The sequence below is a fragment of the Vipera ursinii genome (assembly GCF_947247035.1).
Source record: "Vipera ursinii genome assembly, chromosome: W".
NCBI lineage: Eukaryota > Metazoa > Chordata > Lepidosauria > Squamata > Viperidae > Vipera > Vipera ursinii.
In genome coordinates this window covers 25,881,260-25,953,348 of record NC_139522.1, presented here as the reverse complement: position 1 = coordinate 25,953,348, position 72,089 = coordinate 25,881,260, and positions in this window count along the sequence as shown.

Genomic DNA, 72,089 nt, shown 5'->3' with positions numbered 1-72,089 from the left:
CCTCGGAGCCCAGGCTTTCTCCGCTCCCAGGACGTTTTCGCTCCAAAAGGAGTGGAACAAGACGCGACAACTACACCTGCTGCTTAGAGGGGACTGTGAGTATTTTGTTCCTTTGGAAAGCAGGCAGAGCAAAGCAGGAAGATCTGAATTTATAAATTGGATTTCAACTTTAACTCAGTTTCATTATCTTCTTCAAGTTTCAAGTTTGAAATGGAGTAAAAATGGCGCTGGAATGTTTCTCTCCTGTGTGAAGAGACTGTGTTTGAAAATTGTTATATTTTGCTACAAAGCAAGAGATACAATTTGCAACTGACTTTATCCAGTATCGGATTTTGTGTATTTGAAAGCCTGTTCCCTATTCTTCTTATTGAAGATTAAGAACTTTGAGACAATTGTTATTTCTTCTCCCCCCCCTTTTTTTTCTTTTGAACTTTGATTCTGCTGGGTGAAAGAGGAAATTGAAACTTAAGAGATGGCTGCGAGACATGGGGGAGGGCCCCCGCTCTCTAAGAATGTTATCTCCTCACCTATACCACAAGCTGCAGGGCAGACTTCGATGAAACCTACAGTACAACCACCCTCTCTCCCACCTCCTGCATTTACACTGACAGACATCCATCAAGTTGTGATGCAGTCAACGCAAGTTTTGCAACAAGAAATAAAGAATCAAAACAACCAGATGAGGGAAGATATAGTGTTTGCACTCCAGGGCTTAGCTGCACATATAGAACGCCTGGATGTTCGTGTGGATTCAGTTATGGAGTATGTGGAGAACTTGGAAAATAAAATTATTGATGCTGAACAGAAGATTGATAGAGCAGAGGCCAAGATTGACAGAACAGAAAACGAGGTTATTATATCAGAATATAAGAACATGGAGTTTGCTTTGCGTATCAGAGGCCTCAAAGAGAATCCTAAAGAAAATCTGGAATGGGAAATAGCACAAGCAGTGGCTCCTGTTTTGAAATGGGAACCTGAAGAACTACTTAAGGAAATGGATAAGATGTTTAGGGTTAACTCCTGGATTGCTAGGCAAAAAAGTCTACCTAGAGATGTAGTGATTTATTTTTCCAGGAGATCAACCAGAAATTCTATTATCCAGGCCTTTTATCGGGAAAAATTTCAGATTGCAGGCCAAGATATTATGATTTTAAAGGAGATACCTTCCAAAATTCTTAGAAAGAAGAAAGATTTTGCCTTTTTGTCTGATGAGCTTAAGAAGCGACAAATCCAGTTCAGATGGGAAATACCTATTGGAATTGTGGTAAATCATGCAGGGACCAGATACAGACTGGATACAATCTTAAAAGCAAAAGATTTCTACACTAAGGTCCTGAAAGCAGGTTTACCACCATCTCCCCGAATTAAAAGAACAGAAGCTAGACAAGATGATAAACAATTGAGTGAAGGGGCAATGTTACTGCCCCTTGAGGAGACGCAGAAGCCGGAGGCCATGGAGCAGAGTTTGGCATTAAAGGAAGATCTAAAAGAACAGAGGATGACAAGAGCTGCACATAAGCGTATGGAAAAAGAGCAAAAACAAAAGCCTGTAACTGGTCCAGCTACACAAGATGCGGTTGTTTCAGAGCCTGCGGGAGGAGCACGTCCTAAGAGAGCAACAGCTGATCTTCAGGCCTTGTTCCAAAGGCTCATGGTCACCAGAGATGGTGAAGTTCCTGACATGGAATGTTAATGGGTTAAATTCACCACAGAAAAGAAAGTATTTTTTTATCTGAAACAACATAAAAATGACATTGTTTGCTTACAAGAGACACATATTGCATTAAAAGATCAAAAATATTTGATTAATTCCCGATTGGGAACACATTTTGCATCTTTTGCTCCGGACAAGAAGGCTGGAGTGGTTATTTACTTAAGAAAAGACTTTTCAGCAAGATTGATTGAATCGGATAAACAAGGGAGATATGTTAGTATTGAATTAACATTACAAGGAAAGAAAGTTCTTCTTATTGGATTATATGCTCCAAATCAGCAACAGCAAAAAAAATTTAAATTTTTACATCAGAGACTAATTGAACTGGATTACAAATCTGTTATTATGATGGGGGACTGGAATGGGGTTTTGGTGCCATCTGAAAATAAGAAGGGATCTTCTAAAAACTTTTTTAATTCAAAATTGCCTAAAGCTTTTTTTTGATTTGAAGGAAGATCTGGAATTAAGAGATGTATGGCGGGAAAGGAATATGAGAGACAGAGATTTTACTTTTTTTTCGGATAGACACAAATCTTTTTCAAGGATTGACTTCATTTTGATTACTACTGATCTTTCCTCTTCGGTTAAGAACGTTAAGATTTTTCCTAGGACAATGTCTGACCATAGTCCTGTTTGGTTGGAGTTCTTTGCTGAAGACACTAGTAGGAGATCCTGGAGGCTGAATGAGAATTTATTTACAAATGACTTGTTCTTGCAGAAATGTAGAGAACATATGAAAGAATTTTTTGTCATGAATATGCATAAAGGTACCTCGACGGAAATGGTTTGGGATGCTAGTAAAGCCTATATGAGAGGGGTTTTGATTTATATGAATAATGCTTATAGGCGTAAGCAAGTGCAAAAACGTTTAGATATTGAGGAAGAGATTAAAACTAAGGAGATAAAGTTCATTTTGAATCCATTGGATAATAATTTAAAGATCTCAATACATTTATTGAAAGAACAATTTAATATGCTATTGGCTGATCAAGTAGCAACTAATTTGTGTTATGCCAAACACAATACTTTTTGTAACGCCAACAAGCCTGGTAGATGGTTGGCTTATCAATTAAGGAAGAAACAGAAATTACGTACTATAGACAAAATAGAATATAAAGGAAAAGAAGTCTACCAACAAAATTTGATTAAGAGGAGTTTTCTAGATTTTTACTCGAAATTATATTCTAAAGAGAATATACAAGCTTTAGATGTAGACAAGTATTTACAGGGAGCTCATTTTCCAAGACTTTCACAAGAACAACAACTTGAGATGAATTGCCCAATTACATCAGAAGAAATTTCTTTAGCTATTAAACAGTTGAAATTGGGCAAAGCTCCGGGAACAGATGGATTAACAGCAATCTATTATAAAAAGTTGTTGCCTGAAATGATTGAACCCTTAAAGATTTTGTTTAATGAAATTCAGACTGGAGGCGCAGTTCCTCCATCATGGAGGACAGCTTTTGTATCGTTGATCCCAAAGGAGGATCAAGATCTTACTCAACCTAAAAATTATAGACCTATATCGCTTTTAAATACAGATTATAAGATTTTTGCTAAAGTATTGGCTAATAGATTAATGCAAGTTTTGAAACAAATGATTCATAGTGATCAATCGGGATTTATATCTGGGAGGTATATGAAATATAATGTAAGACAAATTGTTAACTTGCTTGAATATTTGGATAAGAACAACCAAGTCTCTGCAGCATTGATATTTTTGGATGCAGAGAAAGCCTTTGACCAATTGAATTGGCAATTTTTATTAAGAGTTGTTGAGGAGATGAATTTTGGAGAAGGTTTTCTACATGCTATTAAAGCTATATATCAACAACAAACCGCACAAATTATAGTTAATGGGGGATTAACAGAGACTTTTAAAATTGAAAAAGGTACAAGACAGGGTTGTCCCCTATCACCATTATTGTTTGTTTTAACATTAGAGATTTTACTAATTAAAATTTGAGAGTCCTCTTTGATAAAGGGAATTAAAATAAAACAGAATGATTATAGATTGAGAGCTTTTGCTGATGACTTGGTTGTGACAGTATCCCAACTGTTACAGTCGGTTATAGACTTGATGGAAATTATAACTCAGTATGGTAAGGTTTCTGGGTTTAAGGTGAATAGTAATAAGACTAAGATACTATCCAAGAATTTATCTATGAGTGAAAGGGATATGTTATCTAAATTAACAGGTTTTGAAATAGTGAAGAAGGTTAAATATCTAGGAGTATATATTGCAGCCTCAAATGTAAAATTGTATAAGAATAATTATGAAACACTATGGTTGAAGGTACAAAGGGACTTAAATAATTGGAAAAAATTACAATTATCATTACTGGGAAGAATTGCAGTTGTTAAAATGAATGTTCTACCAAAGTTTCTCTTTCTGTTTCAGATGATACCTATATTGAAAAAGGATGCCAACCTTGATCAATGGCAGAAGGGTATTAACGAATTTATCTGGGCGGGGAAAAAACCAAGAGTTAAATTCAAGATTTTACAAGATGCCAGGGAAAGAGGGGGACTCAAGGCGCCGAATTTGAAATTGTATTATGATGCGGTTGCCTTGACCTGGGTTAGTGATTGGCTTAATCTAACTAACAAGAGAATACTTCATCTTGAGGGATGGGATTTGGTATATGGATGGCATGCATACTTGCTTTATGATAAGAAGGTAGACAGGGCTTTTAAATCCCATATTCTTAGATGTGCTTTATTGCGTGTCTGGAAAAAGTATTATTATAAGTTAAATTATAAAATACCGATTTGGGGAATTCCTAGACACACGATAGAGGGCGTATCTATGGGAGTGAGTATGGATATGGTTTCTTATAAGGAACTACTTAGATTGCAAGGGAATGATTGGCAACTTAAACCAGTAGAGGAGTTAAGACAAGAAAACATAAGTTACTCTTGGTTTCAATATACCCAATTGAAAGCTAGGTGGAAGTCAGATCAAAAGGTTGGCATCACAACTACAGATCAAAATTTAGTAAAGCAAATTAGAGATTCAAATTGTGCACATATAAAGAGGATATATAATGCTTTAATTGAATTGGATTCGGAAACGGAACTGGTTAAAGACTGCATGATAAAGTGGGCACAAAATATTCAGGAACCAATTTCGCTGGACACCTGGGAGATAATTTGGGTCAGAAATGTTAAATTTACCCAGGCTCAAAATTTAAGAGAAAATTTTTATAAAATGTTTTATAGATGGCATCTGGATCCCAAGAAGCTGTCCAATATGTATCCTAATGTACAGTCTAAATGCTGGAGGTGTGGTAGTTTAGAAGCTACCTATTTTCACATGTGGTGGACTTGTAGAAATATAAAAGCTTTTTGGATTAAAATTTGGTGGAACATTCAAAAGATTTTTAAGAGAAAGATAAAGTTCTCCCCGCAATTGTTTTTATTGGGCATTGTTGTAGATTGTGATGTTAAAGAAACTAACTTGATGTTGAACATGATAACGGCAGCACGGTTACTGGTGGGACAATATTGGAAGAAGGATAGTTTGCCCACTGTAGAAGAATGGGTGTTTAAAGTTTCGAATCTTGCAGAAATGTCTAAGATTTCTGCTTATCTGAAGGATCATTCACAGGAAAGATATATTTCAGTTTGGAGGAGATGGATAAATTATATTCAAAACAAATATGGGACCAAAAAGTACCATTTAGCTTATGAGTAGATTTTAGTGGGATATTGTTATTGGTACGTTGTTTGTAGTTATGTTAAAAGAGAGTTAAAGCGCATTATGAATTTGGTTAATTGTATATTATGCATAATTTTTATTTAGAATATGATTATTGTAACTATAATCCTGTATTTAGCTCTGGGAAGTGGGGGGGGAGTGGGTGGGTTTGGGGTGGGAGGGATTTGGGGATATATTGTAAAATTTTGTTTTTGTAAAACTCTTTAATTAAAAAAAAAGAAAGCCGAGCTATAATCAACAAAAAGTATCCTGACATAGCTTTCAGACTTGCTACAGAGTGTAAAGCAGTAGCTATGGCATCATCTGTTGACCTGTTCCCCCTGTAGGCAAATTGATGTTTGTCAAAATCCAGTGGGAGGCATGTCCTAAGATGTTGGAGAACCAGTCTTTCGAAGCATTTCATGACTACAGACGTTAATGCAACAGGTCTGTAGTCATTCAGGCACTCAACTGCAGTTTTCTTTGGGACTGGGACAATGGTACATCTAGTGGTGAATTATGGCACTACAACTTATTATGCCTAAAAGAAACCTGGCTTGAAGCCCAGAATTAGATAAGACTCTGGCTGCCCTTGGAAGCTTTTATTTTTGTGAATTGTAGCTGAGAAAAAGGAACAGACTTGGGGGCTGCTTATCTGTGTGGCAGACACAATAATACTACTCTAAAATTGGCCTGTCTGAACTATGAACACAAATATTGACTTTCAGAACTGTATTGTGGAACTATTTTCCTGTAAAAGAAACATACACTATTGCCTGATATGATGGAACATTTTGGATTATAAATCTTGATTGATAAACAACCTTTAATGGTTCTTTCTTCTCCCTGGACAGAAAGGATATATTTCTCATTGGACAGAAAAAACTGAATTTTACTTATATGTGCTTAGGGGAGGTTTAAGAACAGCTAGTTGGTTGGATAATTTATAAAGGCCACTTACAAAAAAATAAAATGGATGTTCCATACTTAGCTCTAAATGGTAAGAAACCATCCTTAACATCTGTCTCCAGAAGCCTCAGTTTGACATACCACCAAGAAAATACTAATGAACCACAGAAAGAAATTCTCTCCATGTTGAAATTAATATAAGAAACATTTGCTTTAGCTCATGATAAGATTAAAACTAACACAAAAGAGATAAAAGAACAATTTTCTAATTTAAATCTACAAACTCAGAAAATAACTACAGAGAAGGAAATAATAACCCAGAAAATAGAAGGAAAACTAGAGAATGCTGACACAAAAATTGAGGATCTAAAGAAAGAAACGACCAGACTCAGACAAATGAAGACTTAGAAAACACAACAATAATATTGGAAATGGAAAAGACATTCTACAAACCAAGATTTCAGAACATACTAGAGGAAAAGGAAGGAGAGCTGATGGAATGGAAGATAGAGCTGTTAACAGAAATGTGGGGAACTGGAGAAGAAGGGAGGCTGTTTAATGAACATCAACGGACTAGTTCTTTCAAAAATACTTTAACTAAATTGTTTCTCTTGTTTCAAATAACATACACAACAATAGAGGAAGAATTATTTGATGATCCAAATGCACTGACTTGGAAAGTTAGTTAGCAAAGGAAGAAAACTAGAGTAAGACTGAAGGAAACAGAAGCTTTGACCCATTAGAGGAGATGTTATATTACTAATTAGATGTTTCAATATGGTTAAGAATAGGTTGCTAGAAATAGAAGTATTATTATAACTAGATAGATAGGATTTGTAATTAGAATATATTTTGGTATGAAAAGGGAAATAAAAATATGCTAAGAACTTTGAATAAGGGAAGCTTTTGGTTACCCAAATATAACTTGTTTTGAAATTATAAATGATTGGGATATTTTAAACATGGATGGGAAATTAAAATTGAAAAAAGCAAAAATAGGATTGTTGTTGTTGTTGTTAGCTGCGAAGTCGTGTCCGACCCATCGCGACCCTATGGACAACATTCCTCCAGGCCTTCCTGTCCTCTACCATCTTCTGGAGTCCATTTAAGCTCACACCTACTGCTTCAGTGACTCCATCCAGCCACCTCATTCTCTGTCGTCCCCTTCTTCTATTGCCCTCGATCTTTCCCAGCATTAGGCTCTTCTCCAGTGAGTCCTTCCTTCTCATTAGGTGGCCAAAGTATTTGAGTTTTAGCTTCAGGATCTGGCCTTCTAAAGAGCAGTCAGGATTGATCTCCTCTAGGACTGACCGGTTTGATCGCCTTGCAGTCCAAGGGACTCGCAGGAGTCTTCTCCAGCACCAGAGTTCAAAGGCCTCAATTCTTTGGCGCTCAGCCTTTCTTATGGTCCAACTTTCACTGCCATACATTGCAACTGGGAAGACCATAGCCTTGACTATACGCACTTTTGTTGACATGGTGATGTCTCTGCTTTTTAGTGTGCTGTCTAGATTTGCCATGGCTTTCCTCCCCAGGAGCAAGCGTCTTTTAATTTCTTGGCTACAGTCCCCATCTGCAGTGATCTTGGAGCCCAGGAAAATAAAATCTGTCACTACCTCCATTTCTTCCCCATCTATTTGCCAGGAATTGAGAGGGCCAGATGCCATGATCTTGGTTTTCTTAATGTTAAGTTTCAACCCAAGTTTTGCACTCTCCTTCTTCACCCGCAACAAGAGGCTCTTTAGTTCTTCTTCACTTTCTGCCATTAGAGTGGTATCATCTGCGTATCTTAGGTTGTTGATATTTCTTCCGGCAATCTTAATTCCAACTTTTGATTCATCTAGCCCTGCCTTTCTCATGGTGTGCTCTGCATATAAGTTAAATAGGCAGGGCGACAGTATACAGCCTTGCCGGACTCCTTTCCCAATTTTGAACCAATCAGTGGTTCCATGTCCAGTTCTCACTGTTGCTTCTTGACCTGCATATAGGTTTCTCAAGAGACAAATAAGATGGTCTGGTACGCCCATCTCTTTAAGGACTTGCCACAGTTTGTTATGATCCACACAATCAAAGGCTTTAGCATAGTCAATGAAGCAGAAGTAGATGTTTTTCTGGAACTCTCTAGCTTTCTCCATGATCCAGCGTATGTTGGCAATTTGATCTCTAGTTCCTCTGCCTCTTCGAAATCCTGCCTGTACTTCTGGTAGTTCTCGATCCACATACTGCTGAAGTCTAGCTTGTAGGATTTTAAGCATGACTTTGCTAGCATGAGAAATGAGTGCAATGGTGCGATAGTTTGAACATTCTTTGGCACTGCCTTTCTTTGGAATTGGAATGTAAACTGATCTTTTCCAATCCTGTGGCCACTGTTGAGTTTTCCAAATTTGCTGGCAAATTGAGTGTAGCACTTTTACTGCGTTGTCTTTTAAGATTTTGAATAGCTCAGCTGGAATACTGTCACCTCCACTAGCTTTGTTGTTGCTCAGCTTTTCTAAGGCCCACTTCACTTCACATTCTAGGATGTCTGGCTCGAGGTCAGTGACCACCTTATTGTGATTATCTGGGACGTTAAGCTCATTCTTGTATAGTTCTTCTGTGTAATTTTGCCACCTCTTCTTAATCTCTTCTGCCTCTGTTAGGTCCCTGCCATTTTGGTCCTTTATCATGCCCATTTTTGCATTAAACGTTCCCTTCATCTCTCCAATTTTCTTGAAAAGATCTCTGGTCCTCCCTATTCTATTGTTTTCTTCTATTTTTTTGCACTGTTCATTTAAGAAGACATTCTTATCTCTTCTAGCTATTCTCTGGAATTCTGCATTCAATTGGGCGTATCTTTCTTTTTCTCCCTTGCCTTTCGCTTCCCTCCTTTCCTCAGCTATTTGCAAAGCTTCCTCAGACAGCCATTTTGCTTTCTTGCATTTCTTTTTCTTTGGGATGGTTTTGGTTGCTACCTGTTGTACAATGTCGCGAACCTCTGTCCATAGTTCTTCAGGCACTCTGTCTATCAGATCTAATTCCTTAAATCTATTTGTCACCTCTACTGTATATTCGACAGGGATATGATTTAATTCATACCTGAGTGGCCTAGTGCTTTTCCCTACTTTCTTCAGTTTAAGCGTAAACTTTGCAAGGAGAAGCTCATGGTCTGAGCCACAGTCAGCTCCTGGTCTTGTTTTTACTGACTGTATAGAGCTTCTCCATCTTTGGCTGCAGAGCATATAGTCAATCTGATTTCTGTGTTGACCGTCTGGTGATGTCCATGTGTAGAGCCGTCTCTTGGGTTGTTGGAAAAGAGTGTTTGCTATGACCATTGTATTCTCTTGACAAAATTCTATCAGCCTGTGCCCTGCTTCATTTTGTACTCCAAGGCCAAACTTGCCTGTTATTCCAGTTATCTTTTGGCTTCCTACTTTAGCATTCCAATCCCCCATGATGATACTGCTAAGCTTGTAAGCCGCCCTGAGTCTTCGGAGAAGGGCGGGATATAAATGGAATTAAAAATAAATAAAATAAAATAAAATAAGGACATCATTTTTTGGTGTTAGTTCTATAAGGTGCTGTAGGGCTTCATACTGTAGAACCGGTCAATTTCATCCTCTTCAGCACTGGTTGTTGGGGCATAGACTTGGACTACTGTGATATTGAATGGTTTGCCTTGGATTCGAACTGAGATCATTCTGTCATTTTGAGGATTGTATCCCAGTATTACTTTTCCTACTCTTTTATTGACTATGAAGGCTACTCCATTTCTTCTGAGGGATTCTTGCCCGCAGTAGTATACCTGATGGTCATCTGAATTAAATTCACCCATTCCTTTCCATTTTAGTTCGCTGATGCCTAAGATGTCGATGTTCAGTCTTGTCATCTCTTGTTTGACCACGTCCAGCTTTCCTTGATTCATGGATCTTACATTCCAGGTTCCTATGGAGAAAAAATCTTTACAGCATCGGACTTTCCTTTCACCACCAGACACATCCACAGCTGAGCGTCCTTTCGGCTTTGGCCCAGTCGCTTCATTCTTTCTGGTGCTACTAGTACTAGCCCTCTGCTCTTCCCCAGTAGTATATTGGACGCCTTCCGACCTGAGGGGCTCATCTTCCAGCATCATATCGTTTTGCCTTTTGGTACTGTCCATAGGGTTTTCATGGCAAAGATACTGGAGTGGGTTGCCATTTCCTTCTCCAGTGGATCACGTTTTGTCAGAACTCTCGGCTATGACCTGTCCGTCTTGGGTGGCCCTTCACGGCATAGCTCATAGCTTCATTGAATTATGCAAGCCCCTTCGCCACGACAAGGCAGTAATCCATGAAGGGGAAAAATAGGATATGGACTTAATAAACGGATATTGAGTGCAAATGCAATTAAGATACATTTTGGTTGGAAAAGATATTCTAAACTGATATTATTGACACTATTAGAAAAATGTAACAAATGTTGATATACAACTGTTTATTTACTAACAACAATAAGAATTGTATTTGCTTAGTGTGAAAAACTGTTTATTACCAGAAGAAGAGAGGATGTATTGGAGGGTGTAATATTGGATTTCGTTTGAAGCAGCTTACATGTACCACGGAATTACTAATGGACTCAGTCATCATGTTGTCTATTAGGCACTTGATTGTAAAAATAGAAAATTTATAAAATATTTATTAAAAAAAAATGAAACCCTAGTGAGACCACACCTGGAATACTGCAACCAATTTTGGTCACCATACTACAAAAAAGAAGTTGAGACATTGGAAAAAGTTCAGAGAAGAGCAACTACAATGATCAAAGGCCTGGAGACTAAAACATATGAAGAATGGCTGCAGGACTTGGGTTTGGCTAGTCCAGGGGACAGCAACCCTCTGTGGCTCCCAGTCCTCCGCCACCTAAAAAAAAAAGTTCAATCAATCAATTTCAACTTCTCACAGAAAAAAAAGACCTCATGAAGTTGGAATCGATTGATTGAACTTTTTTTTAGTCCCACAAACAAAAGACGTTTGTGGGCAGTCCAACAAAAGAAGTTTGTGGGACTGTCCACAAGCTTCCTTTGTTTGGAAGACTGCACACGGCAGCGGAGGAAGTGGCGGAAGACTGCATCGGAGCTGGAAAGAAGGTGCCACATGGGTCCAATCGGGGGCACGGGTGTGTGTGTGTGTGTTCTGCCAAGCATCTTGTATGGAGCCAGGGAAATTGGCTGGGTGGGGGGAGCTGCCAATTACGCTGCCATGAGGCTTGTCAGATTCCCCCCAGTGGCCATGATCCCCCCAGCCAGCCAGCCACCATCGCCCGACCTACCCCTCACCTGGCCGGCTGGCTGGCAAAAAGCCTCACCACTCTTCCCCTCCTCATTCTCCACAACACTCTGCTCCATCTGAGTTGAAGAAAGTGGAGGCACAGCAGCGGGATTGCTCTCAATAAGGCGGGTCCAATCGGGGGCACGTGTGTGTGTGTGTGTGTGTTCTGCCAAGCATCTTGTATGGAGCCAGGGAAATGGGCTGGGTGGGGGAAGCTGCCAATTACGCTGCCATGAGGCTTGTCAGATTCCCCCCAGTGGCCATGATCCCCCCCAGCCAGCCAGCCACCATCGCCCGACCTACCCCTCACCTGGCCGGCTGGCTGGCAAAAAGCCTCACCACTCTTCCCCTCCTCATTCTCCTCAACACTCTGCTCCATCTGAGTTGAAGAAAGTGGAGGCGTAGCAGCGGGATTGCTCTCAATAAGACGGGTGCACACAAGCGAGCAGCGCACCTGGCTCTTATTGTTTGAGAGCAATCCCTCTGCTGTGCCACCAGTTTCTTCAACTTAGATGGAGCTGAAGAGCCACTGGGGGCCTCTTGAGTGGGAAGGACGAGCTTTGCTGCTGGGCCATGCCTGGGCTATGCCCTGCTGCTGCCTCCCAAACTCCACCTTTGCTGCTGGGGAAAGCCACAGTGGCAGGGCGCTCTGCACAGGGGAGGTAGGAGAGAAAAGTGGCGGCAGCAGGGTGCTCCGTGCAGGGGAGGTAGGAGGAAGAAGCTGTGGCAGCAGGGCACTCTGTGCAGGGGAGGTAGGAGGGAAAAGCAGCAGCAGCAGGGTGCTCCATGCAGGGGAGGTAGACGAAGAAAACAGCAGCGGCAGGGTGCTCCGTGCAGGAGGAGAGTTAAGCAGCAGCAGCGGTGGGGTGCTGGGCAGGGAAGCAGCAGGGTTTTGTGGCTCCCAGTGTTTTCTGTGGGAAAGGGGTCCAAATGGCTCTTTGAGTGTTTAAGGTTGCCAACCCCTGGGCTAGTCTAAAGAAAAGAAGAAATAGGGTGACATGATAGCAGTATTCCAGTATCTGAGGGGCTGCCATGAAGAAGAGGGGGTCAAATTATTCTCCAAAGCACCAGAGGGCAGGAAACAGTGGTTGGAAACTGATCAAAGAGAGAAGTAACCTGGAATTAAGGAGAAACTTCCAATTAGTGAGGACAATTAACCAGTGGAACAGCTTGCCTTCAGAAATCGTGGGCGCTCCATCACTGGAGGTTTTTAAGAAGAGACTGGACAGTCACTTGTCTGAGATGGTATAGGTTTTCCTGCTTGAGCAGGGGGCTGGACTAGAAGACCTCCAAGGTCCCTTCCAGATTCTATTCTATTCTATTCTATTCTATTCTATTCTATTCTATTCTATTCTATTCTATTCTATTCTATTCTATTCTATTCTATTCTATTCTATTCTATTCTATTCTATTCTATTCTATTCTATTCTAAAATTGACAAAATTGAAGGGGGTCTGAATACTTTCTGAATGTACTGTATAACTCTATGATTCTTCTAAAAATTTCTATATGTAGCAAGATGAACAGGAAAAAAATCCTACAAGCATTCTGTTTTCCAGGGAAAGGGGTGAGTGTACAATTTTATTTTGTATAGATTTACTCAGAATAAAATAATCTGGATAATTGGTTCCTCTATTCATTCTAGACATGCAAGACTAGAATTCCTACTCTAGATAAACATGCATAGAAACAGTTTAAGAGGGGGGGAAAGTTGATTCTGGCGGGCACTATAACAACTTTCAAAACTTTTAAAATCCAGTAGGGACTATATAATCTCTGCCAGATGTTCTGCAGTGAAATGTAGATTCTGCTGGTCTATTCACAATTGACATTCTGACTTCCTGATCACTAGTTAGGAAAACAGCAAAAGGCTGTTGTGTAACAGCAAAAGTGTTTGTGTAATCTCTTGTCAATGATGCTTTCACACCTCAGTCCTGGATCATGCTGGATCTCTTCCAGTAGGCTAATAGCTAACTGCTAGGACAACTCAGCAAGTTACCGAGGTCATCTTTCCTCTGCCCTAGAAAGGGACTGAAAGAGAGAGAGAAGAAGAAATGTGTTAAAGTTGTTTGTGAGCATATTGATGGAACTGAAAGCAATCTCAGAATATCACAAAACAGAACAGAAAAGGAGGATGGCATTGCCATTTAATTCAATTTCTGTGTCCAAAGTAAGCACCCTGCATCCAATCATACTGATCCATATCACAGCAGATTACAAATAAGCATTTCTCAGGACATTGATAGGGCAAGCAACATGAAACACAGCTTGGAAATATAACAGGTGTGGGATAATCTTTACATTGTCAAAGGAAAATAACTTGGTATCTTATTTGTCTTCTGTCAAAACAGCAAACAAATGGAAACTCTCCCATCCAAAGGAGGAAACCATGAAGCCCATTGCTTAATTTGGGCAACAGAAAAAGGGGCAAAATTAAAACATTGATTTCAGTATAAATAGAATTAACTTTTGATGCACAACAGTCACAAAATCTTTCATAATGGCTTCTCAGCTTTTCTACAATATAGTCCTTAACTGTTTTTTATTTTATTTTTATTTTTTTATAATTGCTTAATTAGCTTTAGCCCAGATTTGCTGTGGACAAGCCAGAAAGGCTATGTGCACACTAGAAATGTATTTATTCTGAGTTCTAATTCCACTCCTTACAACTAAAGTGATACATTTTCTCTGCCTAATTATTTTCCTATTTATTTTAAATGTATTTTAAATGTTTCTCCATTAATGCTATCAACACATTAACAGCAAAAGCCCCTCCCTCCAGTCCATCAGCCACACCTTAGTAATATTTAGTGTAAAATACAAGTAGTCCTTGACTTACTGTACAACAGTTCATTTCATGACTGTTTGAAGTTACATCACTGAAAAAAGTGACTTATGACCATTTTTCACACGACAGAGCAACCCCATGGCCACATGATCAAAATTCAGATGCTTGAAAACTGACTCATAATTATAATGGTTACAGTGTCCCAGGATCATGTGATCATTTTTATGACCTTCTGACAAGCAAAGTCAATGGGGAATCCAGGTTCACTTAACAACCATGTTACTAATTTAACAACTGCAGTGATTCACTTAACAACTGTGGCAAGAAAGGTTGTAAAATGGGCAAAACTCACAACTATCTCACTTAGCAACAGAAATTTTGGACTCAGTTGTGCTCGTAAGTCAAGGACTACCTGTATTGTAATACACCAATATGTGACTACCACTTAAAAAAGTTAATTACCAATTAGAGCTACAAGAAGCTGCATTGAACACAACCTTAATAAATTTAATGAAGAATGGAACAGATTGTTGGAAGAAATCAGGCTCACTTACCCAGCCGGGAGAGCAAAGGTGCTGTCACAATCAAATGAAGCCACAAAGCCAGCTGCTGGAAGAGAGGTCTCTATTTGGGGTTCAGAAACGATAGAGGCAGCAACGTTCATTTCTGGGACAACTGACAAAGTAACCTGATGAGTGCATGGATTTTTTTTGAAAATTTTTTTATTAGTTTTTATAGGGTTAAAAAGGAGGGTAGGGAAATGGGGATTTGGGATAGGGTACAGTAAAGGTTAAGGGTAAGGGTTGGGGTTTCCCCCAATAACATTCAATATTTGGCATGGATTTTTATATAATTCTAGGGCTTTGAAATTGAAATAATTTGGGTTGTAAAATATTCCTTGAATGTGTTTGTGAAGATGTGTCAAATTGTTGCTATTGCTCTTGTATTGTGGCTAAGGTGTTATGTCCTGTCTTTTGAAGGCAGATGGGAATGTAAATTTAAAGGGGTCTTTTATCTGTCTGCTTTGTAAAAGACTGTGGCTCTCAGCAGTCTGTTTGTGGATTTGGGTACTCATGAATGAAACAAAGTATCTATTTGCCTGGTGCCTAGCTCAGGGGTCCCCAGCATCTGGTCCGTGGAACAGCACCAGTCCGCGGCATGCCAGCAACCAATCTGCACAGGAAGTCACATACACACACACTGAGAAAGAAATATTTTGGGGAATATTAAAAAGGACAGAATATTATATATTTCCCTAAAGGAATAATGAAAAATCTTAGGCAAAGACAGTCCCAAGTCTCTCTCCCCCAAGCAGAAACCAAGCAGGCCAGCTTTTAGAAATGCAGATTTGATAATCCTTTCAGAAAGACTGTAGCCGTGAAGCTTGGAGCTGATGGGATTAGAAAGACAAAGATCCCTAGAACCAACAACCCCTCGCCCAAAAAATCCAACACAGGACATAGTCATCAGCCACAGCCCCAGAGAAGCAGGATATACTGTAACCTTTGGGACATAATAGGATTAACCCACCACCATCAGAATACCAGAAAGGACACACTGAAAAGCTCAGGTCAAAGTTCATGCCACAGGAACAGGAAGCAACTCCAAACACAAAAACCCAAGAAGGTATAAAAACCCACCACTCCCAGCTACATGTGGTCAGCTTTCATAGAGCCACATTTTTGTCTGGTTCTGCTCTTCAATAAACTACAACCTTCTTTCTAAAGCAGTCTCCATTTTGTTTATTTCAGGCTTGGACTGGGCCCTGATGAAGTTTTTTCTTTCAACAGCCCCATCCACAAGATGCAGGCAGCACACAAAACCACACACCCACTGGTCTGAGAAAAAACCTCTTTCCATGGAACCGGTCCCTGGTGCCCAAAAGGTTGGGGATGTCTGGCCTAGCTGCTAGAGTTCTTTAGAGCAGGGCTTTGCAACCTTTTCACCCATTGTACCACTTTTAGGATATGGCAACATCCAAGTACCACCAGTCGCCTAGCAAGGTGTCAAAAACCTGATGACCAAAAAAAAGGGAAAAAGTGATGAAGTATAGGTAGTCCTCGACTTACAACAGTTTGCTTAGTGACTGTTCGAAATTACAATGGCACTGAAAAAAGTGCGCCCCAAGCCACAGCCGAGCAAGACACCTGCCTGCCTGGCGGCGCTCTTCCTCCTGCCCGAGGTTTTCATTGTGAGCATTTCTGTTGAGGATTGGCAGTGGGGGTGGGGGGGTGTTTGGTTTTTATCCCCCCACCCCCGGCTGCTTGGTGGTTGCAGCAGGTTTTGGTCACTTCACATGACCCTGGGACACTGTGACCATCATAAATATGAATAAGTTGCCAAGCATTTGAATGTAAATCACAAGACCCTGGAGATACTGCAACATTCCAGCTGATCAGCACTGGGATCAGTGGTGAGCCCCAGCTAGAGCCTGGTGCTGATCCTGGCAATTCCACTCAGCCCTGACAGCCCTGCAGCTCCAGCCATCTCTCACTCAGGCTTACATGGTGCTGCCATCGGATCAGCTCATTCCCCTCCCCTGCTACCACTTTTCTAGGATGGTTTAATTTAAAAGAAATAGAGGCTGCTGTGCATGAGTTCTCTCTCTGTGTGTCTCTCCCTCCCTCTCTTTCTCTCCCTCCCTCTTTCTCTCTCTCCCCTTCTCTCTCTCTCTCCCTCTCTCCGATCTTCTGCTCACCTGGCAAGCTGGCTTCACGCTGTTCTTGGACAAGCTGACACACATTCTGTCAGCTTGTCAGAGATCAGCGTGAGGCCACTCTCTTTTTTACATGCAGAGAGAGAGAGAGAGAGAGAGAGAGAGAGAGAGAGAGAGAGAAGGGAAATGCAAGTGCCTCTCTCTGTCTCTGTCTCTGTCTGTCTCTCTCTCTCTGCAAATGGCAGAGGAGGACTGGGAGCCACAGGAGAAGGCTGAAAGAGCCGCATGCAGCTACAGAGCCGCAGGTTGCCAACCCATGGTCTAGCCCAAGCTACAAGCAGCCGAAGCCCAAAAGCAATATTTTAAGCTGACTATAAACAACATGATTGGAACTGGGTAAGAACATTGATTTTATTGCTTCTACTTGATAATTGATTTCCTGGGAAAAAAACCCAAGAAACAAAAAGCCTCCGAAAGTGAGAAGGAGGGGGATTTTTTCCCCACCCTCCTACAGACAGAAGCGGTGAATTAAACTTTTTATGGGGGACAGGAATATATCAAAATGAAATGAATATAAGACCTAAATCTGGACAAGTTTGAAATTGGTGGAATTTGTTAAGATTTTCTTTTTAAGTCATAAAAACAAAAGATAGTAATTGTTTATTTTGAAAACTGAAAAATGAACTGGTGCTTACATCTAGTGATGCATGAAAATATACAATAGTAGTTGCTCCAATATAGGAACTGGCAAAGCCCAGGAAAAGATAACTTGGTTTTGTGACCTTCAATGTCTTAATAATGGAGAACAGCTGTGACAAAAAAGAAAACATTTTGGGCTATCTACAAAGCGAGAATTATAAACTTTAGGGGGGGGGGGAAATTGACCTTTCTGGATTATAAATACCTACTCAATTGTGACTCTAAAGTTGTTTGCAGAGAAAGGAAAACCCTGATTTCTGGCTATCATGGAAAATCAGAGATCTGCAGAAAGAATATACCAAGAAATAATAAACACTTTCCAGGAGGAGATTTATGCTATGTTGCAACTAATTCAAACAACAATGATCTCAAACCACAAGGAAATTAATAATAACTTTGAAAATATAAATGAATACATCTCCAATTTAAATTTACAACAAAAAATCTCTCAAAAAATAAAAATAGAGAGCAAGCAGATAAAACAGACAACTGAATGTAAACCAGAGGAAAGAGATTTAAAGATGGAACTTAACAATAGAAGGAAGTATGACTTAACCAGGTGGAAAAAAACTTGCAGGAAATATTGGACATGGAAAAGATAAGTTATACTATAAGATCACAAGATAAGTTTGAGGACAAGAAAAAAGATTTGACAAAATGGATTACAGAGCTGTCAGGAGAACTACGAGAACTTGACAGACAAAAAATAATAAGAGAAATTAAGAGAGAAAGAAAGGAATTTTTTAAAATGAATACGAAGGGGTGAAACCTTCCCATAAAAACATCTTATTTGATTTGCCTTTTGTACCTACAACAACATCTACAAGACTATGGGAAGACTCTTTAATTCAGCAGAGCATATTGATCAGGAAAGATGTTTGACAAAAAAAATTGCTAAAGTGAGAATGAATAAATTAGATGTTGGGACTTATCAGAGGGACTATTTAAAAATTAAACATCTGTTTGAAAATGGTTAAAAAAAATAGAAAGATTTTGGATACAAATGAATTTTAGTTTAAGAGGGATGAGCCCCTCAAGTAACAAAGTATTTTTTCTTTTTTTCTTTTTTCTTTTCTTTTTTTTTGACATGAGAAATGTTGGGATGGTTTATATAAAGGAAATGTTTTAGATACTTAAGTGTAATTGATCTTGAGAAAACTTCAATGGATAAAAATGTTTTGAATAGATCTAAAAGATTAGATAATTGGATTTATTACATGGAACATTTAAAGGTTAAACATATGTTTGAATATGGTTAAAGTGAAAAATTCTGGATATAAATGTACATTAGCTTAAGAGGGACATGTATTTTAAGTAGTATACTATATTCTTATTTCTTTTTCTTCTCTCTCTTTTTTTTAAGACATGAGAAATGTAAAAGTGTTGGGATGGCCTGTATGAGGAAAAAGACTTAAATATTTAAGTGTAATTAACTTTGAGAAAATCTCAACCAGTAAGAATGTTTTGAACATTGTGAGGAAAACAAATTTAAATAAGAATTTTGTAAACAGGATCTATGATGAGGCAATCAAGATTATAACTTAGAAAAGAAGCTTTATACTGATGTGTTTATTATTTGCAGAAATATTAGAAAAATGTCTATATTTAATTGTTATTTATCAAAATAAGAATTGTATTAATTCAAGGTTGGTAAAAGAGAATGTCATTGGAAGAAGAGAAAATCAAGCAAAGCTACTATGTGGACTATAGAATTATAGAAACTAATTGTTATTTATTGTTTTTAAATATAAACCCAGACAACATGCTGTTTACCAAATATTAAGGTGATTATGTTAAAAAAGTATGTTAAAAAAATCAATGAAATATATATTTTTTAAAAAGATGTGTTGTGTGAACATTAAACCTCTCTGTCAAAACCCATTCCTAGTTTATTTCATTTCGTTTCTATTTTATTCTACCTCTCCTGGGTTTTGCCATGTTTCCAAGGGGGAGGGGGGATGTGCCTGTAGGGCTATTGCTATTGCTTTCACTTCCTCCCTTCACTACAATTATTTTGTTTATTGGGTCTGTATCCTGTTTCCTGCGTTATCTCTCTCTCTGAACTCTATCTTTTAAACTGTCAATTAAGAACAAAGGAGAATAAGGAATATAATATATGTCCACGCTCCCAGAGAAAGGTGTGAAGAAGCCGCCAACCCTTGCTGTGCAAACTTATCTCCCCTCTTCTCACAATGGACTTAACACTTGGGGATTGGCTATCCCACATCGGGCAGTCAATCCATTGGGGGGGGGTGTCCTGGTTGGAAACACTATAATCTACTGCGTTGCGCGGGAAATCTCAGATCCTGTCTGTTATGCCTGTTATCTCCTATTCTCAATAAAAGTTCCTGCTTGGAAGAAATTGCTTCCAAGAGTTCTGCTTTCTTAAGATGTGGCTTGAAGTAGGTCCTGACACTCTCTTCATTATTTGTCAAAGGATTCCAACTCCTTTAAAATTGTATAAATAAAAATCCTAGCTATCTTTGGAAAAAGCCACCACTCATGAATTTTGCTATACATAACATACAAGTGATAGGAGGAAATAAAAGTTCTTCAAAATTTAAAATTGTAAGAGGAATTAGCAGTAAGAGGAATTAGCTGTTAGAGGAAATACCTAGCTTAAAGGTAAAACAATATCTTCATCAATGACTTAGATGAGGGAATTGAAGGGGAACTCATCAAATTTGCAGATGACACTAAACAGGGAGGCTGTTTAATAAATTTCAACGGGCTAGTTCTTACAAAAATACCTTAACTAAATTGTTTCTCTTGTTTCAAATAACATACACAAAAATAGAGGAAGACTTATTTGATGAAGAATTATTTGATTATTTGACACTGTGACTGTCATAAATATGAATAAGTTGCCAAGCATTTGAATGTAAATCACAAGACCCTGGAGATTCTGCAACATTCCAGCTGATCGGCACTTCTTCTGGGCTCAGCAGACATGCTGGGATCAGTGGTGAGTCCCAGCTAGAGCCTGGCGCTGATCCTGGCACTTCCACTCAGCCCTGACAGCCCTGCAGCTCCAGCCATCTCTTGCTCAGGCTTGTGCAGTGCCACCATTGGTTCAGCTCATTCCCCTCCCCTGCTACCACATTTCTAGGATGGTTGCATACCACCTGCCAGGTGCCAATGTACCACAGGTGGTACCTGTACCACTGGTTGAAAAGCCCTGCTTTAGAGGTGTGAATATTACCAATGATGCAGTCTGTATTTGCATGATTGGGCCTGGGCTTATAAGATGTGTTGTGTGGGGCTTCCGGTTTTGCGCAGTAGCGCAAGTAGCTGAGCGATTGTGGTGCTTCGCACCCTACAACCAATTTCTTTCTGTTTGGGGAACCTAAATGGGCCTAAAGTTACCCCGGAGAGGCGACAAAGAAGGAGGGAAGCCCCACCAACCATGAAGAGATGGCAGTCAATCCAGTCATTCAGGGAAAGCCCTCCAGAAACCAGAAGGAGAAAGGCTAGCTTAACTGCAGAGTCTAACTGCAGGTAAAACAAAATGAATTGAAAAACAGGAAAGACAAAATTAAGTGAACTGAATAACAGGGAAACTAAAAGGAACTAAATAACAGGAAAGAACCTGTGGGAAGTCAGCCCCCCAGAGAAAGAAATATTTTGGGGAATATTAAAAAGGCAGAATATTATATTTCCCCAAAGGAATAATGAAAAATCTTAGGGAGAAACCACCACCCCCAAGTCTCTCTGCCCCAAGCAGAAACCAGGTCTGTAGAAATGCAGGTGTGATAATTCTTTCAGAAAGATTGGAGCCCTAACTTAAGAACTTGAATGCAAGTTAAAAGAGCATGCTCAATATGCTATTGAATATTATCTGACACACCTTGCATACCTTGCTCATTTAAATGCACATGCAATGTATGATTTAGTGTTTGGGGAGAGAAGCAGGAAATATGTAGAATGTGGTCAGAGAGAATTTAACCTCATAGTACCTCAACCAAGGGGGAACGAAGAGGGATGGGCAGCTGGTGTAGGGAATGTATAAAGATGTTGATTTGAGATGATGAACTTTGGAGAGAACCAATTGTTGATGGTTTCTTCCTGCTTATTGCAATAAATGAAACAAAAGGCCTTCACTGTGTCTTGGCTAGTTATTGGTCAGGCAAGTTTGCTACTGGTTGCAAAGGAAAGTAGCCAGGAGCACATAACACAAGCATGTGTGGGAAGTCAGCCCCCCCCAAGAAGGAAATATTAAAAGGGCAGAATATTATGCTTCCTCAAAGAATATTAAAGAGGCAGAAAAGTATGCCCAGTTTTTCTTAATAGCCCCAAGTCTCCCTCCCCCAAGCAGAAACCAGCTCTGTAGAAATGCAGATGTAAATAATCCAGGAAGGTTGGAGGTCTCCAGCTAGAAGCTTAGGAAGACAAAGACACCTAAAATCTACATACCCCACCCAAACTCTAAGACAGGACATAATAGGATTAACCCACAGATGCCAAAGGGCACACCCAGACTCAGGTCAAAGTTCATGCCACAGGAACAACTCCAAACAAAAGGCTCCAGAAGGTATAAAAACCCACTCCCTACATGTGTTCTCTCTCTTTTCTTCCAGAGCCATCTTCCTGTCTGGCTCTCCTCTTCAATAAACTGCAACCTTATTTCTAAAGCAGTTGCCATGTTGTTTATTCCCGGTTTGGACTGAACCAGGATGAAGACTTTTCCTTCAACAATTTGGCACCCAGGATGGGACTCCAAGCTAACCCCTCCAATGGAGTGAGATTGGTAAGCCCCATCTTGCCGGCAGCAGACCCCTTGTGTCTGTGGATGGGTTTCCCAGGACCTGCCCATGTGGAGCCACGGTAGTAAAGGGAGTTTTGGGTTTGAGCTCAATGGCTACTTTGGAAAGAAGATGAAGGTGAGTACCTCTAACTTTTAACTTTAAAGCCCAGGGGAACAAAGGAAATGTGTGTGTGTGTTTGTGTGTGTGTGTGTGTGTGTGTGTGTGTGTGTGAGAGAGAGAGAGAGAGAGAGAGAGAGAGAGAGAGAGTGACTGAGAAGACCCTTTTCCCAATCACAGTTGGATTTTGCTCCCTCTGGTCTTTCCTAACCACAGAAAGGATCTGCTCAAGTGGCAGACCCTGGAAAGCATGGGGGTTTGGCCAGAGCGCAGGACCTTTTGTTAGGGAAAGGAGAGAGGCTGTGTGAAAATGGAATGAGAGAATGAGAGAATTGGATTTGGGCAACCAGCTGGTTAGGCCCTGTAAGAAAAGCCCGAAGTTAAGAAATTAAGCCCTGGGCTAGGAGCATCCCTTACTTCTGGAAAGCAAGCAGAGGTCCTCCCGGACATTTGAAGTCCACAAACAGTGGTGGTGAAAAGTGAAGGTAAATCCAGTAAGAGAGTGTCCCGTACCTTCTGCAGGGGAGCAGAAGAGTCCTCAACAGATCCCTTTTGCGTCTGAAACCGTAGTGGTAGATCCCTAAAGGAGCATCCAGTACTCTGTGAGGGATCCAGAGTCCTCCATGGGTCCCTTTTTGACCCAAAACTGTGGTGAAAGGTGGAAGTCTCACTAGGAGGCTTCAGTGCGCCAGACCCGATAGAACTGAAGTGAACCCCTGCATCAGGAATAAGGGAATCATGGGGTGTTCAAGTTCAAGGGTTGAGATAGGCTCCCCAGTAAAAGCTTGCTTGAGGCCTGGGACGGGAATCAGCTACCCGTTCAGGCAGGTATGAAAAAGAGATAGGTAGAGAAACTATGCAAACAAAATGGACTTTGCTCAGGGCTTTGCTAGGAAACAAATTTGGCTAAATAAAGGTACTTGAAGGGAAAATAAGAAATAGTGATTCTCTCTCTCTCTCTCTCTCTCTCTTTTCTCTCTATGCAACCATGTGGTATGTTTGGGCCTTCCCTAATTTGAGTTAACTGAGATTTATGGTAGGAGTGACTAGGATGTGTAAAACTAAGAGTTCTGTTTCCTTTTCTGTTCTTTTCCTTGTCTTTATGTATATATGTGTGTCAAAGTCTTTGTGTGTGAGGTAAATGTGACTGTTAATTGTCTCTAATACAAAGAGAAAAGAATTTTAAAATTCTGCTAGAAATTCTGCTTAAAATAAGCCACCAAAAGGAAAATACCCTCACTTTGTTTGTCTGGCCAACAAACAGAGTGAAGGAAAATGTTTTTTCTTCTTCTTTCTTTCTCTCTTTGTACTCTTAAGAACAGCCCAAAGTTAGCAGGAGGGAAAGTTTTAAGTTCATCTGCTAGAAAAATGTCACTCTTGCATTTATTGTGTGTTGTAAATGGGTTTTATCTGTCTATCATTTTCCTGAAACATGACCAGCATTTTCAAGTTGCAAGTTCTTAAGTCCTCTCTAACATGTTGCAAATGTTCAATTCCAGAAGTGAGACCTTTCATTTTGATGTTCTCTTACCAGAATCCAGCCTCTTTTGTCCTCATCTGTGTTGTCCCCATCTCATCTGTTTCTTTAACCACTGCAGTATTAATGCCTTTTTCAAACTCTGTCTGCAAGCTACCCCCCCCCCCAAATTCTACTTCTCCTTTTCTTATCCTCTGTTCTCCATGCCGTTGTCTGCCTCTCCTGGGAGAGTTCACTCAGAAAGGGGGGAGGAGATCTTGTTCTCATGTCTTTCAGCCCTACACAGATGACACCCCCCCAAAACCTTTGGAAGCAGAGCACACTGACCCAGATGCTGCCTCCATCCATTTGAGCTATGGAACTGGGTTTTGAATCCAGCCATCCACTAAAGGCCACCATGCAACCAGAGTGGAACAGATCTTCCCAAGTCCTACCATTCCCCCAGATGCCTGTGAAAGCTGCAGAGGAAGGAAGGAGTTCTGGAGCCATTGGTCCCCACGTGAAGCCTCAGAAGAAAATTAGGAAGACTATGGGGGGAGGGTGGAAACTCATTTTAAGGTTTTCTTTCTTGCCCCATTTGTGTTGTAATTAAGCATTTGAATGTATTTATGGAGTGATGGCATTTGGGAATAGTTGGCACAGCAAGTACTGAACACCTTGGATTTCTGTCTAGTGGGAGGAAAAATTGTCCAGAATGTTTGTATTGCCTGTTTTATATTAGTAGCTGCACACACACACACACCATTCATAATCACACTGAGTCTATCTCTTTCACGTACCTTCAGTAAAGCTCCAGCCTGATTCTTGATTCGAGGTGCTTTAATCTTCTCCACTCATAAATCAGACTTTGAAGAAAGAAAGAAAAAGGCGCCGAAATGTTTTTTCTTTTTAAAAGAATAAATTACAAGGACTTTGTTAAAATTTAAATAATATACTGGATTTTTTCCTCTTTTTTATTATTATTGCTATTAAGAGTTTATTTCCCTTTCTTTTTTGGATTTTATTTTTATTTTTTTTCCCTCTGGAGTGCAGAGGGAAAGTGAAAGTGGTAAGAGAAAGTGATTTGTAGCAAGTGAAAATGGCTTCAAGACGGCAGGCAGTTCCTGCTGTTTCTAAAACCTCAATCTCTTCTCCTGTCATTCAGCCTAGTGTAAAACCCAGATCCCCTCCACCCTCTCCTCCACCACCAGCACTTACACTTAAAGACCTGCAGGATGCTTTGAAGTTGCAGGCACAAGAAATGACTTTACAAATAAAGGAAGAGGTAGCTGATCTTCTTGAACTTAAAAATAGAGAGATGAGAGAAGACATTTTGCTTGCATTTCAAGGGCTGGCTGCACATATTGAACGTTTAGATGACCGCATGGATGAGGTTGTGGAAAATAGTGACAGACTTGAAAATAGAATTGCTAAAGCAGAAAATAAAATAGACAAAACTGAGGATGAGCTGGTGATTTCACAATTTAAAGAAACGGAATTTGCTCTGAGAATAAGAGGGTTGAGAGAAAACCCCCATGAGGATTTACTGGAATACGTGATTAAGGTCATTGCTCCCATCTTGGGATGGGATCCTAAGGAGCTATCAAGGGAGGTGGAAAAAATTTTCAGGGTCAATTCCTGGATTGCGAGGCAGAAGAATTTACCTAGAGATGTGGTGATTTATTTCTCTAAGAGGTCACTTCGAAATGAGATTATCCAGGCCTTTTATCAACAGAAATTTCAAATTGCAGGTCAAGATATTATAATTTTGAAAGAAATACCTCCTAACATGATCCGTGGTGAACAAGGCTCCCCTCGTCCGGGAATTGATCGAGGAGGAACACGCGGATCTGGCATGCATTACGGAGACCTGGTTGGGCCCAGAGGGCGGTGTCCCTCTGGTTGAACTTTGCCCTCCGGGTTTCTGTGTGCTACACCAGTCTCAGGCTCAGGGCAGGGGGGTGGGGTGGCGGTGGTTATACGGGAGACCTTATGTCCGCGGGAGACCACTGTTGTCCAGATAGGCGGGAGTGAGTCCCTTCTCATGAGATGTGGCCCTCGGGCTCAGTTGGGTCTGTTGCTAACATACCTGGTGCCCAGCTGTGTGGCAACGGCCCTGCCTGAGCTGCTCGACACCCTCTCAGGGTTGACGGTGGAGTTTCCCAGACTTATAGTTCTGGGCGACTTCAACCTGCCTTCCCTGGGAGAGTCGTCAGAGTTAGCTCGGGAGTTCATGGCTTCCATGACGGCCATGGACCTGACCCAAGTAATTCAGGGCCCGACTCATGGGGCGGGTCACACCCTTGACCTGATTTTTCTATCTGGACAATGGTTGGATGATTTGGGAGGGGGCTCGCCATCTGTTATCCCCCTGTCATGGTCCGATCATTATCTCCTGCGGCTGGTCTTCCATTGTGCCACCCCCCACTGCCGGGCTGTGGAACCAACCAGATGGTTCCATCCCAGGCGCCTAATGGACCCAGAACGGTTCCAGATGGCGCTTGGGTCCTTACCTATCTCCCTCACTCACAGCCCGGTCGATGCCTTGGTTGATGCCTGGGAAAGGGCGGCTACCGAGGCACTCGACCGTGTTGTACCCTTGCGACCCCAGACTCAGCACAGATTCCGTTGGGCTCCATGGTTTACTGTGGAGCTCCGGGAGATAAAGCGTCGGAGACGGTCTAGAGAGCGGTTGGAGGTCCACCCGGTCTGAATCTGACCGATTGTGACTAAGAGCCTTTACAAGGTCTTACCTCACTGCGATGAGGACGGCGAAGTCTAATTGCTTCGCTGCCCTCATCGCGTCCGCAGATAATCGCCCGGCCGCCCTGTTTAGGGTGACTCGCTCTCTCCTTAATCGGGAGGTGAGGGAGGAACCCTTGCAGGGTCGGGCTGAGGAGTTTAGTCATCATCTGGTAGACAAAATCGCTCAGATCCAGACCGGTTTGGACTCTGACTGGGCAGAGTCTGGCATGGAGGAATCAAGCGGTCTTGAGCATGTTATCTGGACTGAGTTCGACCCTGTTTCTCCCGATGACGTGGACAGGATTATGAGGAGACTGAGCTCCACCACTTGTTTACTGGACCCTTGCCCCTCCTGGCTGGTTTATGCAGCTCGGGAGGAGACATGAGGCTGGTTCCAGGCAGTAATAACTGCTTCCTTGAAGGAGGGTATCTTCCCCGCTGCCTTGAAGGAGGCGCTGGTGAGGACCCTCCTCAAGAAGCCTGCCCTGGACCCGGCTGTTTTAAATAACTTTCATCCGGTCTCCAACCTTCGCTTTTTGGCGAAGGTTGTTGAGAGTGTGGTGGCGCATCAGCTTCCTCTGTTCCTGGAGGAAACTGATTATCTGGACCTGTACCAATCGGGTTTCAGGCCCGGGTACAGCACGGAGACGGCATTGGTCGCACTGGTGAATGATCTCTGGCGGGCTCGGGACAGGGGATGTTCCTCTGTCCTAGTCCTTTTAGATCTCTCAGCGGCTTTCGATACCATCGACCATGGTATCTTACTGCGGCGTCTCAGTGGGTTGGGAGTGGGAGGCACCCTTTTATGGTGGTTCTCCTCCTACCTCTTGGGCCGCTCGCAGTCGGTGTTGACGGGAGGGCAGAGGTCCGCCCCGAGGTCTCTCGTTTGTGGAGTCCCTCAGGGGTCGGTCCTTTCTCCCCTCCTGTTCAACATCTACATGAAACCGCTGGGCGAGCTCATTCGTGTTTTCGGGGTGGGGTATCATCAGTACGCTGATGATACCCAAGTTTTTCTTTCCACCCCAAACCAACCCAGTGATGCACTCGACGTGATGTCCCGTTGCCTGGAAGCGGTCCGGGTTTGGATGGGGAGAAACAGGCTTTGACTCAATCCTGCCAAGACTGAGTGGCTGTGCATATCGGCATCTCAGATAAACCAGGTTGTTCCACCACTAATGATGGGGGGGGTGAGGTGTTACCCCCCGTCGATAGGGCTCGCAACTTGGGCGTCCTCTTGGATTCATGGCTCAATTTTGAACATCATATAGCAGCCGTGACCAGGGGGGCTTTTGCCCAGCTTCGTCTGGTGCGCCAGTTGCGGCCCTATCTGGACCGAGATGCCCTACGCACAGTCACCCATGCGCTTGTGACCTCCCGGCTAGACTACTGCAACGCTCTCTACATGGGGCTGCCCTTGAGGACCACTCGGAGGCTTCAGCTGGTGCAGAATGCAGCTGCGCGAGTTGTTATGGGAGTTTTCCGATACTCCCATGTAACACCTCTTCTCCGTGAGCTGCATTGGCTTCCGGTTGCCCTCCGGGTGAGATTCAAGGTGCTGGTAATGACCTATAAAGCTCTAAATGGCTTGGGTCCGGATTATCTAAGGGAACACCTGCTGCCGGCATCAACTTCCCATCGTCCTGTGTGCTCCCACAGGGAGCGCCTTCTTAGGGTACCGCCGGTTAAGGAATGCCGGCGGGTTATTCCCAGGGGAAGGGCGTTCTCTGTGGGCACGCCGGCCCTTTGGAACCAGCTTCCCACGGAGCTTAGGACCGCCCCTGACCTTCGCTCATTTCGTAGGGACTTGAAAACTTGGTTTTTTGAGCTGTCTGGCCCAGACTGAGTGGTTTTAATTATTTAATTAATGGGGTTTTAGTTAAGTTCAGGGATTAATTTAATCTTAGTTTTAATCATTTTTAATTGTATGTGATGTATTTTAACTTTTAATTTTCCCTGTAAACCGCCCTGAGTCCTACGGGAATAGGGCGGTATATAAATTTAAATAAATAAATAAATAAATAAAATAAATAAGATGTTGAGAAAAAGGAAGGATTTTGGTTTTTTGTCTGATGAACTTAAAAATCGACAAATTCAGTTCAGATGGGAGATCCCTATTGGAATAGTGGTGAGTCATGCAGGGACACGATACAGGCTTAATACGATTGCTAAGGCTAAAGAATTTTATACTTATGTCCTGAAAGCAGGTTCACCACCATCTCCATTGCCTAAGAGAGTGGAAGAAGATAAACAACAAGTTGAAGGTGCATCAGCACAGTTTGTTGGAGAGGCACAATTGGCTGAACCCACTAAACAGAGTTTGATGCTAAAGGCTGACCCAAAAGACCAGAGAATGACACGTGCGGCACATAAGCGGAGAGAAAAGGAACAACAGAAACAGAAGATGGATTCTGGGCCTATGATACAAGGCCCTGTTATTATGGAGCCGGTGGGAGGGGCGCGACCGAAGAGACCAACTGCGGATCTCCAGGTGGCGTTCCAGAGGTTCCAGGTCGCTGAGGATGGCGATAAAGCTTTTGACATGGAATGTTAATGGCTTAAATTCACCACAAAAAAGAAAGAAAGTGTTTCATTATTTGAAGCAACATAAAAATGATATTGTTTGCCTACAAGAAACTCATATTTGTGCAAAAGATCAAAAATACTTGATTAATTCTCAGTTGGGACTTCATTTTATAGCATCTGCTACAGATAAAAAGAGTGGAGTGGTTATCTATTTTAGAAGAGACTTATCTGCTACATTAATTGAATCTGATCCACAGGGAAGATATGTTATTATTGAACTATTGTTACAAGGCAAGAAGATTCTCATTATTGGATTATATGCTCCTAATCAACAGCAAGGAAAGTTTTACAAGTTTTTACATGATAGGCTAACTCAATTGGATTATAAATCTGTTATCTTGATGGGTGATTGGAATGGTGTTTTGGACTCAAATAAGGACAAGAAGAGGTCATCTAAAGACTCTCCTATCTATTCTAGATTGCCTAAAAGTTTTTTTGATTTGAAAGAAGACTTGGAACTAAGAGATATCTGGCGGGAGTGGAACTTGGAGGATAGAGATTTTACTTTCTTTTCAGATAGGCATCAATCATTTTCTAGAATTGACTTTTTTTAGTTACTGGTGATCTTATTTCCAGGGTCAAGAATGTCAAGATTTTTCCTAGAACGTTATTGGACCATAGTCCTGTATGGATGGAATTATTTAGGGAAGATGGAATAAGAAGATCTTGGAGATTGAATGAAAATTTATTTAGATATGATGTACTTTCAGAAAAATGTAAAGATTATTTGAAAGAGTTTTTTGTTCTGAATATGCATAAAGGAACACCGATTGATATGGTTTGGGATGCCAGTAAAGCTTATATGAGGGGGATTTTGATTCATATGAACAATGGTTATAGGCGTAAGCAGATGCAAAAACGTAAAGAATTGGAAGAAGAGATTAAATTGAAGGAGAAAGTTTTTATTTTGAATCCATTAGATAAGAGATTAAGGACTTCAATAAATTTGTTGAAAGAGCAATTTAATATGCTCTCACATGAACAAAGGGTAGGGATGAATTGTTTAATTACTTCTGAAGAAATTATTTCAGCAATTAAACAGTTAAAAGTGGGTAAGGCTCCGGGTACAGATGGCATAACAGCAATTTATTATAAAACTTTACTTACAGAGATGGTAGAACCTTTAAAGGAACTATTTAATAATATCCAGGTTGGAGGAGAGGTGCCTCCATCTTGGAAAAGGGCTTTTATATCGTTGATCCCAAAGGAGGATCAAGATCTTACTCAGCCTAAGAATTATAGACCTATATCGCTTTTAAATACAGATTATAAGATTTTTGCAAAAATATTGGCAAATAGATTAATGTCAGTTTTGAAACAGATGGTTCATGCAGATCAGTCTGGATTTATAACTGGAAGATATATGAAATATAATGTAAGACAATTAGTTAACTTAATTGAGTATTTGGATAAGAATAACCAAGTCCCTGCGGCATTGATATTCTTGGATGCTGAAAAAGCCTTTGATCAATTGAATTGGCAATTTTTACTGAAAGTTGTGGAAAAGATGAACTTTGGGGATGAATTTTTGCAATCTATTAAGGCTATATATCAACAACAATCAGCGCAAATTATAATTAATGGGGGATTAACAGATGCTTTTAAAATTGAAAAAGGTACAAGACAAGGGTGTCCTCTGTCACCATTATTGTTTGTTTTAACATTGGAGATTTTATTGATTACAATTCAGGAATCAACTAAAATTCAGGGAATAAAAATAAAACAGAATGATTATAGATTAAGAGCATTTGCAGATGACTTGGTTGTTACATTATCTCAACCGATTCAATCGGTCATAGATTTGATGGAAATTATAAAACAATATGGGAAAGTTTCGGGCTTTAAGGTGAATAATAATAAGACTAAAATATTATCTAAAAATATGACTATGAATGAGAAGGATACGTTAGTAAAACTGACAGGTTATGAAATTGTGAAAAAGGTTAAATATTTGGGGGTATATATTACAGCTTCTAATGTGAAATTATATAAGAATAATTATGAGACGTTATGATTAAAAGTACAAAAGGATTTAAATAATTGGAAAAAACTACAATTATCTTTGTTGGGAAAAATTGCAGCTGTTAAAATGAATGTTTTACCAAAGTTTCTTTTTCTGTTTCAAATGATACCTATTTTGAAAAAAGATGCTAATTTGGATGAGTGGCAGAAGGGTATTAATAAATTTATCTGGGCGGGGAAAAAACCGAGAGTTAAACTTAAGATTTTACAAGACGCTCGGGAAAGAGGAGGACTTAAGGTGCCTAATTTGAAATTATATTTTGATGCAGTGGTTTTAACATTGGTTAGTGATTGGCTTAATTTAACTAATAAAAGTATACTTTATCTTGAGGGATGGGATTTATTATATGGGTGGCATGCATATTTGATTTATGATAAAAAAGTTGATAGGACTTTTAAATCCCACATTTTAAGAAGTGCTATATTGCGTGTTTGGAAAAAGTATTATTATAAGTTAAATTATAAAATACCAATTTTGGGGATTCCTGGACACGCAATAGAGGGGGTATCTATGGGTGTGAATTTGGATATGATTTCTTATAAGCAATTACTTAGATTGGAAGGGAGTGACTGGCAATTAAGGTCGCTAGTCGAGTTAAAACAAGAAAATATTGTACAATCTTGGTCTCAGTATACTCAATTGCAAGCCAGGTGGAAGTTAGACCAGAAGGTTGGTTTGACGCTGATGGATGAAAATTTGGTAAAACAGATTAAAGATCAAACTCAAGCGCACATAAAGAGAATTTATAATGCTTTAATAGAATTGGACTCGGAAACGGAATTGGTCAAAGATTGCATGGTAAAGTGGGCTCAAAGTATTCAAGAACCGATTCCATTGGATGTGTGGGAGGTAATTTGGGTTAGAAATGTAAAATTTACTTAAGCCCAAAATTTAAGAGAAATTTTTTATAAAATGTTTTATAGATGGCATTTGGACCCTAAAAAGCTGTCTTGTATGTATTCTAATTTACAGCCCAAATGTTGGAGATGTGGTAGTTTGGATGCTACCTACTTTGATATTTGGTGGACTTGTAGAAATATAAAAGCTTTTTGGATTAAAATTTGGTGGAACATTCAAAAGATTTTTAAGAGAAAGATAGTTTACCCCACAATTATTTTTATTGGGTGTTATTACAGATGGTGATACTAAAGAAATTAACTTGATGTTGAATTTGATAACAGCTGCAAGGTTATTGGTAGGGCAATATTGGAAGAAGGATTGCCTGCCTACTATAGAGGAATGGACGCTTAAAGTGTCAAATTTAGCAGAAATGGCTAAGATTTCTGCTTACTTGAAGGATCATTCACAAGAAAGATACATTTCGGTTTGGAGAAGATGGATAGATTATATTCAGAAAAAATATGGGACCAAAAAGTTCCATTTACTTTACTTTACTTTACTTTACTTTTATTAAATTTGTATACCGCCCTTCTCCCGAAGGACTCAGGGCGGTTAACAGGGCATATATAAATAACAATACAAAAATTAAAAAGGAATTAAACAAGTGCCCAATTAAAAATTACAATAACAATAAAAGACCCATTAAAAACCCTAACGTTCCCCATCAGGCCAGACCAGCTAGTTCAAATAAGTGGGTCTTCAGACCGCGCCGGAAGGAGCGAAGGTCCGATGCCATCCGGAGCTCAACCGGCAGTTGGTTCCATAGCGCCGGAGCGCCCACAGAGAAGGCCCTCCCCCTGGGGGCCACCAGTCGACATTCCCTGACCGGAGGCACCCTGAGGAGGCCCTCTCTGTGGGAACGCACAGGGCGGAGGGGAGTTGACGCCGGCAGCAGGTGGTCCTCGAGGTACCCCGGACCCATGCCATGTAAGGACTTGAAGATCATAACCAAAACCTTGAATCTCACCCGGAAGACAACTGGTAACCTACTGTAGCTCGCTGAGCAAAGGTGTAACATGGGAGTACCGGGAAACTCCCAAGACAACTCTCGCGGCCGCATTCTGTACCAGTTGGAGCCTCCGAGTGGTAGCTTATGAGTAAATTCTAGATTGTTATAACTTAAGATTTTTATTATTGTTATCATTAGTTATAATAATATATATATTATACGGCATTATTATTGTATTAGTATAAGTTGGATACTTTTAGATTGTTTGTAATTATGTTATAGACGGGTTAAAGTGCATTATGTATTTGGTTATTTATATAGTTGGTTAATGTTAGTTAGATTATGATTATTTTATATTTGTAACCCTGTAATAAGCTTTGGGAAGTGGGGGAGGGGAGGGGGGTTTAGGGGTGGGTTGGGGATGGGATAATATTGTAACTTTTATAAAACTTTTTAATTAAAAAAAAGAAAATTTAATAGCCTGGCTTGCATACTGGCTAACCTCAATTGGACATCATTAACTTGGATGAACTGAACTATGAGCTAAGGCAGGAAACTACCCTTGAAAATGGGCAGCCAGTGGTTATGTACTGATGAAGGCCATGGCTGTGAAGAATTTTGGGAGGAATGTGCAAACCTGACTGGAAGCTCAAAGTGACATCCAACATTTGAAAATAATTGGCACAGATTATTGAAAACTATAAATTTCTTTTCCACCTAACAAATTTTTTGCCCTGACTTTTAGAACTGTATGGGTTGGAAGCTCCCCTTTTGGGAGCCACTGCAGGGATTCTTTTCTGCTGCCTCCATTAGTGTCTTCTTCTTCTTTTGGCTTAACAGTTTAAAGCTTGTTTATCAAGTCTCCCTGATCAGATCAATTTTAATCTTGTGCCAGTGTGTCATTCACACACTTATGGCACAAAGGGGGGATTTGTGGGAAGTCAGCCCCCCCCCCGAGAAGGAAATATTAAAAGGGTGAAGGGATTTTATTATGCTTAAGGTTGATGTTAGTTGTTGAAGGGAAAAGAATTAAGACGAAGGGAAAGGAATTCAGACCCGGGTCGATAGAGTTGTCCTGAACCAGCAGGGCAGCCTCATCTCCAAAAGAACTCTGGAGAGTCCACTGCCCGCTGAACTTTTATTCACCTCCAATAAAGATTACATCAGTCTCTCACAACCAGGATACACAGAAATAATTGGATACTCAGGTGCTTATGAGATCACACAAAAACAAGATAGCATAAGATGCATGTGAAGTCTTTATCATAGCGTTCCCAAACCTCCCACATGCCAGGCCCCCCTCCTAGCCAGGAGAGTGTGCCCTCACTGAAGCTACAGAGAGGCCCAACTAGGAAAGCACGGAAAGGCTGAAAGGTCAAAAGCCAAATTCTTGGGAGACCAAATTCTGGCCGTTCCCACATGTCCCCTTTTTTTGTGTAATGACAGAAGCAGAATGTTTGAGATAAGCTTGCATAACATGTAAATCTTTGGCATTGAAGGTAGAGGTGTGAGATCGTTTAACAAAAAGCGAATGGCACAATGCCAGCAAAGAGAGAATACATTGGATACAGCAACACAAACTAATCAATATAACTATAGTTAAAATACCATAAACAAATAAATGTTTAAGCGAAGCTAAATCTAGTAGCCATAGAAAAAGCATTTTCCTAAGTCTATAAGTTGGAAAGCCCCAAGAATACATAGTATCATAAGTAGTAGATATATTAAAATTGGCAAAAAGAGTATAATTTTGAATAACAGTAGCTGGAGCACAGACAGGAACAATGCAAGAGCTAGTGACTTCATGAGCAGAGGCAGGCATTTTTAAGCAAAAAATTACTCTGACCAGAAATATTGGCCAGTTGCAGCTACAAATTGAATTGTCCTCTATCTGCTAAATCTTCATGAATTCCTACAGCTAAAGGAATAAAAAATAAAAAAAACATAGCAACAGTCCAAGCGCTGAATTGATGTTAAGTTGAGCGTGATAAATGCCGACAGGAATCCTGCTGGCCGCGAAGGTCTTTTACGCCTTCAAGACTTCGTGGTGTTTCACCCACCGGGTTCAGGTTCAATGTCAGGGCTGGATTGAACTCTGGGAGTGGACTGCTCAGCTTCTGGTGCCAGCTCATGTTTGGCTCGGAATGGCTTCACACATCTGGCAGGCACCCGCACCGGTCCTGTGGGAGTAAGAATAGATGCAAAACCCCTTCCCCAAGTAATCAATTCATCTGGTCCCTTCCAGGTTGGTTCGGGCAGCTCCTTATATAGCACTTGTGGTCGCTCCAGGGAAAGCTCCTTCCTAAAATGTCTCTCTGCAGGAATATAAGCTTGATTAGTGATAGTTAAATGATTCAAAGTAAACAACAATGCTGGAATTAAGGTTTTAAGATCTGAGGGAGTAATTCCCCTTTCTTTAAAATGTTTAAACAACAAAGCTTTAAATGTACCATGTGCACGTTCCACTATAGCTTGGCCTGAGCTATTGCATGGAATGCCATGTCGGAGAGAAATATCCCAAGTTCTGCAAAATTGAGAAAAAGCATTAGAAGTATATGCAGGAGCATTGTCAGTCTTTAAAACAAGTGGTCGTCCCATGACAGCCATGGCAGCGAGAAGGTGCTGAATTACATGAGAGGTAGTTTCCCCGCGAAGGGGGGTAACCCACACATAACCAGAATATGTGTCAATGCAAACATGAAGATAGGAAGCTGGAGAAAATTGTGGAACGTGAGTAACATCCATTTGCCAAAGGGCATTGGCTTCAGTTCCTCTGGGGTTAACAGCATCAAAGGGAAAAGAGAGGGGGGAAGAGGAGCAAGGAGGACAGGCTGAGATAATATCACAAGCCTGAGAAAGTGGAATGTTAAAGGTAGCACGAAGAGATTTAGCATTCTGGTGAAAAAAGGAATGGCTAGTTAAAGGGTCAGTAAAAAGTGGAGCCACCTTAAGAGAATGTAAAGCAGCGTCTGCTCTGTGGTTGCCATCAGAAATAGTATCAGAAAAACCTGTATGGGAGCGAATGTGAGCAACAAAAAATGGAATAGTTCGGTCACGCAAAAGAGTTTGAAAAGTAAGGAATAAAGAAAGCAAATTACGATCTAAAAGTGGAGACAAATAAGCAAATGCCATATGATTAAAAAGATTGTTCACAACAAGATTAAAAGGAATAGAATCATGCAATTGAAAGGCTAAAATCACTGCAGAAAGTTCAGCACGCTGGGCTGAGGTTTGAGAAGCTGTGAACTTAGTTTGCCATTTTCCATTAATTTGCCAAACAAGCATCTCACGGGTACGAGATCCATCTGTAAATAATGTAATAGCATTAGGAAGAGGGGTAAAAACCTGTGCAGATTGAAAAACAAAAGGTAATTCCTGTAATAAAGTCAAACGTTGGTCCTTGGGGGGGTTAAACAATACAGCTCCCACATAATCTACAAAAGCAATTGCGTAAGCATTAGACATTTGCATAAAGAAATTATGCTGATCTTTGGTACAAGGTAAATGAATGACTAAAGGATCAAAACCAGTTAACTGAAGTGCACGATGCCGTACCTTCATTAAAAGGTCAGAAAATAACACTTCCACAGGAGATACATTTTTTGCTGGTGTGTGTGGTAAATACAACCATTCTACAATGCAGATAGATTTAAGCATTTCAGGAAAAAATAAGATAGCAGTTGGCTGCAACAATCCTAAAAGAGAAGCTCTGTTAGCCATAACTTTGCGAAAGGCAGAATTGATTTGATGAAGGCAATGTTGCATCGCTGTGGAGACTGGAATCTGTGCGTCAGGGGTTAAATGACCTTGCAAAGCAATAAAAAGTGGACGCAACAAAGCAGTAGTTAACCCTAAAAATGGTCTAGCCCAGTTCAGATGTCCTAAAAAGCTTTGCAATTGTACCAGAGTAAAATGAGATGGAATGCGCAGAGCCGGAACAAAAGGAGAAAAAGAAGATTGAAGCATCCGAAGACCTAAATATAAAAAAGGAGGTTTATTTTGAACCTTCTCAGGGGCAATGACAAGCTGAGCTATTTGCTCTCCAGAGGGTAGCGATTGAGGCAAATTAGACCAAGCCTGTATGATTAGTTGTCCTGTATAGTCACTATCAATAACACCAGGGATCACAAAGAGACCTCTTTGAGAAGTGCTAGAGCGTGGCAATAAAAGTCCAAAGGTTCCTGCTGGCAAAGGTCCCTTAACATTGGCCCGTATCTTATAAACCTGTTGTGGAAATTGGAACTCACAGGGCTCTACAGTAGTGAGATCAAAGCCAGCACTCCCTGTAGTGGCATGAGTTAATTGTTCAATGCCTCGTGGTTGTAAGGAGTCGAATCCTGGCTTAGTGATACCGGCATCACCCTCCTTTGGCCCTGGGCTGGAGGACGGCCCGCTATCCAGTTTCCCGACTGCCTTTTTAGAGGCCCAGTCCTTTGGTATATATTTTGATACCAGCATTGATTTGCCCAGTGGAATCCCTTGCCACATTTTGGACAAGGCTTTTTTGGTTGGCCTGAATTCTGTGGCACTGATCTACATTCTTTTTGAAAATGCCCAAATTTTCTACAAGCAAAGCATTTTTTGTCTTTGGCTGGATGAACTACAGCGGCAAGAGCTGTGGCCAAAAGTTCTGTCTTATGGGATTCAGTTCCAATGTTCTGACATAATTTAATCATCTGAGCAATGGTAGTCTCAGGTTTGGAATAAATTGCTTTCAGAGCTGTTTTGCAGTCCTGATTAGCATTTTCATATGCCAATTGTTTCATCAAAACGTCAGCAGCAGTTTCATTTTGAACCTGTCGTTCTATAGCTCTCTGTAATTTATTAACAAAAGACATATAGGACTCACCTGCTTCCTGACGAATATTTGCAAATGACCCTAAAGGCGTCCCGCTGTCTGGGACACGATACCAGGCATCTTTGACTAGCTGGCCAATTTGTTGAAAGGCGATGGCTGGCATTATGATCTGCTGTGCAGTGGTTGCATATTGTCCTTCCCCAAGCAGCATATCAACATCGATTGCCAGCTGTTGCCCAAGATTTTCCATAGCCTTAATATTAGCCAGATCACGCCATTCTTGCAAAAACAATACATACTGTGCAGGAGTCATCATAGCCTTTACCATTGATTGCCAATCACAGGGGCACATGTTGTTATTACCTCGCAAACCATCCAAAAGCCCCCGGGTGAAATTGCTTTGCAACCCATTTTCTGTAACACTTCTTTTCAGCTCTTTGTAAACTGCAAATGGGACAGACTCATGGACTCGCTGGTTTTGAGCATTTCGGACCACAGGGCAGACAGTCATTAATGGCAATGCCTCCTGGACGTCCTCTGAATTTTCAGAGACCAATGCAGACTGCATCATTTGCTGAAAAGCAGTCTGTGTTTGAGGCTGAGGAGAGTCTGAATTTTGCTGACTCTCAGAGCTCCACTGCCGAGAAGAATTATTATGAGACAGTGGTGGCTGAGGATCTGGGGGATACAGAATTGGTGCCTCAGGAATTATTAATTTTGGAGGGTACAAGAGAGGATTGGACCACTCAACAATAGCTCTACCACAAAGTTGCCAAGTGTGCAGTACTGATATTGGAGTGGTTGCAGCCCGATGCAAATTTTTCCCAATTTCTTGCCAATCTTTGGGATTAAGAGATCCATCTGCAGGATACCAAGGGCATAACTTACCAATAATCTTAACTAGTTCTTCTACATCCTCCTTATAAACTTTAACCGTTTGCGTAGTCCTTGTCAACAAATTCCAAAGATCAGATACCTGTTTTTTCTGTCCTGTTGAAAGAGAAGTCCCCATACTTACCTCGTTGATTCCTCAGAGGGAATGAAAAGTTGAACGCGTTCGTTTAGCTCCTGCCGAGCGAAGGTAAGCTAGAAGTTACAGTTGGCCTCACAGCCTCACACGCGGGGACACCAGATGAAGGGAAAAGAATTAAGACGAAGGGAAAGGAATTCAGACCCGGGTCGATAGAGTTGTCCTGAACCAGCAGGGCAGCCTCATCTCCAAAAGAACTCTGGAGAGTCCACTGCCCGCTGAACTTTTATTCACCTCCAATAAAGATTACATCAGTCTCTCACAACCAGGATACACAGAAATAATTGGATACTCAGGTGCTTATGAGATCACACAAAAACAAGATAGCATAAGATGCATGTGAAGTCTTTATCATAGCGTTCCCAAACCTCCCACATGCCAAGCCCCCCTCCTAGCCAGGAGAGTGTGCCCTCACTGAAGCTACAGAGAGGCCCAACTAGAAAAGCACGGAAAGGCTGAAAGGTCAAAAGCCAAATTCTTGGGAGACCAAATTCTGGCCGTTCCCACAGTTGTGATACTTTGTAAATATATATTCCTCAAAGAATATTAAATATATATTCCTCAAAGAATATTAAAGAGGCAGAAAAGTATACCCAGTTTTTCTTAATAGCCCCAAGTCTCCCTCCCCCAAGCAGAAACCAGCTCTGTAGAAATGCAGATGTAAATAATCCAAGAAGGTTGGAGGCTCCAAGCTAGAAGCTTAGGAAGACAGACACCTAAAATCTACATACCCCACCCAAACTCTAAGACAGGACATAATAGGATTAACCCACAGATGCCAAAGTGCACATCTAGACTCAGGTCAAAGTTCATGCCACAGGAACAACTCCAAACAAAAGGCTCCAGAAGGTATAAAAACCCACTCCCTACATGTGCTCTCTTTTCTTCCAGAGCCATCTTCCTGTCTGGCTCTCCTCATGAATGAACTGCAACCTTCTTTCTAAAGCAGTCACCATGTTGTTTATTCCCAGCTTGGACTGAACCATGATGAAGACTTTTCCTTCAACACATGCATACATATTTTATGTTCAAACAATGATTCTGATACTTTGAAACAGGATGTATTGTCTAAAATCAATGCATGCTCTTTTTGAGATTATTGTAAAAATCACGCGCTTGCATCACAGTAACCAAACGGTACCTTTTACCTTCATGCATCACCATCAACCCAGCTGTGGGTTGATGTGTTCTTAATATCCGAAATCTTATCACACCATAGTATTTCCGTGCCCGCCCAAATTTGCGGGTCGATCATGTAGTGGCCTGACATCGAACTAGCAGACAAACCGCTTCCTCTCTTGGTCCTCCAGCACATACAGTACTTCGCGATCACGTGCCCACTTCCAAGATGGCAAAAGAGTTGCATTTAAACTACAACTCCCAAAATATTCTTTTTTTTTAATTAAAAAGTTTTAAAGTACATTTTTGAACATAAACCCCATTCCCCCCTACCCCTAACCCACCCAATACCCCTACCTCCCCCAGCCCCCCCAACTTCCCAAAGCAGAATACAGTGTATTATTTTCACAATCTTAATCTAAAATATACTAATTATAACTATACTTTAAATCCAGTCGCGCTTTAACTCTCCTTAAACATCATAATATATCTCCATTACAAATATTCTTCACATATTCCAAATTTTACCATTTCTATCTAATTCAAAACTTTCAAAATCCATTCTTCTATAATAAACAAATCAGCCTTCTTCCAATAAAACAGTACCAAAAATTCTACTATAGTTATTAGTTATCAATATCTTTTTCTTAAAGATCTTACATATTCCACTAAATTACTTTAACTTTTAAAATTGTAATCTTTTACAATTCAACCATACATAATAATACATTGCATCATCACAGCCACATCTTCAACATTTAGACTAGCAATTTAAATACATACATACTAATTTTTAAGATCTACTGTAAATACCATCCCCAAATATGCACCATTATTAGATCTTGATTATCCTACGATCTTTAACAAGTTCCATTTCTAAATCTTATTTCTATCAAAGTCCTACATTAATCTCTACTACTACTACTATTATTATTATTCCTTAAATCTAACTGCAGCCCGTGTCATTCTTTGAATCTTAAGATCTTTAAATAAAGCCAAGGATTGCACAGCCTCCGAAACTATTTCTTGTAACTGTCGCTCTCCTTCTTCCTTTCCTTTTTTTTCTTCTGAGGATGACGGTAAGCCTGCTTTCAATACATTAGAATAAAAATCACGTGCCTTCTCTACTGTATAAAGACAATATCTTTCTCCAGAATAATTCACCACAATCCCCACTGGCATCTCCCAACTCCCAAAATGTTCTGAGTAGCCAATGGCAGAGGAGCAAAGGGGTGGGGTTGGCCAGCGTTGCAGTGTGAGCAAGGTAAAGGTTGGGTGTCTTGCGCCCCTAGCCATTAGGAGGGTGGAGGGAGTGCCCCTCCCCCCATAGCCCCGTGGCCGCTCTCCCATGAGGCCCAGGTGAGGAGAAAACACAGATTATTAGTGGGATGGCAGGGGATAAGAGAAAAAAGACGTCGCGAGGTCAAACTGCAGTGAAGGGGGAGGGGCGGCGGAGCTCGGTTCCTTAAAGGAGAGGCTCTTTCTTTAAAGGGGCATGTCATAAACGGGGATGTTCTTCCTCCGACAGAATATTTGCTTGTTCCCAAGGCGGTCAGGTGGAGAAATAGCGAAGGCGATTTTAATTACAGGATGTTTCTTTATCTTACAATATTAGAGGCAATAGGAAGGGCTGTAATTGAGGGACACATGGATGTGGAATTCCTTCTTATCTAGCGATTCACAAGATATTCACCAACAAGCCCTTCTAAGACCAGGCTCAAAGTCGGCTCTGTGTCCTTTGAGCCACCATTTTCCAACTTGGCGCCCTTCAGATGGACTACAACTCCCATCAGTGCCCCCTGCATTGTGATGCCTGGTGGAGGATGCAGGCTGCAGTCCAACACTTCTAGGAGGCTCCAAATTGGAGATGCATACACTGAACTGCTGAACCTGGAGTTCAATACATTTGAGAACAGCACCTCATGCATGGCACAATGCAGAAAACTGGGAGAGAAAAGAATGGCTTGTCCTCTTCACAGTGTTATGAGGCTGGACATTGCTTAAAATAGGGCCTGTGCAAAATTTGAAAGGTGGGAGAGAGAAATTAAACTCAGAGGGAAAATGCACGCTTTACTCACCCTCTACCTCTTTTTCTGAGCTTCAGTACCATTGGGCTTCTAAAGTATTATGTGAATGTTGGGAATTGGGACATTGGTTAAAGATTTTACATCTTCAAGAATCCTATTTCATCTGTGTTTATGTGTGTGAGCATGCATGCATACATTTAAAGACCAGTTTATTGGGTTTTTGTATAATACAGGAATTGGGAAATTGTGGCTCCAGATCTGTGTTTCAGCCCTGTTTGCCTTTCCAAGTTTGGCCAAAAGTGAGATATGATAGGAATTGTGACTCACCAGCTTCACAGGTACCTTTTTGATAGTATGAAGAAATACTCAGCCATAGTCTAAACTCTGGCTGGAAAGGGTCTGGATTTGCCCCATTCCAACTCCTCCAACTTAATCAGACTGTTCGGCACTAGTAGCCAGCTCTTACCTGCTTTTTAGTTGCCTACCAATTTCTACAAATGAACAAGATGTTATGTCTGAGTAGTATATCCTTTCTTGTCAGTTTTGTTTCCCTTCCCCCAGATCCCTCTTTCAGCTTTAGTATTATCAATTAAAATACTGCACCCATGTTATGTTTGAATATGCTTTTTCCCTTTTCTTGTTATAATAAACATAGTTGCTGTTATTTCATCTTATATTCAAGTTTCAGAGATTATTTATGCAATTTACATGTGAATTAGCATTTTTAATCCATAAATAGGCTGCTAGAATAATACGTTGTGGTGTAATAAATTTAGAATAACTGTATTATAAGAGATGAAGATAGAAAATACCTGCTTCCCAGGCTGCTGTAGCTGTATACATTGGTGCAACTCTGAAGTTACAAGGTAATTGTTTGGGAAAATAACCCCAGTGTTAATATTTGTCTCTGTGCCTTAACAGCCAGGGCTAGGAATATATTTTATCTCCTTTTCTGGGCTTTTGGCTTTTGCCAGTAGCAGAGGACTTCCTTGGAAGATGATGGTAGAAAACATCAGTTCCGTAAACTTTTAGATAGTATTGCTTATTTACCTTATATAAGTTCTGGGGCAAAGTATATGGAGTAGGGAAAGATCACGTAGGGAAGATTTTGATTATATCTCAGATTACAATCTGGTTTTTGATAGATACATGCAAAATATTGAATTGCAAGTCAGTCAGTGACATATTTTGCTGTGGATATGCATAAGACTCACTGACATGTTAGTGATGGTTGTGACAAGCAGGTAATACTGATTCTCTCCAGCAGGTGAAATCTACGGCAATGGTGGGAGCTCAGCAGATAGAGATGCAGGCAGCAGCAGTGCCCGCAGTGGTCCCAACAGGTGGAGGTCCTGGTAGCAGCAGTGGCAATCATCAATATGAATGCTTAGAATGTGGCAAGGTGTTCAAATGGTCATCGCAGCTCATCCATCACCAGCGGACTCACACAGACGAGCGGCCTTACAAGTGCTCAGAATGCCCCAAGGCTTTCAAAGGTTCATCGGCCTTGCTGTATCACCAGCGTGGACACACGGGTGAGCGACCATATACTGTAAGTGTGGTGAATGTGGCAAGGCCTTTAAACGGTCATCCTTGCTTCAGATCCATCAGAGTGTACATACTGGTCTGCGTGCTCTTACATGTGCTTATTGTGGCCAAGCCTTTAAGTGGTCTTCCCATTACCAGTATCACCTGCACCAACATACTGGAGAACGCCCCTATCCCTGTCCAGCATGTGATAAGGCCTTTAAGAACTCTTCTAGCTTGCGACGTCACTGCCACACACATACAGGTGAGCGTCCTTATGTCTGCCCTATCTGTGGCAAGGCTTTCACCCAGTCCACAAACCTATGACAGCATCAGCGAGTGCATATTGGTGAGAGACCCTATCGATGCCAAGACTGTGGTAAAGCTTTCACACACTCACCTAACCTAGCACTGCATTGCCGATCAGCACACACTGCCCGTTCTGTTCACATCTGTGTTCTTTGTGGTAAAGCTTTTGCATGTGACACCTACAGTATTTGCAGCAACACCTGGAGACTCATGCTGTGTTTCACCTCCAGCACAGCTCTTCTTGGAGGAGCCAACTAACACAGTAGAGATGGTGTTTCGATGTAGTATATGCCATCTTACTTTTCCCTTGCAAGGGCAACTGTTAAGTCACCAAGAAACGCACTTGGCCCCAACAGAGCCATTACCTATGCCAGAAATGCCATCACCTTCAGCGCAGGAGGAGACAGCACCTGTAGTATCTCCCACACCCTCAGTATCTTGCTCAGTGTTTGGCAAGACTTTCAAGAGTGTGGCAGGTTTAGCAAGGCATCAGCAGAGCCAACATTCATCAGATCGCACATACATCTGTGTGGTGTGTGAACGCTCCTTCCCTGCACTGGCCAGTTTATTGGGCCACCAGTGTTCACATCCCCCAGCTGAACAGAGGCTGGAGGAAGCTGAAGTGACCTGTCCAGCACAGGCTGAGCCAGTGCCTACAGCCATGACACCACCTCCACCACCACCTGAGCAACCATATGTGTGTGGAGAATGCGGGAAGTCATTCAAGGGCTCCTCAGGGCTGCGTTATCACCTCTGTGATCACACAGGTGAGCGCCCCTATGCTTGTAGTGAGTGTGGCAAGGCCTTCAAGCACTCATCACTGCTGCGCATTCACCAGCGGGTGCATACAGGGCTGCATGCCTTCATCTGCCCCACCTGTGGGATGGCATTCAAATGGGCCTCTTAATACCAATACCATTTACACCAGCATACTGGAGAGCACCCATATACCTGCCAGGATTGTGGGAAAGCCTTTAAGAATACCTCATGCCTTCATCGGCACCAGCAGCTACATACAGGGGAGCATCCCTTTGCCTACCAGACTTGTGGCAAGGCTTTCACCCAGACCTCCAACCTCCGGCAGCATCAGCAGGTGCACACTGGTGAGAGGCCCTATTGCTGCCAGGACTGTGGCAAGGCATTCACTCACTCATCCAACTTGGCACTGCACTGACGCACTCCCAGGAACGTCCCTTCCAGTGCCCAGTTTGTTGTAAGGCTTTTGTCATGGCATCTTACCTACAGCGTCATTTGCATACCCATAACAGCAGTGAAGCAGCCAATCACACAATTGCTGCCTCACCTGCTGCCACCCAGGAGGTACAAATCATGCCCAATGTTCAGGCCACTCTGAATGTGGAGTTAAGTGGCAGCCTATCCCCAGCTGTTTCTTCTAACAGTCAAACTTTCTTGCTAGTGCAGAGAGCTCAGGGATTGCAACTCATTCCCAGTGTGCAGCAGCAGCAGCCACCTCTCCAAAGTTCACCCCCCAAACTCATCCTTTTGCCCACTCCACAGATGGTAACGACTACACCTGTTGCTGCAACAACTTTTACCCTGGTGTCAAGTGCTTCCACTACTCCAAACAAACCTGTCCTACTCCGTCAAAGTAAGGGGAAGAAGCCTGTGTCAGAACCCCACCCCTCACCAGTATCTAGCGACCAGAATATTATTTTAATGCCCAATACCACTGAAGCCCATATGCAGCCTATCCCTAATGTGCAAATCCAGTGGTCACCAGGACTGCAGACCAATGGACAGAATGTTATGGTGGTCCAGAGTTTGCTGGAACAGCAAGTGGGCACAGTGCAGACACCATATATACCACCCAATCCATCAACAAGTGCTATCCAGATTCAAACTCTACCTCAGCAACTCCAAAACCTTTTGACTGCCCAGCAAAGTGGCACACTACAAATTCAGACCTTGCCTACTGCCCAGTAAACAGACACAATTCAGATCCAGGCTGTTCCTAACTCTCCACAGACTGGTCTTGTACAGATTCAAAGTCTGCCTCTACCCCAGAACACTGTTTTGATTCAGAGTTTGCCTGCTGCCCAATCAGCAAACACTATGCAGATCCAGGGTCTGTCCAGTTGTCCACCAGCTAGCACAGTGCAGTTCCAAACACTTCAGCCTTCACAAAAGATGAATACTGTGCAATTTCAGGCTGTAACATCCTCCCAGCAGGTGGGGACCCTGCAGCTCCAAAAACTCCAGCCTTCCCAACAAGTAAGCTCTCTTCAGATCCAAACCTTGACATCTTTCCAGAAGGCCAACTCTCTTCAGATTCAAACTTTGCCTCAGTCAAATCAGTCGGTGAACAGTGTTGAAATCCAAGGTCTTGCTTCTTCTCAACAGTTGGATAGTACAAATCAGATCCAGGAGCTTATGTCTTCCCAGGAAGGGCAACAGCTTCAGCCTTCAGAAGAGATGGCCAGAGCCCTACTTCAGACTCTGAGCAAAGCTCAGGAAATGAATGAGATTGGAACTGCCTTGTCTAGCTCACATGAGCTCTCTGAAGTGGACCTCCAACAGGAATCCAGCATGGAAGAAGAAACCCAGAACCTGATTGTTGTACAGAATTCTCCAGGAGAGGAACTGCTAGGGCCTGAAGGAGAGGTTGAGAAACTTGAGGGTGTGCAAGACATGCATTTTGAGACTCTGCAGACTGAAGAAGGGGTTCAAAATGTATTAATGTTGAGGACGGCAGGTGGAGAACAAAGCCGTTTGTGTGTTCAGGAAGTAGAGAACATCCAGACTCTGCAGGAACTGTCTGGCCTCCAGTTACATAGTACAGATGGTAGCGCAGGGACTGGGCAGAATCTGTTGATTATCCGCAGTGCACAGGGAGAAAAGACTTTCCAGGTACTGGAGAGTGTACCGACCCTGCAAGTAAGTAGCCCAGATAACAGTCAAGCTGCTGTTGAAAGCAACAGCACTCCTCAAATGGTGCAGGTTTTACAAAGCCCAGTTGTATCCCAAGGACTTCCTTCCATTCAGATTGTGCAAACAGTACCAAATATGCAACTTGTTCACACCTTCTAAAAAAACAGCTGCCCCACATGCCTGGACCAGAGTATTGGTCAGGAACAATCAGATTTCTACAAAGAATAAGATGGGGCTAGATTGGGTGATTTCGACCTAGACATCTTCAGAACATACTGGTCAACTCTCCAAGTGAGTTCTGCTTGGGTTCCTCAGGACAAACTTTTTCAACAAATAGCTGGGTTCAGCCCCTTGCCTGCTGGTCCAAAGCATGTCCTTTCCTATTCTTCTTCCTCATCCCATGTGGTCTGCCACTGCTGCTTCTATCCCTGCAGCTACAATAATCCCTGTGCCATGCCTCTCGGCATCCATAAATACTGCACACAAGAGAGTGCACCAGCCTAGTCTTTTATTCTTACCCAAATCCATCCCTGTATTTAAAACATTTTGTTCTGGCAAAAAAGAAATGGATGTGCAGCCTAATTGTAAGAATATTGTTTATGGTAGCCAGGTCTTCTACCCATTCTATTAGACAGGAATGTGATTAATGGGCAGCTGATCTCCATTTCCCTTCTGTGGACCATACTGCTGTGAAATAGCATAATCCTTTTGTAAAATAGAAAATTTGGGACATTGAGGTTTGAGACTGCTTGATAATATAGGAGACAATTTTATGAGCTACTATAGACTGCATTGTCCAGCTACAATGGCTTTTATGGCTACGTCCTGTTCCATTATAGCCCTTTTATCATGTGCAGAAGTACATTTTTTCCTGAGTGGACCTTAGTTCCTGGTGCTAACAAACACAAGAGAATCAAAGAACCTTGTGAGCTGGAAGGACAATAAAAGACTGTTTTGATGCACCTTTGCTCTTTTTCAGTTGTATTTTTCAGTGTACCATCATATATAGCAGGGGTGTCAAACTCAATTTCATTGAGGGCCGCATCAGCATTGCGGTTGCCCTCAGGGGGCTGGGTGGGTGTGGCCAGGGTGGGCGTGGCCTACTGGGTGGGCATGACTAGAGTGCATATGGCCTACTGGGTGGGCATGGCCAGCTCTACATCGTTCGCATCAAGGGTGCCTATGGGGGCCTGGGCAGGAGTGGGACAGATCTGAGGTCTCTGGCAGGAGGAGGGTCTCTGGGCCAGGGCCAAGGCAGTGGGGGCCGTTCCCTCACTGTTTCCAGGATGGATTCGGGGGCCACATGAAACCACTTCACGGGCCGGATCCAGCCCCCGGGCCTTGTGTTTGACATGTCTGATATATAGGCTAGATCACATTTTTTATGCAATAATGTTAAATATTTCTCACAGTGGGAGAGTGGCCTGTTTTACATCGGCAGCCCCATAGAGGTGGGAGCTCTGTGGGTGCTGCCCCACCCAGGGTGGGCATTTTGGACCATCCCCGGAGGCAGACTCGCGCCCCGTTGTGAGAGGACGGGTTGTGGTATGCCCCTGGGAGCATCCAACCAAGTGGCGGTTGGTGGATGGCCCAAATGTCCCACTCCTTTCCTTCGATCCTCCTGTTGGTTTTAACTATTGGACTGCCCTCTCTGGACTTGCTGACTGGATGCATCGATATTCCGATACGGACTTACTCGCCCTCAGGGGTGCCCCCCTCTCCTGGGTGCGTCCCGCCTTCTTTTCTATCCCTAGTCTCGATGAGGGGCCCAATTATTGGGACCCTGAGAGATGGCCGGGAAAGGCCAGGGGTTCTCGATATAAATCTAACAAGAGGCCCCTGGTTAATTTTTTAGTCAAATTTTTTAGGGGGTTGGGGAGGGGGGTGGGGGGTAGTGGTTGTCTGGCGGTGGGGGGTAGCCAAACAACTTTGTTGCAGGCCAGGCCTGGGTCTGACGGCGTTCGGGGGGAGCGGGTTGTGGTTACATCTGGGGCTCATGAGCGGGTCGTGGGATTACCAATTCCCACGACGGGGAAAGGCAGCAGGCGGATAGACAGGGGGCCATATCGTTACCGGGAGGGCCGTCTCCGCTGTCTACAAGCGGTGAGGCGCTCCGACCCTCTGGTTCTTTCCCGAGGTCCCGGGAGCGGGGATGTGCAGCCTCCTGAGCTCCGGCTGGTGTACCTGAATGCCAGGTCCGTGGTTAATAAAGCTCCCCTCGTTAGGGATTTAGTTGAGGGTGAGCATGCGGACCTGGCTTGCATCACGGAGACTTGGTTGGGCCTAGAGGGTGGGGTCCCTTTGGTTGACCTCTGCCCACCAGGCTTCCGGGTGCTACACCGGCCACGAGCTCAAGGTAGGGGTGGGGGAGTGGCGGTTACCATTAGGGAGACCTTATGTCCGCGGGAGACCACCGTTCCTCAGATAGTCGGGTGTGAGTCTCTCTTTATGAGATTTGGTCCTGGGGCGCAGTTGGGCTTGCTGCTGGTGTACATTTCGCCTAGTCGCACAGCGGCAGCCCTGCCCGAGCTGCTCGATATCCTCTCGGGTTTGGTGGTTGAGTTTCCCAATCTTATAGTTTTGGGAGACTTCAATCTACCATCCCTGGGAGGTTCATCTGAGCTAGCTCGGGAGTTCATGGCTTCCATGGCGGCCATGGACCTGACGCAAGTAATTTCAGAGCCAACTCATGAGGGAGGCCACACCCTTGACCTGATTTTTTTATCTAGACGGTGGTTGGATGATCTAGGTGGGGGCTCTCCATTTATTATGCCCCTGTCATGGACCGATCATCATCTCCTGCGGCTGGTCTTCCGCTTTGCCACCCCCCGCCGTGGGGGTACGGAGCCAATTAGATGGTACCGCCCCAGACGCTTAATGGATCCTGATAGATTCCAAGCGGCGCTGGGGTCCCCACCTGCCTCCACTGCTCACAGCTCGGCTGATGCCTTAGTGGAAGCCTGGGAAAGGGCAGCCGCTGAGGCACTTGACCGGGTTGTACCCTTGCGGCCCCTGACCCGGCGCAGATCCCAGCGAGCTCCATGGTTTTCCGCGGAGCTCCGGGAGATGAAGCGTCGGAAACGGGGCCTAGAGAGCTGCTGGAGGTCTAGCCGATCCGAACCCGACCGGTTGCGGTTAAGAACCTATATTAGGTCTTATCTCGCAGCGATGAGGGTGGCGAGGTGTAATTACTTCTCCACCCTCATCGCGTCCGCAGATAATCGCCCGGCCGCCTTGTTTAGGGTGACTCGCTCACTTCTTAATCAGGAGGTGAGGGAGGATCCCTTGCAAGGTCGTGCCGAGGAATTAAGTCAACATCTGTCGGATAAAATCGCTCGGATTCGGACCGGTTTGGACTCCAGCTGGGCAGAGTCGGGCGATCAGGACACGGGCGGTCTTGTCAATGTTATCTGGGAAGAGTTTGATTCTGTGACCCCTGATGAAGTGGACAGGATTATGAGGAGGCTGAGCTCCTCCACATGTTTGTTGGACCCGTGCCCTTCCTGGCTGGTTTATGCAGCTAGGGAGAGGACACGAGGCTGGCTCCAGGCGGTTATATCTGCTTCTCTGAGTGAGGGTTATTTCCCCACCGTCTTGAAGGAGGCGGTGGTGAGACCTCTCCTCAAGAAGCCTGCCCTGGACCCAGCCGTTTTGAACAACTTTCGTCCAGTCTCCAACCTTCGCTTTCTTGCGAAGGTTGTTGAGAGTGTGGTGGCGCATCAGCTCCCTCTGGTCCTGGATGAAGCGGATTATCTGGACCCCTACCAATCGGGTTTCAGGCCCGGGTACAGCACGGAGACGGCATTGGTCGCTCTGGTGAATGATCTCTGGAGGGCGCGGGATAGGGGATATTCCTCTGTCCTAGTCCTATTAGACCTCTCAGCGGCTTTCGATACCATCGACCATGGTATCTTGCTGCGGCGTCTCAGGGGATTGGGAGTGGGAGGCACAGTTCTTCAGTGGTTCTCCTCCTATCTCCTGGGACGCTCGCAGTCGGTGTTGGCAGGGGGGCAGAGATCGGCCCCTAGGTCTCTCGTTTGTGGAGTTCCGCAGGGGTCGGTTCTCTCGCCTCTCCTGTTCAACATCTATATGAAACCGCTGGGTGAGATCATTCGTGGTTTTGGAGTTGGGTATCATCAGTATGCCGATGATACCCAACTTTTCTTTTCGACCCCAAACCACCCCAGTGATGCCCTCGCCGTGATGTCCCGTTGCCTGGAGGCGGTTCGGGTCTGGATGGGGAGGAACAGACTTCAACTCAACCCTGACAAGACTGAGTGGCTGTGCATTCCGGCATCCCGGGACATTCAAAATGTTCCATCTCTTTCTATGGGGGGTGAGCTCTTACCCCCCGTGGATAGGGCTCGCAACTTGGGAGTCCTCCTAGATTCACGGCTTACCCTGGAAGATCATATAGTGGCCGTGACTAGGGGGGCTTTCGCCCAGGTTCGCCTGGTGCGCCAGTTGCGGCCCTATCTGAACCGGGATGCCCTGTGTACGGTCACTCATGCGCTCGTGACCTCTCGCCTTGACTACTGTAATGCTCTCTACATGGGGCTTCCCTTGAAGACCACTCGGAGGCTCCAACTGGTACAGAATGCGGCCGCGAGAGTTGTCTTGGGAGTTTCCCGGTACTCCCATGTTACACCTTTGCTCCGCGAGCTGCATTGGTTACCAGTTGTCTTTCGGGTGAGGTTCAAGGTGTTGGTTACGATCTTTAAGGCCCTACATGGCATGGGTCCGGGATACCTCAGGGACCACCTGCTGCCGGCATCGACTCCCCTCCGCCCTGTGCGTTCCCACAGAGAGGGCCTCCTCAGGGTGCCGCCAGTCAGGGAATGTCGACTGGTGGCCCCCAGGGGGAGGGCCTTCTCTGTGGGTGCTCCGGCATTATGGAATCAACTGCCGGTGGAGCTCCGGATGGCACCAGACCTCCGAACTTTCCGTCGGGGCCTGAAGACCCACCTGTTCGAATTAGCTGGTCTGGCCTGATGGGGGATTATGGGTTTTTAATTGTTTTTTAAATTTGTATTACTGTTTTTAATTGGGCATGGGTTTAATCCTTTTTTAATTTTTGTATTGTCTTTCTTTTTATATATGCCCTGTGAACCGCCCTGAGTCCCTACCAAGGAGAAGGGCGGTATATAAATCAAATAAACTATAACTATAACTATAACTATAACTTGGCTAAGATTCTGCAGTGCTTTTTTGGTCAGTTTTTTTAAATATTTAACTGTTACTGAGTTGGGGTAAGAAAATATAAAGTAGGCTCTTCAAGATTTCTGCCATTCATTCAACTTGAGAAGCAGGTTGTTCACTCGGCTACTGACTTAAGGCCCTTTTTAAGGTGAAGAGCTTTGGTGGAACAAGAATAAAGAATTCAGCTTAGGTGGTATTGTTACTCTTGATTTTCTCAGTTTCATGCTGCTTTATTCAGATACAGTACTGGATATATAGCTACTACTAAAGTTTAGAATAGATAGGGGGGAACAAAAGTTAGGTCTTGGTAACAGTCTTTTTTTTTATTAAAAAGTTTTAACATACAGTTTATCTTTAACAATCCCCCCTCCCCCTCCCCTCTCCCTCCCCCCTCCCTCTCCCCCCTCCCCCCCTCCCCCCCCGACTTCCCAGAGCTAAATACAAGGTATATATATAAAAAAAACAATCATAAACAACCATATACTAAAAACCATAAACTCTAAAATCCATCACTCTCTAGCTTATATAGGATAAAACAAACCTTAGTACTATTAAATATATATAGAAAAGCTAAAATAGAAAAAGAAAAAAAAAGAAAGAAGACTTATTCAAATGCTACATGAAACTTCTTGACCCTATACTTGTTCTGGATAAACTCAATCCATTTTCTCCATTCCATAATATAGCGTTCTTGCGAGTGATCTTTCAAATAAGCCGAAATCTTCGCCATCTCTGCCAGGTCGGAGACCTTTAAAGTCCACTCTTCTATGGTCGGCAGTTCCTTTTTCTTCCAATACTGACCTATCAAAAGTCTTGCCGCCGTAATTAAATTTAACATCAATTTAGTGTCCACAACCGTAGCATCCGTAATTATTCCCAACAAGAAAAATTGCGGACAAAACTTTATCCTTTGCTTGAAGATCTTCTGCATATTCCACCAAATTTTTATCCAGAAGGCCTTAACCTTTTTACAAGTCCACCATACATGAAAATATGTTGCATCTTCATCACCACATCTCCAGCATTTTGGCTGATAATTCGGATACATACTTGCAAGCTTTTTAGGATCTAGATGCCATCTATAAAACATTTTATAAAAGTTCTCTCTTAAATTTTGAGCTTGTGTAAATTTTACGTTCCTCACCCAAATCTTTTCCCACGTGTCCATTGTGATAACTTCCTGAATATTTTGGGCCCATTTTATCATACAATCCTTAACAAGTTCTGTTTCTGAATCAATCTCTATCAATGCAAGATATATCCGTTTAATATGTGCTGGTCCCTGATTTCTAATTTGCTTCATCAGATTTCATCAGTCATTTTAAAACCATTTTTCTGATCTTCTTTCCACCTGGCCCGTAGCTGAGTATATTGAAACCAATTTTGAACAATCTTCTCGTCTCGCAAGAGACTATATGGCTTCAAACACCAAACATTTCTTTCCAAGCTTAGAATCTCCTTGTACGTAGTCACATCATGTTTGAAACCAGCATGTATATTTTCTATTGCGTGTTTTGGAATTGCCCACAATGGTATCTTACAATCTAACTTATGTCTGTACTTCTTCCAAACTCTCAGCAATGCCTGTCTTCAAATATGCACTCTAAACACACTATCTACCTTCTTATCATACAACAAATATGCATGCCAACGAAACAACAAGTCGTGGCCCTCAAGATTTAATAATCTCTCTTGTGTCAAATTAATCCAATCACTTATACCTGCTAACGCAGCAGCTTCATAATATAATTTAAGATTAGGCATTTTAAGACCACCTCTTTCACGAGTATCCTGCATAATCTTAAGTTTAACTCGTGGCCTTTTCCCTGCCCAAACAAATTTGTTGATACCTCTCTGCCATTCCTCCAAATTAGAATCTTTCTTAAGAACCGGTATCATTTGAAATAAAAATAAAAATTTAGGCAGGACATTCATTTTTACTGCTGTGATTCGCCCCAACAAAGACAATTGCAATTTTTCCCAACTCTCCATTTCTTTTTGGATTTTTCCCCATAATTTTTCATAGTTATTTTTATATAATTTTGTATTAGAGGGCGACAAAAACACCCCCAAATATTTAACCCTTTTAACAATCTCAAATCCAGTTAACCCTTCTAAAAGGGCCTTTTGCGATGCTGTCATGTTTTTAGCCAAAATTTTAGTTTTCTGTGCATTAACTTTAAATCCAGAAACCTTCCCATATTGCATTATTATCTCCATCAGGTCCACAACAGAACTCTCCGGCTGGGTCACTGTAACAACCAGATCATCTGCGAACGCTCTCAACCTATAATCCTGATCTCTAATCTGTATACCCTTAATTCTTTCTGAATTTCGTATTTTTACCAATAATATCTCCAATGTTAACACAAATAACAAGGGCGATAACGGACACCCTTGCCTTGTGCCCTTCTCAATATTACATACTTCTGTCAGGCTATTGTTAACTATTATTCGGGCTGTTTGTTTTTGATATAATGCCCTGATTGGTTGCAAAAATTTATCCCCAAAATTCATTTTGTCTAAAACTTTCATCAAAAATTGCCAATTCAATTGATCAAAAGCTTTTTCAGCGTCTAAAAAAATTAGCGCCGCAGGGACCTGGTTGTTCCTTTCCAAAAATTCCAACACATCTACTATATGCCTCACATTATTTTTCATTTGCCTACCACTAATAAACCCAGTTTGATCCCCATGAATCACCCGTTGCAGAACCCTCATCAATCTACAGTATTAGCCAACACCTTAGCAAATATCTTATAGTCTGTATTTAATAATGATATCGGTCTATAGTTTTTAACTTGAGTAACATCTTGGTCTTCTTTCGGAATCAAAGAGATAAAAGCAGTTCTCCAAGATGGAGGCACCTTTCCCCCTCTCTGGATTGTCTGGAACAATTCCTTTAATGGTTTAACCATCTCTAATTGTAAATTTTTGTAGTAGGCCGCAGTCAAACCATCTGTACCTGGCGCTTTGTCTACCTTCAACTCCTTAATTACTGTAAATATTTCTTCTTCTGTAATCAGTTGATTAATCTCCTCTTTTTGTACTTGTGTAAGCACCGGGATGCTAGCATTCTCCAAATATTCATCAATATCTTTTTCATTAATCTTCTCCTTAGCATATAATTTAGAATAAAAATCCACGAAGGCTTCCTTAATAAAATCCTGTTGAAACACCATTTTTCCCTTGTGATCAATTTTGTCTATATTAGAAGCCCTCTGCTTTTTCCTTAGTCTATAAGCTAGCCATCTACCTGGCTTATTAGCATTGCAAAAAGTATTATGCCTGGCAAACCTCAAATTGGTTGCCACTTGATCAGCCATAAATTTATCAAATTGTCCTCTTAATAGCTTAATAGCCTCCTTAGTCTTCACATCCAATGGATTCAAAATCAAAGCATTCTCCTTTTCCTTAATTTCATTCTCCAATTGTTTCCTTCTAGCTTCCAACGTACGTCTATATTTATTGTTCATATATATCAACACTCCTCTCATATAGGCCTTGCTAGCATCCCAGACCATATCCATGGAAGTATCCTTATTCATATTAATTTCAAAAAAATCCTTCATTCGCTGTTTACACTCTTCCACATTTTCCTGGTTTCTAAACAAATTCTCATTTACGCGCCACGAGCGCCTATCTCTGTTATCCTTATTAATCTCTAACCATACTGGGCTATGGTCAGAAATAGCTCTTGCACAAATCTTTATCTTCTTAATCCTAGAAAAGAAATCATTAGTCAGCAAAATAAAGTCGATCCTAGAAAAAGATTGATGTCTATCAGAAAAAAAAGTATAATCCTTTTCATGCGGGTGTGTGTCACGCCAAATGTCTCGCAATTCCAAATCATCCTTCATTTCAAAAAAAGACTTAGGCAGCCTGGCATGACACGGAATACGCTTAAAAAAACCAGCCTTATCCATCTGTACGTCCAAAACGCCATTCCAATCCCCCATAAAAATAAACGATTTGTAATCCAACTGAGTAAGCTTTGTGTAAAGTAAGCTAAAAAAGTCAGCCTGTTGTTGTTGTTGATTAGGAGCATACAGTCCAACTAAAAGCGTTTTTTTGCCTTCTAGCAACAAGTCTATCATTACGTATCTTCCATGCTTATCTACTTCAATTAAGTTCGCTGTTATAGCACTTTTAATATAAACAACCACTCCATTTTTCTTATTCATTGCAGAGGCAACAAATTGCGTACCCAGTCTTGAGTTCAGTAAAAACTTTTGGTCCATAGCCCTAATATGCGTTTCTTGCAAGCATATAACATCAGTCTTAAATTGTTTTAAATATAAAAAAACTTTCTTTCTCTTCTGAGGTGAATTTAATCCATTAACATTCCAAGTCAAAAATTTAGTCGCCATTCTTATCGCCCCGAAGCTTTTGGAGCACCTCATCAATGGCCCTGCCTCCTTTGGGCCGCGCTCCTCCCACTGCCTCGCTGTAAGTGCGCTTTGAAAGTTCCATAATCTTCTGCTGGTCTTGTTCTTTTATTTCTTTTGCTCTTTTTAAAGCAGCACGCGTCACCCTCTGCTCTCCAGCATCAGCCAATGAAATTATAGTTTGATCCCCTCCTGCACCTTTCTCCTCTGTCTGTCCATCTTCGGCCTCTTGAGGTTTTCCTTCTCCAGATCCCTTTGCAGCTTCCAGAAGTGATAGTGGGGTTGCTTTTAGAACATTATTGTAGAATTCATGCGCCTGTGCCACAGTAACCAGACGATATCTTTTACCTTCATGCATCGCCACCAGCCCAACTGGAATCTCCCATCTAAACCTTATGTCACGTTGTTTAAGTTCCTGCACCAAAAATGCAAAGTCCTTTCTTCTCCTTAGAATCTTTGGAGGAATTTCCTTTAAGACCAAAACTTCTTGATCAGCAACCACTACTTTAGTATCATAGGCAGCTTGAATAACTTCATCTCTAATTTCTCTCTTTGTAAAGTAAACCACCACATCTCTAGGTAGCTTCCTCTGTCTGGCAATCCATGAATTCACACGAAAAACTTTATCCATACATCCCTTTATTTCAGCTGCTGGCTGACCCAATACTGCTTCCAGGGCTTCAGAAATCAGCTGCTTTAAATCTTCTTTAACATTTTCTTTTAAGCCCCTAATTCTGATAGCATACTGCATCTGGTGAAACTGAACAAGGCTTAACTCTCTGTCCGCTTTGTCTTCATTCTCCAATACCTTAACTTCTAATTCAGCATTTTTTTGAGTCAAATCTTCCACTTTTTCTTCCAAACCTTGTACACATTCAGCCACACTTTCCACTGTAGACAAAATGTCTACCCTCATCGCACTAAATTTCTCTTCCATCCTCTCTTCTATTCTCTCCTCCATTTTTGCCAGTTTATCACTCAATGTTACTAAAATTACCTGGGCATGCTTTTCAAGGGCATCTTCTAAATCCTTCGATGTCAATGCAGCAGGAGGAAGCAAGGCTTGCAACAATGTCTGTTGCACCGGAGAAGTTCCAGCACTCCGAAGAGTTTTTGAAGGAGGTTTAGCCGCCATCTTTTACTTTCACTTGTGGCGCACTTTCACTTTAAGTTCAAAAAGTCCATTAAGCTCGAGAGTAAAATATAATAATCCTCTTCACCTTTTCCTCTTGTACCGCTCTGCCTGCTCCTTTTATTCCAGAGTCTTTCCTTCAGGCAGGGGTGGTCGCAAACGCCTGGCTCTGCTCCAAGAAATCCGGAGCAGAGACGCTGACCAGCTGGGAGCAACCCAGGCTACGGGGGAGTTCAATCCTTCAGCCGCCCAAGCTTTAAGCTCAGGCGGCCCCGGAGAACTCGACCCCTACCTGGGGCCTCACCCCCTCCTCTTCTCCCGAGGAGGGGGCTTCAAATTCACTTGAACAGCTGATCGGCGCTGTTTCGGGTGAAAATTACTCAGCTGAGCCGCGGGCAGCCCGAAAAGGCTGTCTCCGGCGTCGCGCCGCCACCGGAAGTCGGTCTTCGTAACAGTCTTGAACAATTTAACAGGTTATCAAGCCTCTTGACATTCTAGAAGAAGAAAGTTGTGGAATGCCCATGTCTGGGTACACAGTAGTAGGTTTGCAAAGCATACCAGACTAAAATGTGTATAGCTAGTTTGTGGTTCAAAATACTAACAAGACATTGATTTAATGCCTTGGTAACTGGGCTTATAAATTAAGTCACAATATAATTTATTTGGTTTACACCTTAGCTGCAAAAACCTAGTCAAGTATTCAGTTCAAATTCTGCTTTTCTAACTAAACTAATACTGAAAGCAAGTAACAGTAGATACGTACATTAAAATTAGTACTAAAATTAACTAAAAATGAAATACTGAGAAAAATGTCATCTTTTTACAATTTTTTTTAAATGTAGAGAGAAAGCCCAACAGAGTTTGGGAGGTAGTACATTGCAGCAATACAAAAGATGGCTGGCCCTTTTACCAGAAAAGAAAGGCTTTAACAGTCAACAAGGCATCTTCAGAAGGAACTTTTCTGTAGAATTTAATAGCTTCATAAAGGAAGCAGGCAAACCCAGAAAAAACATACACTTAGACATTTAGGATTGTTAAGGTTTATGCTCACACTTTAAATGAGGGAGTTCATCACAAGTGTCATATGAAAACTAGTTCATTCACATGAGGGCTGCAATACTGAAGCTTTTTCATTAATTGAAACCAAGTAAATTAAGAACATTGTGGTTTCCTAGATCACAGGTGTCAAACTTGATAGCATCACGTGACGTGACCTTTTTTTCTTTTGCGGAGCTGGGGTGGGCATGGCCTGTGTGTGATGCATCCAGCCTGCAGGCCGCCAGTTTGACACCCCTGTCCTAGATTTTATTATTCTTGATATGATCTGGGGAAAAATGCATCTTTCATACTCAGGAAAATAACATCCAGAAAACCCATCTCACAAGAGCTACCCTGATCCTATTATTTTTTCTTTTTCCTTGCTGAGCAGAATATTCACTTTCATTTAATCTTTTTCTCATTCATTTTTCTTCTTGCCAGGCAAGATCAACACTTAGTACCCAATTAATTAACAAAAGGAATTTTGATACTGATTGATATTTTCTTGCTTTCAGAATTGCCAGCCCTTGGAATATTTTTTTTGTTTTGTTATCAGGATAGGGCCTACATGAGGCAATTGTGGGGTTCTAGTGGGTCAGACATTTTTTTCTTAATCTAAAGGTTATTTGCAGGCATAAGCAGAACTCTGGCCAACTATAAAAAGAGTATACAAAGCTGTTTGGAAGATATAACATATGTAAGCCCTCTCTTCTCAATTAACTTATCCCAAGGAGAATATAACCAGGTTTTCTAAACATCACAAAGGTGTAGGCTACATGACCCTCTAGAGAACCATCATTCTAGAGAGCAGGCACTGCAACAGAGAAGGCATACTTCCTGGTTCCCATAAGATGACATTGTTGTGATTCAGGGTCAGCCTGTGGGTTCGGCAGTTGGGTCGGACGACTCAGAGGAGGAGGAGGGGGGTGTTGAAGACCTTGCTGAGGGGGCTGAAGATCTTGCTGATGAGAGCCCTCAGCCAGGCCCCTCCCACTTGGTCACCACGGAGACCCAGCTGTGTGAGCCTGACAGCGTGGATGAAGATGACCCACAGCTGGCCCTGTTCAAGGACGCCCGACGCAGGAGGCAGTCAATTAGGAGTAAACAGAGGAAGGCAATGGGGCTTCTCGGAAGGAGGCAGAGAGAAGCCACGCCCTGAACTCTATATAAGGGGAATGTGTGGGAGGGCTGGTTTGCTGAAGGCAACCGCTTGGATAGTTCCTGTTTCTTAAAGCTCCTGTTTCTTGGTTCATGTCTTGTTTGTTTTTGTAGCTATAAATTTGGCAGGCGTAATTCCAGCCTCTTGCCGTTTGTAAAGGGGTTGTCCCTGCCTTTTCTGCAGGGCCAGTAGCAGGTTGGTACAGAACAGACATTGTTTAATGCAGTGTTTCTGAAGCTTTTTTTTTCTCTCAGGATCCCTTCCCACTTTTAAAAATTATAGAGGACCCAAAAGAGCTTTTGTTTGTATGGGTTATATTTATTGAAGCTGACCATATTAAAAATTAAAATTGACACATTCACTGTTGCTACCACTTCTTAAAATTGCTTGATGGGATTTTAATATTGCATTATTTTTCAACACAGGCTGGCAAACAATTTTACTTTTGCAGACCCCCTGAGAGGACCACACTTTTAAGAAACACTGGTTTAATAGACAGGGCCCAAAGCACAGCCACTCTGTCCGGTCATACCAGGCAATCTTTAAAATTGATCACCAGCACCTTGAATTGCTCCTGCAAGCTGACTGGTAACTGGCACAGTTTGTGAAGCAGTGGGGTCATATGAGTATAATGCAACATTACCAACACTACCTGTGCCGCCAGATTTTGTATCATCTGTAGCTCCAAGATGGTCTTCAACAGCAGGCTTATTTAGAGTGCATTACGGTAAGCCATAATGGGAGATAACCAGGACATGAAAGGTGTCCCAGTCCAGGAAAGGTCACAACTGTCACATTAAGTATACCTGTGCAAAGTCCCTCTTGGCCCACAGGTGCCACCTGTTCTTTGAGCAGGTTGCAGTCTGAGAGGGCCCCCAGATTGCACAACAAGCCCAAATAGGGAAGTGGAAACCCACTAAAAGTTAATTATGGAACATCCTGAGAAGGGGGGGGGTACATCCTGATTCTGTCAGGATTGAACCTGTTCCTCCACATCAGGCACTCAGCTAGGACTTTGGCCATGTGACTCAGCTGGCCCAGGGTCATGATTTATGAAGGGTATGTGAGGGTGATCTGGCTGCAACATCTATCAATGTCACCCCATTGATCATTAAGGTTAATTTGGCTGATCTGGCTGGTTATGTAGCTGTAGCCTTCCTCTCTCAGTGCTTTGTGTGCAACCCTCTTGAAGCTGCATACTAGGTGGGAGAGGACAACCATCTCAGATAGAAGGAGTTCAGTCAAGAGTATACAATAGCTGCAATCCCCTATTAGATTTATGAAGATATCCAGTGGTTTCATGTAGGTGTTGAACAGAAGACAACTAGAAAATGTACTGTTCTAGGAACAAAAGTCCAGACCTTTGAAGATCAATCAGCCCTCTATCACCCTGTACTTAACCTCAAAATCAGTGTAAGACAAAATTTCTGCCTCATGAGGTTTGGGGCATTAAGCATACATTTAAATGTGATACGAGGGTTTCATAGGTATAAGTAAGGTTTAGTAACTTAGTAACTTGCTTATCAGAGGACTTATTTATCACAGCCTTGCTGCCATAGTTGCTACTCATGTTACCATTTTGGCACAATGAATAGCTGCACATAAATTTAACACATCAAACCTATGATAATAACTGTTTGCCTTCACTTATTCAGTATTTCATCTCACCACAAGAGGGTGCATTCAGACCACCTACAGTATGTACCACATGCAATGGTTACTGAAAATAAATCACTCTAATATTTTCAATAAGTAATATGCAAATTGCATAATGAAGCACAAAATAGTTAACTACACTGGTTTGGTGCTGGGACCCATCTTTATTTATTTTCAGCAGCAGCTTTTAAAAAACACACAATATTTTCAGAACAGTGCTGATTTTGTTTTTCAGGATCCTATTTAACATTAACAGTAGCCAGCTGGATGCAAAGAAGCTTACAGATCAAATACTGCCTCCATCAGTACTCCAAATCGGTATACATTTGTTTGTATTTATTTAGCCAACCTTCCAAGAATTTAAGGTGGCTTACATGGGTAAGCCCTTCATTTTATCCCCACAACTGAATCCTGTGAGGTGGGTTGAACTCAGAATTATTGGCCCAGCCACATAGTGAATTTCTGTGGCTTCAGGAGGTTTTGAACCTGGGGCTCTATAAACCTATTGTGTAATTGGTCAATATTTAAATGTGCAGCCAGCTATATTTTAGGATGGGTAGGTAAAGTTTAAACATGAATAAAATTCATTTTAAGTCAAACTAAACTACTGGTGACATATATGACTGAATCTAGGCCCTTTCCTTGGCATGATATGGAAGTGGGCTGCCACAGCCATTCCCCAGGATGTTTTAAAGAAAAAAAACACCTCCCTGTTCTAATCTGCAGTTCAAGGATTTCTTGGTATGGTAGTCTTCCCCCTAAGTAGGAAGAATTCTGCTTTCTACATAGACCATGGCTGGCATGCTAACTTATAAATCTAATTTGCATATTTAGGCAAAAACAGAAGAAAAATCCCTCTATCATTTTTTTTATTGAAAAGTTTTTCAATACATTTTATCTTTAACAATCCCTCCCCCCTCCCTAACCCTCCCCGCTCCCCTTCCCCCCTCCCCCCTCCCCGACTTCCCAGAGCTAAATACAAGGTATAAAGGTAAAAACAATCATAAACAACCATATGTTAACAACAATAAACTATTAAGTCTATCGCACTTTAGCTCATGTAAAATGAATACAAGCAATACTAATATCACATCAAAACTTATACAAATGCTAAATGAAACTTTTTAGTCCCATATTTGTTCTGGATGTAATCAATCCACTTTTTCCACTCCATAATATAACGTTGTTGCGAATGGTTTTTCAAATAAGCCGAAATCTTTGCCATTTCCGCCAGGTCAGAAACTTTTAGAGTCCATTCATCTATAGTCGGCAGTTCCTCCTTCTTCCAGTATTGACCTACTAAAAGTCTTGCTGCCGCAATTAAGTTCAACATCAACTTAGTGTCCACAGCAGTAGTATCCGTGATTATGCCCAATAAAAACAATTGCGGACAGAACTTTATCATTTGCTTAAATATCTTCTGCATATTCCACCAGATTTTAATCCAAAAAGCTTTAACCTTTTTACAGGTCCACCATATATGAAAATACGTTGCGTCTTCGCCACCACATCTCCAACATTTAGGTTGATAGTTCGGATACATACTTGCAAGCTTTTTAGGATCTAAATGCCACCTATAAAACATTTTGTAAAAGTTCTCTCTTAAATTTTGAGCTTGCGTAAATTTTACGTTCCTCACCCAGATCTTTTCTCAAGTGTCCATTGTAATAACTTCTTGAATATTCTGAGCCCACTTTATCATACAATCTTTAACAAGTTCTGTTTCTGAGTCAATTTCTATCAATGCAAGATATATCCGTTTGATATGTGCTGGACCCTGATTTCTAATTTGCTTTACCAGATTTTCATCAGTCATTGAGAAGCCAATTTTCTGGTCTTCTTTCCACCTGGCCCGTAATTGACCATATTGAAACCAAGTTTGAACAATCTTCTCTTCTCGTAAAAAGTTGTACGGCTTCAAACACCATACGTTCCTCTCCAAACTTAAGATTTCCTTGTATGTAGTCACATCATGTTTGAACCCAACATTTATGTTTTCTATTGCATGTTTCGGTATTGCCCATAAAGGTATCTTGTAGTTTAGCTTATGTCTGTACTTTTTCCAAACTCTCAGCAATGCCTGTCTTAAAATATGTACCTTAAACACATTATCTACCTTCTTATCATACAATAAATATGCATGCCAGCCAAATAACAAGTCGTGGCCTTCAAGATTTAATAATCTCCCTTGTGTTAAATTAATCCAGTCACTTATCGCTGACAATGCAGCAGCTTCATAATATAATTTAAAGTTGGGCATTTTAAGACCACCTCTTTCACGCGTGTCCTGCATAATCTTGAATTTAACTTGTGGCCTTTTCCCTGCCCATACAAATTTATTGATACCCTTTTGCCATTCCTCCAAATTTGAGTCTTTTTTAAGAATAGGTATCATTTGAAATTAGAATAGAAATTTAGGCAAAACATTCATTTTCACTGCTGCAATTCTTCCCAATAAAGACAATTGTAATTTTTTCCAACTTTCCAATTCTTTTTGAATTTTTCCCCATAGCTTTTCATAATTATTTTTATATAACTTTGCATTTGAGGGTGACAAGTACACCCCCAAATATTTAACCCTTTTAACAATCTCAAATCCAGTTAACCCTTCTAAAAGGGCCTTTTGCAATACTGTCATATTTTTGGCCAATATTTTACTTTTTTGTACATTAACCTTAAATACAGAAACCTTCCCATATTGCATTATTATCTCCATCAGGTCCACAACAGAATTTTTTGGCTGGGTCACCGTAACAACCAGATCGTCTGCAAACGCCCTCAGTCTATAATCCTGATCTCTAATTTGAATTCCCTTAATTTTTTCCGAATTCCGTATTTTAATCAATAATATCTCCAATGTTAAAATAAATAATAAAGGTGATAACGGACACCCTTGTCTTGTGCCCTTTTCAATATTACATACTTCAGTCAAACTATTATTTACTATTATTCGGGTTGTTTGTTTGTGATATAATGCCCTAATTGGTTGTAAGAATTTATCCCCAAAATTCATTTTATCTAATACTTTGATCAAAAATTGCCAATCCAGTTGATCAAAGGCTTTTTCGGCGTCTAGAAAAATCAGCGCCGCAGGGATCTGGTTGTTCCTTTCCAAAAATTCCAACAAGTCTACTATATGCCTCACATTATTTTTCATTTGTCTGCCACTAATGAACCCAGTTTGGTCCCCATGAATTATCTGTTGCAAAACCCTCATCAATCTGTTAGCTAAAACCTTAGCAAATATCTTGTAGTCCGTGTTCAAAAGTGATATTGGTCTATAGTTTCTTACTTGAGTGACATCCTGATCTTTCTTCGGAATCAGAGAAATAAAAGCAGTTCTCCAAGACGGAGGCACCCTTCCTCCCCTTTGAATTGTCTGAAACAATTCCCTTAATGGCTTTATCATCTCCAATTGTAGGTCTTTGTAATACACCGCAGTCAGTCCGTCCGTGCCTGGCGCTTTATCCACCTTCAATTGTTTAATTGCTAAAAGAATTTCTTCTTCTGTTATCAATTGATTAATCTCTTCCCTTTGTTCTTGTGTAAGAACCGGGATGTTAGCAGTCCTCAAATATACATCAATATCTGCTTCGTTGATCTTATCTTTAGCATATAATTTAGAATAAAAGTCCACAAAAGCTTCCTTAATAAGATCCTGTTGATACACAACCTTACCCTTATGTTCTATTTTATCTATATTAGAAGCCCTTTGCTTCTTCCTTAACATGTAAGCTAACCATCTGCCTGGTTTATTGGCATTGCAAAAAGTATTATGCCTAGCAAACCGTAAGTTAGTTGCCACCTGGTCAGCCATCAACTTGTCAAACTGTCCTCTTAACAAATTAATAACCTCTTTGATCTTCACATCCGATGGATTCAAAATTAGGGCCTTTTCTTTTTCCCTAATTTCATTCTCTAATTCTTTCCTCCTAGATTCCAAGTTATGTCTGTATTTGTTGTTCATATATATTAACACCCCTCTCATATAAGCTTTGCTAGCATCCCAAACCATGTCCATAGAGGTACCCTTATTCATGTTAGTTTCAAAGAAGTCCTTCATCTGTTTTTTGCATTCTTCCACGTTTCTAAACAGGTTCTCATTTAGACGCCAAGAGCGCCTATCTCTATTATCCTTGTCAATCTCTAACCAGACTGGACTGTGATCAGACATAGTTCTTGGACAAATCTTTCTCTTCTTAATCCTGGAAAAAAATCATTAGTCATTAATATAAAGTCAATCCTGGAAAAAGATTGATGTCTATCAGAAAAAAAAGTATAATCCTTTTCTTGTAAATGTCTTTCTCTCCAAATGTCTCGCAACTCCAAATCATCCTTCATCTCAAAAAAAGATTTAGGCAATCTAGCGTGGCTTGGAGTACGCCTAAAAGATCTACACTTGTCCAGTTTTACATCCAAGACACCGTTCCAATCTCCCATAAAAATAAAAGATTTATAATCCAACTGAGTAATCTTGCTGTGTAATGAACTATAAAAATCAGCTTGTTGATTAGGAGCATACAGTCCAACCAGAAGCGTTTTTTTTTGCCTTCTAACAACAAATCTATTATAACATATCTTCCTTGTTTATCTGCTTCTATTAACTCCGCTGTCATAGTATTCTTATCATAGATAACCACTCCATTCTTCTTATTCATTGCAGAAGCAATAAATTGTGTACCCAGTCTAGAGTTCAATAGGTACTTTTGGTCCATAGCCCTAATATGTGTTTCTTGCAAACAAATAACATCAGTCTTAAATTGTTTTAAATATTGAAAAATTTTCTTTCTCTTCTGTGGTGAGTTTAAGCCATTAACATTCCAGGTTAAAAACTTAATCGCCATCCTTAGCGACCCGAAGCTTCTGGAACACGTCTGTCAGGAGTCCCTTAACTTCCTTAGGCTGCGCCCCTCCCACAGCTTCACTATAGGTACGCTTTGAAGGTTCCATAACTTTCTGTTGATCCTCCTCTTGCTCTCGTCTCGCTCGTTTCGAGGCAGCACGCGTCATCCTCTGATCTCTGGCATCTTCCGATGAAACTGTAATTTGATCCACTCCAGTAGCTTTCTCATCTGCCTGCGTTATTCCTTCAGCATCTTGAGGCTTTCCCTCGCCATTCTTCTTTGTAGATTCCAAAAGTGGTAAAGGGGTTGCTTTTAAAACATTGCTGAAAAAATCTCGTGCCTGCATCACTGTGACAAGACGATGCCTCGTACCTTCATGCATCACCACCATACCCACTGGTATCTCCCATCTAAACTTGATATCACGTCTCTTAAGTTCCTGTGCCAGAAAAGCAAAATCTTTCCTTCTCCTTAAAATTCTTGGAGGAATCTCTTTTAAAACCAAAACTTCTTGCTCAGCAACCACAAGCTTAGTATCATAAGAAACTTGGATAACTTCATTCCTGATTGCTCTCTTTGTGAAGTAGACAAACACATCTCTAGGTAGCTTCCTTTGCCTTGCAATCCATGAATTCACACAAAAGATTTTGTCTATATTTCCCTCAATTTCAGCTGCTGACTGTCCCAGTACCCCTTCCAAAGCCTCAGAGACTATCTGCTTTAAATCTTCTTTAGGGTTCTCTTTTAAGCCTCTGATTCTGATAGCAAACTCCATCTGGTGGTACTGGACCAGAGTCAAGTCACCGTCCATTTTATCCACCACATTTTCAGTCTCTAATACTTTTGCTTCTAATCTGGAATTATTTTGGCCAAGATCTTCCATTTTTTCGTCCAAGCATTCAATACATAAAGCCATACCTTGAAGTGCAGGCAAGATGTCTGCCCTCATTGCTGTAAACTTCTCCTCCAGCTTTTCCATCTTTTCATCTATAATATCTGCTATTTGTTGTGAATGCTTTTCCAAAGCGTCCTGTAGATCTTTAACCATCAGTGCCGGAGCAGGTGCAGGAGGCAATAAGGCTTGCAGCGAGGACTGTTGCACCGGGGAAGCCCCCGCACTCCTGAGAACTTTGGAAGATTTAGCCGCCATCTTCCCCCACTTTCACTTGCTACGCACTTTCACTTTCAGAGTCCATAAAATCCGTTGAACTAGAGAACAAAAATCCACTTTCACCTTGATCTCCTGTATCGCTCTGCCTGCATCTTCACACTCAAAAGTCCTTTCTGCTGGCAGGGGTGGTTGCTAACGCTTGGTTCTGCTCCCAAAAACACGGAGCAGAAACGCTGCGCAGCCAGGAGCAAACCCAGGCTTCGGGGGGGCTCGATCCTTCAGCCGCCCAAACTAAAAGCTCAGGCGGACCCGGAGAGCTCAACCCCTACCTGGGGCCTTACCCCCTCCTCTTCTCCCGAGGAGGGGACTTCCGAACAGCCGAAACAGCTGATTGGCGCTGTTTTCGGCGGTTCTACGAAGCCGCAGAGCGGACAGCCCAGAGGTGGCTGTCTTCAGCGTCGCGTCGCCACCGGAAGTCCTATCATCTTAATCCCAAAGCATTTTCCCCCACCATGTGTGAACAACACAGACTCCTCAGGGTTAAGGACAGTGCCTTTAATATTTCCATAACATACTGTAGGGCAGGCATGTCAAACACAAGGCCCGGGGGCCAGATCCGGCCCGTGAAGTAGTTTCATGTGGCCTGCGAAGCCATCCTGGAAACAGTGAAGGAACGGCCGCCAGCCACTGCCTTGGCCCTGGCCCAGAGTCCCTCCTTCTGCCAGAGACCCTCAGATCTGTCCCACTCCTGACCAGGCCCCCATAGGCACCCTTGATGCGAACAATGTAGAGCTGGCCATGCCCACCCAGTAGGCCATATGCACTCTAGCCACGCCCACCCAGTAGGCCACGTCCACCCTAGCCATACCCACCTGGCCCCTTGAGGGCAACCGCAATGCTGATGCGGCCCTCAATGAAATTGAGTTTGACACCCCTGCTGTAGGGAGTGAGTAACACCCACCCACCCCCGCTTAGAGAATGAAACATTTGGGGAAATATTAAAAAAGGCAGGCTAGAATATTTCCAGCAATCTATCACTGGTGGTGGCAGGGGAGAAGGGACCTACCCTGAATCTTAAGTTCCTCACTCCATTCTCCCACCAGATGGTTGGGCGCCACTTGTTGAGCCAGGACAGACCCAAAAACAGCCTCAGTCATTTTTGGGACCACCACAAAACAATGATTTCCCAGTGCTGGCCCATTTCCAATTGCACTGGTTCTGTCAGGTGCGTGGCAGGTGCACCGCCAATAAGGGACCCGTCAGCTTGTTCAAATCTCAAGGCTAGGGGCAACAGCCTTGCCCAAATCCCCAGCTTGAGCACTGTGGGTAGATTAATTAGGTGCCTGGTGCAACCTGAGTCTATTAGCACATTTAAGTCCATTTGGGCCCCGTTTTGGGGTACTATTATCTTGGGGATGGCAAAAGGTGGGATGGGTTGACTTACCATCAGATCCTCCTTGCCTTCCTTTTTTTTATTGAAAAGTTTTATAATACATTTTTTAACAAAACAAAACCCCTCCCAACCCCCTCCCCTCTCCCCAACCCTCCCCAAAACCTCCCTCACCTCCCCCTCCCCCCTCCCTGACTTCCCAGAGCTAAATACAGGGTATAAAAATACAAACAATCATAATCTACCTTATGCAAACAACAATAAACTGTTAAATCTATCGCACTTTAACTCTTATAAAATAACTACAAGCAATATAAATATCACATCAATACTTATTCAAATGCTAGATGAAACTTTTTAGTCCCATATTTATTCTGGATATAATCAATCCATTTTTTCCACTCTACAATATATCTCTGTTGCGAATGGTCTTTCAAGTACGCTGAGATCTTTGCCATTTCCGCCAGGTTGGAAACTTTTAAAGTCCATTCTTCTATGGTCGGCAGTTCTTCCTTCTTCCAATATTGCCCTACTAAAAGTCTTGCTGCCGTAATTAAATTCAACATCAACTTAGTGTCCACAACAGTAGTATCAGTAATAATGCCCAATAAAAACAATTGCGGACAAAACTTTATCCTTTTCTTAAATATCTTTTGCATGTTCCACCAGATTTTAATAAAAAAAGCTTTAACCTTTTTACAGGTCCACCATATATGAAAATACGTTGCATCTTCACCGCCACACCTCCAACATTTAGGCTGGCAGTTCGGATACATACTTGCTAATTTTTTAGGATCTAAGTGCCACCTATAAAACATTTTATAAAAGTTCTCTCTTAAGTTTTGAGCTTGCGTAAATTTTACATTTCTTACCCAAATCTTTTCCCAAATATCCATTGTAATAACTTCTTGAAAATTCTGAGCCCACTTTATCATACAGTCTTTAACAAGTTCTGTCTCTGAATCAATTTCTATCAATGCAAGATATATCCTTTTAATATGTGCTTGACCTTGATCTCTAATTTGCTTTACCAAATTTTCATCAGTCATTGAAAAACCAATTTTCTGGTCTTCTTTCCACCTGGCCTGTAATTGCCCATACTGAAACCAAGTTTGTACAATCTTTTCTTCTCTTAAGATATTATACGGCTTCAAATGCCATACATTCCTTTCCTTGCCTTCCTCATCACTGTCATAGGGTGCCAGCATCTGCAATGGCTCTGGCTGGGCTCTTGCCTCGGACTCAGCAGGAGGGTGGCGTCCAACAGCTGGGTTCTGCCGTGCCCACTTTGTCTTCTCTCTCCCTCCTCTGGGGTTTTTTTCATGGCTTAGAGGTGGCAGCTGGTGTGCTTCTGGCCTGGGTGCTGGGTGCTGGGTGCTAGGCACTCCACAGCATGGTGACCCATTTGGCCACATCGGTAGCATTTGATTGGAGTTCTGACTGGTGCTTGGGGGATGCTGGTGGTCGTGTTGGCTTGGGAATGTCGGCCAAAAAGGCGCTTCTCCTGGGCACACAGTGGCTTGCGTTCGCCTGTGCCTGGCTTTCTGTGGCGATCCAATTCGATGTCCAGCATCACCGCCATGCTGTACCACTCACGCAATTGGTTAGGGAAGCCCCAAATGATGTAGGCTTGGAGTAGTTCACGGTCTATCCCCTGCTTGAAGTAGCTGATCAACGATCGTTCTGGTTACTGCCCTAGTCGACCAGCAACTCACTTGAATTCATGAACGTATTCCTTAGCGAGGTGGGTTGTTTTTTTTTTGCTTCAGACGATGGATCTCTTTCTCGGCCAAAAGGGTCTGGGATTCATCTTCAAAATGACCTCTCAGTTGCTCCACGAATAGGTTAGCATTCTACAGCTAAGGAGCCCCTTCATCATGGAGGTTGGTCAACCAGTTGGCCGTTTCCCCCTACAAATTGGCTGCCACGGCATCATCCAAGTAGGCATAAGCGTAGCAATCTAGATGAGCCCACACTTGGTTCAGGAAGAAGGATAGCTTCACGGGGTCCCCATCAAAGGTGGGCTTGCTGGGAGGTGGCTCAAATCATGGTGGGGCTGCCTGCACTTGCTGCTGAGCTGCTTGTTGGTTCTGGGGACATGGTCGAACCACCCTCCAGACTTCCCTTGGCTGGGCTCCTGGACTGGTAGTTTGAGGCTGCGGCAGCGGGCTTGGTTGGGATACAGGGCTCGACATCACAGCTGGCTGGGGAATAGGTGAGGCAGCACGGGCTCCCACAGTCGGGCTGGGACTCCGGTGAGGGGGGGGAAGAGATGGGTAGCCCTTGGCATTCCCCCCCACGGCGCACACATCCTGGGCAACGGAAACCGTATTTTACCTCCAATCTGCTGAACTTCCTTCAGCTGCCCGAGTGAGGGGCTGTGGACTGTGGACTGGAACTTCCAGTCTCCGGAGTCATCCCCTCCAATCGATCCCTTGCCCTTCTGGCATGCCGTGGACGAAAACCCCTGGGACAGCAGCAACAGGAGTTCCTCTTCAGCGGCAACAGGAGTGCTTCTGCACTGAGGGGCAGCTTTGGCTTGATAGAGATCTGCTAGGATCCTAGTTCCCCCCTGTGGTACCAGCTTCCCAGGTTGGATCAACTGGGACTTTGGCTGAGCCCCTGCCACTGACGCCTCCTCGGTGGCTGGAGCGGCTGCTTGTGCTCCAACAGCTGGAGTTCTGTTGTGGCCGGCAATGGCTCCACTCTTTTCCTCCATCATCAAATCTTCACTGAGTCTTTACCACTCTCCCAAAAGATGGGTAGGCAGTCAGGGCCAGCACCCCGAAAGAAAATTTAAGTTTTAAGAGACTTGGTTTAATGTCATGGTTCTGACAGACAGAGATGAATAAAACAGAACTCCGAGGTTTGAAAGTTCGTCAAAGAACAGGTTTATTAGTTACAAAGTATCAGCACGGTCAAAAGTGAAACCAAGTCTGAATACACAAACAACAATTGCTCAATTAAAAAGTTAAGGACCCACTCACAAAACTATGCAAGCAACTACATTCCCCAATATACTTATTTGGTGGGCTTTTTATGCAACGCCTAGCCTCGGGAGCAGCAGATGACCTTGGTTCTCATGGGACATAAGATTATTTTGACTAACAAAACACCTTCTCATTGTAGAGTTGACAACTAGGATTTCTCATTGCTACTGGTTTCTGGTTTTTCACTACAAACCATAATGTTTTTCCAGCGCTATTT